At 44.4% G+C, this 72089-nt stretch overlaps 1 protein-coding gene across 1 annotated transcript; it reads left to right on the forward strand.

Moving 5' to 3' along the window:
• Window positions 1-28978: 28978 nt before the first annotated feature.
• On the forward strand, window positions 28979-30978 carry LOC127301160 (L-gulonolactone oxidase 2). The gene has a single exon (XM_051331381.2). It carries the CDS (start codon window positions 29035-29037, stop codon window positions 30784-30786), a length of 1752 nt encoding a protein of 583 aa, XP_051187341.1. The 5' UTR covers window positions 28979-29034; the 3' UTR covers window positions 30787-30978.
• The last annotated feature ends 41111 nt before the right edge of the window (window positions 30979-72089 follow it).

Below are 72089 nucleotides of genomic sequence, written 5' to 3' on the forward strand. Positions count from 1 at the left end.
TAGCGAGAGAGGCTAGAAAGGTCTTTGCTAAATTTAATATGCTTGGTTCTTACACTAATTTTGTTAGTCTCCTTGAGAAGATGGACATGGATAGAATAAGATACACTAATAATATTGATGATGGTGGGGAGATCAAAGCACCAATACCATGTAAACTCTTAGCTATGAATGATGCACTAGAAAATAACTATGCTTGGCTTGTTCCTGAAAATTTGTTTGATGAGAGTAGCACGTCTAAGACTAATGAAAAAGGAGATGCTAAAACTTATGTATCTAATATATTATGCCTGGTTGAGAAAACTCCGCACCCCGCTGAGAACACACCGTCTCTTGATAATACTTGATACACACTTTCTGCGCCTAGCTGAAAGGCGTTAAAGAAAAGCGCTTATGGGAGACAACCCATGTTTTTACCTACAGTATTTTGTTTTTATTTTGTGTCTTGGAAGTTGTTTACTACTGTAGCAACCTCTCCTTATCTTAGTTTTGTGTTTTGTTGTGCCAAGTAAAGTCTTTGATAGTAAAGTAAGTACTAGATTTGGATTACTGCACAGTTCCAGATTTCTTTGCTGTCACGAATCTGGGTCCACCTCCCTGTAGGTAGCTCAGAAAATTAAGCCAATTTACGTGCATGATCCTCAGATATGTATGCAACTTTCATTCAATTTGAGCATTTTCATTTGAGCAAGTCTGGTGCCATTTTAAAATTCGTCAATACGAACTGTTCTGTTTTGACAGATTCTGCCTTTTATTTCGCATTGCCTCTTTTGCTATGATGGATGAATTTCTTTGATCCACTAATGTCCAGTAGCATTATGCAATGTCCAGAAGTGTTAAGAATGATTGTGTCACCTCTGAATATGTTAATTTTTATTGTGCACTAACCCTCTAATGAGTTGTTTCGAGTTTGGTGTGGAGGAAGTTTTCAAGGATCAAGAGAGGAGTATGATGCAACATGATCAAGGAGAGTGAAAGCTCTAAGCTTGGGGATGCCCCAGTGGTTCACCCCTGCATATATCAAGAAGACTCAAGCGTCTAAGCTTGGGGATGCCCAAGGCATCCCCTTCTTCATCGACAACATTATCAGGTTCCTCCCCTGAAACTATATTTTTATTCCATCACATCTTATGTGCTTTGCTTGGAGCGTCGGTTTGTTTTTGTTTTTTGTTTTGTTTGAATAAAATGGATCCTAGCATTCACTTTATGGGAGAGAGACACGCTCCGCTGTATCATATGGACAAGTATGTCCTTGGTTTCTACTCATAGTATTCATGGCGAAGTTTCTCCTTCGTTAAATTGTTATATGGTTGGAATTGGAAAATGATACATGTAGTAATTGCTATTAATGTCTTGGGTAATGTGATACTTGGCAATTGTTGTGCTCATGATTAAGCTCTTGCATCATATGCTTTGCACCCATTAATGAAGAAATACATAGAGCATGCTAAAATTTGGTTTGCATATTTGGTTTCTCTAAGGTCTAGATAATTTCTAGTATTGAGTTTGAACAACAAGGAAGACGGTGTAGAGTCTTATAATGTTTTCAATATGTCTTTTATGTGAGTTTTGCTGCACCGGTTCATCCTTGTGTTTGTTTCAAATAAACCTTGCTAGCCTAAACCTTGTATCGAGAGGGAATACTTCTCATGCATCCAAAATACTTGAGCCAACCACTATGCCATTTCTGTCCACCATACCTACCTACTACATGGTATTTTCCGCCATTCCAAAGTAAATTGCTTGAGTGCTACCTTTAAAATTCCATCATTCACCTTTGCAATATATAGCTCATGGGACAAATAGCTTAAAAACTATTGTGGTATTGAATATGTAATTATGCACTTTATCTCTTATTAAGTTGCTTGTTGTGCGATAACCATGTTCACTGGGGACGCCATCAACTATTCATTGTTGAATTTCATGTGAGTTGCTATGCATGTCCGTCTTGTCTGAAGTAAGAGAGATCTACCACCCTATGGTTAAGAATGCATATTGTTAGAGAAGAACATTGGGCCGCTAACTAAAGCCATGATCCATGGTGGAAGTTTCAGTTTTGGACATATATCCTCAAATCTCAAATGAGAAAATTATTAATTGTTGTTATATGCTTATGCATAAAAGAGGAGTCCATTATCTGTTGTCTATGTTGTCCCGGTATGGATGTCTAAGTTGAAGAATAATCAATAGCGAGAAATCCAATGCGAGCTTTCTCCTTAGACCTTTGTACAGGCGGCATAGAGGTACCCCTTTGTGACACTTGGTTAAAACAGTGCATTGTGATGATCCGGTAGTCCAAGCTAATTAGGACAAGGTGCGGGCACTATTAGTACACTATGCATGAGGCTTGCAACTTATAAGATATAATTTACATGATGCATATGCTTTATTACTACCGTTGACAAAATTGTTTCATGTTTTCAAAATCAAAGCTCTAGCACAAATATAGCAATCGATGCTTTTCCTCTATGGAGGACCATTCTTTTACTTTCAATGTTGAGTCAGTTCACCTATTTCTCTCCACCTCAAGAAGCAAACACTTGTGTGAACTGTGCATTGATTCCTACATACTTGCTTATTGCACTTATTATATTACTCTATGTTGACAATATCCATGAGATATACATGTTATAAGTTGAAAGCAACCGCTGAAACTTAATCTTCTTTTGTGTTGCTTCAATACCTTTACTTTGAATTATTGCTTTATGAGTTAACTCTTATGCAAGACTTAATTGATGCTTGTCTTGAAGTGCTATTCATGAAAAGTCTTTGCTTTATGATTCACTTGTTTACTCATGTCATATACATTGTTTTGATCGCTGCATTCACTACATATGCTTTACAAATAGTATGATCAAGATTATGATGGCATGTCACTCCAGAAATTATCTGTGTTATCGTTTTACCTGCTCGGGACGAACAGAACTAAGCTTGGGGATGCTGATACGTCTCCGACGTATCGATAATTTCTTATGTTCCATGCCACATTATTGATGTTATCTACATGTTTTATGCACACTTTATGTCATATTCGTGCATTTTCTGGAACTAACCTATTAACAAGATGCCGAAGTGCCAGTTCTTTGTTTCTGCTGTTTTTGGTTTCAGAAATCCTAGTAAGGAAATATTCTCGGAATTGGACGAAATCAACGCCCAGGGGCCTATTTTTCCACGAAGCTTCCAGAAGTCCGAAGACGAAACGAAGTGGGGCCACAGGGAGCCCAAACCCTAGGGCGGCGCGGCCCCCCCCTTGGCCACACCGCCCTGTCATCTGGGGCCCCTGTGCCCCCTCTTGACTTGCCCTTCCGCCTACTTAAAGCCTCCGTGACGAAACCCCCAGTACCGAGAGCCACGATACGGAAAACCTTCCAGAGACGCCGCCAACGCCGATCCCATCTCGGGGGATCCAGGAGATCGCCTCCGGCACCCTGCCGGAGAGGGGAATCATCTCCCGGAGGACTCTACGCCGCCATGGTCGCCTCCGGTGTGATGTGTGAGTAGTCTACCCGTGGACTATGGGTCCATAGCAGTAGCTAGATGGTTGTCTTCTCCCCATTGTGCTATCATTGTCGGATCTTGTGAGCTGCCTAACATGATCAAGATCATCTATCTGTAATTCTATATGTTGCGTTTGTTGGGATCCGATGAATAGAGAATACTTGTTATGTTGATTATCAAAGTTATATCTACGTGTTGTTTATGATCTTGCATGCTTTCCGTTACTAGTAGATGCTCTGGCCAAGTAGATGCTTGTAACTCCAAGAGGGAGTACTTATGCTCGATAGTGGGTTCATGCCTGCATTGACACAGGGACGGTGATGAAAGTTCTAAGGTTGTGTTGTGCTGTTGCCACTAGGGATAAAACATTGATGCTATGTCTAAGGATGTAGTTGTTGATTACATTACGCACCATACTTAATGCAATTGTCTGTTGCTTTGCAACTTAATATCTGGAGGGTTCGGATGATAACCTGAAGGTGGACTTTTTAGGCATAGATGCAGTTGGATGGCGGTCTATGTACTTTGTCGTAATGCCCAATTAAATCTCACTATACTCATCATGATATGTATGTGCATGGTCATGCCCTCTTTATTTGTCAATTGCCCAACTGTAATTTGTTCACCCAACATGCTGTTTGTCTTATGGGAGAGACACCTCTAGTGAACTGTGGACCCCGGTCCAATTCTCTTTACTGAAATACAATCTACTGCAATACTGTTCTACTGTTTTCTGCAAACAATCATCTTCCACACAATACGGTTAATCCTTTGTTACAGCAAGCCGGTGAGATTGACAACCTCACTGTTTCGTTGGGGCAAAGTACTTTGGTTGTGTTGTGCAGGTTCCACGTTGGCGCCGGAATCCCTGGTGTTGCGCCGCACTACATCCCGCCGCCATCAACCTTCAACGTGCTTCTTGGCTCCTCCTGGTTCGATAAACCTTGGTTTCTTTCTGAGGGAAAACTTGCTGCTGTGCGCATCATACCTTCCTCTTGGGGTTCCCAACGAACGTGTGAGTTACACGCCATCAAGATTGCATTGAGGAATGCACATAGCTTCACAATGGCTACTCGAACATTTTCCGGTAGGAGCTCCCTCAAAGCAATCGGAAGCAATTGCGTCATAATCACGTGGCAATCGTGAGACTTTAGGTTTTGGAACTTTTTCTCCTCCATATTTATTATTCCCTTTATATTCGACAAGAAGCCAGACGGGACCTTCATACTGCTCAGGCATTCAAAAAAGATGACCTTCTCTTCTTTAGTAAGAGCATAGCTGGCACGACCTTGAAACCGTTCTGGATGCCGGTCTTCTGGGTCTTTCAAACGTTGCTGGTCCTGCGGTGCTTCCTTTGTATCATTTGTCTTTCCATACAAGCCCAAGAAGCTTAGCAGGTTCACGCAAATATTCTTCGTAACATGCATCACGTCGATTGCAGAGCGGACATCTAGGACTTTCCAATATTCTAGCTCCCAAAATATAGATTTCTTCTTCCACATGGGTGCGTGCTCGTCAACTCCCTGCGGAACTGATTGTCCGCCAGGACCCTTTCCAAAGATGACTTTAAAATCCTTGACCATATCAAATACATCAGCACCAGTACGTTCCGTAGGCTTCAGCCGGTGATCTGCCTTGCCGTTGAAATGCTTGTCTTTATTTCTTAAGTTATGATGTCGAGCAAGAAATCGATGATGCCCCAGGTACACATTCTTCTTGTCGTCGTGGTGTAACAATAGATGCCATGGGTAGGCTTAAGATAGGGGCCGGATGTACGCTTGAGGATCCGGGAGAGGGATATGATAGAGGGAAGAAACACACTGGGTGATGTATTGAGCTCACGAACTTAGCCAAATGGCCAGAGGTTGAAGACGTACGGCTTACAAGCCCAAGTCTAATCACTAATTGCTCGATCGTCCCGCACAGGGGTGCCCCTACTCTCCTTATATAGTGGAGAGGAGGCTTACAGGGGAAGAAATCCTAAGGGTATCTTTGCTGACCTAAGCTAATTTATAAAGCTTCTTTGGCTCCAGGGATGACACTTCTGTCTTTAATCATAGGCCTCGTGACCTCGTCCGGTCTCTTTTACGTCATCTTCCTCTTTGTCCTCAGGGCTTCGATTAAAGCTGAACTGCTTCGCTCATCATGTCCTTTGGTCCTTGAGGGAATCTTTGACCGGGGTGACGATATGCTACGGTTGAGCTTATGCCGGATCTCGGTACCTTCACATGTGAGATCCGGCTTGTTATCCTTTGTCTTTCTCTAATTTCATCTTTTGGGCATAGCCCCGGTTTAGATTCCACCGGTCACCCTTACTCCGGCATACCCCTATTGTTATACCGGCTTGTATTAACCCAGCACTGTTAAACAAAGCTTCCAAAATCCGGATTAATCTTTAATCCGGTAAATACACATCTTAACATGGCTTATTTGCAATAGTGTTGACCTACCGGGGGTCATCCCCCCGACATTAGTCCCCAAAGCTGGTGCGGCCCGGCTGAGTCATCCGACGGACCGCGCTAGGTTCCTATTCTGAACGCTCCGGATTAATCATTATGATTTCAACTTATACTTAACCGGTGTCTTGCCAGACTTATACTGATAAGCCGAATTCCTCAAAACCTTTCTGGCTTCTTTCCGACGGTTTCTTCGTCATTAAGTTCTCCTCGGCGAATTCGAGAATATCTCGATATTAGTGCATGTCAGTGACATGCGCACAGTAACTGACGTTCCAGTGTTAGAGAGGTCTAATCCCTCGTCTCCCGCGCGCACTTAAGGCGCCGCACCCGATCCGTGTGGCCCTCTGACATAGGCATCCCAAATGGGCCTGCCAGAGATAGTACCCGGGGTTTACTGAAGGCCCACTACCCGAAGAATAAGAAGATTTGGAAGCCCAAGATAGTATTAAGGAAACCTAGAGTTGTAATAGAAAGTTTTATTTGTAATCTTGCGGGATGAGTTGGAAACCTTCCCGGACTTTGTAACTTGTACAGCACGAATCCCTCGGCTCCGCCTCCTATATAAGGTGGAGTCGAGGGACGCAAAGATCATCGAATCATTGTTTACAAACCCTAGTTTTCATAATCGTCGAGTACTTTTCGACTGAAACCTTCGAGATCTACTTGCCCTCTACTTCCAACTAAACCCTAGCCTACAATCCATAGGCATTGACAAGTTGATACCTTGTCAATTGGCGCCGTCTGTGGGAACTAGAGGCGTAAGGATCTGATCTCGATGGCACGTTCAAGATCTTCGACATCATCAACCGCAAGCAACGCAATGGATTGAGGTAAACAGATCGCTGCTGGTCCTGTCGATTTTGTTCCTCACCCACCCTCCCGTTTGGATGCATATGCGTATCTGGCGGAGCCTATGGAGATGACGTTCGGAAGGTTTCGCTTTCGCGTCGAGAAGGAAGGATCGTATCGTGTCGAAATTCCGATTTCGTCGGGATTGTCGGCGGTCGATTCCGATTTTTCAAGCTATACATCGTCAACCAAATCAGGAGAAGAAGAAACTTCGTCGACACGCTACGTCAGCACCAGGGCAAGAGAGAAACTCGCCAAGATCTTCAGCGACATGTCGTTTGAGTCATCTGCGGACTCATATATAAGCGATGGCTCAAGCAGTATCGACAGTTACGACTTCATCGACAAATCTACTACAGTGGGCAAGGTCTTCACCAATCTCAATGATGGTGTCACCAAACCCAACATAGATCTGAACACAAAATATCATCAGATTTATGTCATTGGAGAGCCAAGCAATGACCAAGAGGAAACATCTGAGGCTTTCGACGATCTGGGAAATCCATATGTCGATCCCTCTGATCTGCGACGAGGCTTGGGCAATAAATACGTCGGGCCACAGCCGCGACACAGAGTTCAACTCCCGCAAGCAGCATGGGATAGAGCCGCGAGAGCTATGGACGGCTCAGAACCAATGGCTACTACAGCCACGCCAGAGGAACTACAAGCATATCAATATAGGCTCGCACGAGCGGCAAGGGAATTGGAAAAACAGACAGCTGAGTTAAACAGAAGAAAGGAGGCAGCTTCTGCATCCAGCGGGAGAAGAGCAGATCTGAGTCGACAATCTAGAACTTCGGGTGATAGCCACAGGGAAGCTCGGAACAGAGCGAGATCAAGGTTACAACACATACCCGAAGCAGAAAGAGAGCACCTTGTCCAAAACCTCGACATGTCCTTTATGTCGATAGATACAAGAGGAAACATCATCCCTAAGACACCAGAGGCTGGGTATATGGCGACACATGCTTTTATCCTCGCATCTAAACCACCTCCAGGAGATCCAAGGGAAACACTATACAATATGGCGATAGCAGGAGTTGGAGTTATGGGGACAGCGTTTGTATCAACGCCTCCCGAAGGAGCGGCAAGGCAAAATAGTCCACGACCTGCAGCAGCAGCAGCGGTAGCCCCTGAAGTACCAAGTGGAGCAAGAGACACGGCAGCACAAGCAAGGGTCAACAGAGCGCGGCAAAGCAGAAGGGAACATCGGCAATCACCAGAGCTTAACGACGAGGATATGTGTGGTTTGCCGTGCTTCACGAGGAGAGTCCGAAAAACTCGAGTCCCTTCAGGATTCAAGTTACCTGACAACTTCAAGAAATTCGATGGCCTTCAAGATCCAGAGGACTGGCTAGTTGATTATCTCGAGACGGTGAAGCTCACAGGAGGAACCAGGGCAACAGCTATGCAAAGCATCCACGTGCATTTGAGTGGAGCCGCACGATCTTGGATAAAGAAACTTCCTCCAGGATCTATCGACAGCTGGGAAAGCTTCGAGGACGTGTTCGTCAAGAACTTCCGGTCCACATGCAAAAAACCTGCGTCGTTGGAGGAGTTGAGAGCATGTCGACAAAAGCCGGACGAGCCAATGAGAAAATATATCCAAAGGTGGAACATCATCAAAAACTCGGCAGAAAATATATCTGACGAGAGAGCGATAGATGCGTTTGTCGCAGGAATCAGGCGTGGAGATTTTGTCGAGGACTTGGGAAGGACCAACCCAAAGACAGTATCTGCGTTAATGGAAATAGCAAACAGATGGGCAGATGGAGAAGATGCTGTCCACAACAAACGGCACAGGTCGCCAGAGGAGGACCGTGGTCGAAATTATCAACCGAGGCGACGATTTCCTCGGCAGTACCCGAACTATGATGCTCCAGGACAAATTTCGGCAAGTTTTCGGGCAAACACAGGAGGAAACAACAGAGATGATTATCAGAGAAGCAATGAGCAGCGAGGCGATAATAGAGACGATTCTCGAAACAACAGGCAAACTAGCGGGCCTAGGTTCCCGAGGCCTTTCGTGTCTCCCGAAGAGATGATGAATGGGCCGTGTCAGATGCATTTTTTCCTCGACAGCAACGGAAAGAGACAGTCAGGACATCTGCAGAAAGATTGTCGCAATTTCCAAGCAATGTTAAGGTGGGCAGAGCACGCTAACGCTCGGGCAGCACAGAGAAATCCTCGAGAACCCAGGAGCGAGATTCACTTGCCACCTCCTCCCGCGATTACAGAAGACAATCGACATCAACTCAGAATAGCGGCAGCACCTCCACCACCACCTTACGTTGATCCTAACTCCAACGGAGCGGTGTCGATGATTCAGAAGGGAAGGCCATCCAATAGAGCTCAGAAAGTAATCTCACGACAGGTGTTCATGGCAGAAAAAATACCTCCACCAACAGTCGAGTATCTTAATTGGTCAGGGCAAGATATTGGCTTCACTATAGCAGATCATCCGCAGCAAGTTCCTCGACCAGGGCAGTCAGCACTTGTCTTACCAGCAGTTATTGCAGGATTTGATGTCTCTCGAGTGTTCATAGATGGCGGCAGCAGCTTAAACCTTATGTATGCAGATACATTGAGGAAGATGAACATATCCCTAGCAAACTTGAAGCCAACAGACACGAGGTTCCATGGTATCACACCGGAGAAACCAAGTTATCCATTGGGGAAGATTAATCTTGACGTTCAGTTTGGAACCCGAGAGAATTATAGAATCGAGAAGCTGGAATTTGAAGTTGTGGATTTTCCGTCGCAGTACCACGCTCTGTTGGGACGACCAGCATATGCTAGATTTATGGCGGTGCCACACTATACATACCTGTTGTGGAGGATGCCTGGACCGAAGGGACCAATCACAGTCAAAGGAAGCTTCGCCTTAGCCGATAAGTGCGATAAGGATTTTCATCGGATATCAGAAACTTTCGGGATGCAAGCTGAGTATCTGGCGTCAAGGAGTATGACTGACTACGACGTGCTGCCAGACGTTGGAAGGCCAAATAAAGAATCAACTTTCAACACCGAGAAAAATTCTAAGGAGGTGCAGATTCACCCGACAGACCCGAAAAAGACGACGTCCATCGCAAACGACATGGACCTCGCATAGGAAAGCGCGCTCGTCGAGTTCCTCCGTGAGAACTGGAAAATCTTCGCATGGTGTCCAGCTGACATGCCAGGAGTACCCAGGGAACTTGCCGAGCACCACCTAAACTTGGATCCACTAGCGAGACCTATCAAACAACCCTTGCGGCATTTTTCGGAACCAAACCGCAAGGCCATGCTGTCAGAAATCGATCGACTACGAGAAGCTGGTTTTATCAAAGAAATATCTACAGAAGCCACATGGGTAGCTAACCCAGTGATGGTGCCGAAGAAACACACGAAAGTCCTTCGCATGTGCGTCGACTTTACGTGTCTCAATAAACATTGTCCTAAGGATCACTTTCCCCTCCCAAGGATCGATCAAATCATCGACTCCACGGCAGGATGTGAACGTCTTTCCTTCTTGGATGCATACTCTGGTTATAACCAGATCAGACTAAAAGAAGATGATGAGGCCAAAACAGCGTTCATAACACCTTACGGCGTGTTTTGCTACAAAACAATGCCTTTTGGTTTGAAAAACGCGGGAGCAACATATCAGCGGATGATGCAGAAGTGCCTTGCAACACAGATTGGGAAAAATGTACAAGTCTACATCGACGATGTCGTGATAACATCAAAGAAGGGGTCAACACTGATCGAAGATTTGAAGGAAACCTTCGACAACCTTGACAAGTTTTGCCTCAAGTTGAACCCGACAAAGTGCTCCTTTGGCGTTCCTGCGGGAGAACTTCTTGGATTCTTAGTATCAGCAAGAGGGATCGAAGCTAATCCCGAAAAAATACAGGCCATCGTAACTATGAGGAAGCCAACAAAGTTGAAAGAAATACAACAACTAACTGGGCGAGTCGCAGCTTTGAGCAGATTCGTCGCCAGGTTGGGAGAAAAAGCGTTACCATTTTACGCTCTGATAAAGCAAGGATAGAAATTCCAGTGGAACGAAGAGGCCGACAGAGCTTTCGAGGATTTGAAGCGCACAATCTCGACACCACCAATCTTGGTGGCGTCGAAGGAAAAGGAACCTCTCCTGCTGTATATTGCAGCCACGCCCCAAGTGGTTAGCACGGTGCTAGTTGTTGAAAGAGAAGAAGAAGGAAAACTCCATGGAGTGCAAAGGCCAGTATATTTCATCAGTGAAGTTTTATCGCCTTCCAAACAGCGGTACCCGCAGTACCAGAAACTAGCATATGGAATAATTGCAACGGCAAGGAAGTTGCGCCACTATTTTTCGGCACACCCGATAATAGTAGTCAACGAAGCACCTCTTTCAAATATACTGAACAATCCAGAGGCTACAGGGCGTGTCTCCCTTTGGGGAATAGAACTTTCCCCTCGGGACATCACGTATGAAAAAAGAAAGGCAATCAAGTCGCAAGTTCTGCCAGATTTCATTGCAGAGTGGATGGAGCTACAAAACACGGGACCCCCAGATTTGTCGAGAACTTGGACCATGAACTTCGATGGGTCCAAGAGAGTAGAAGGAGCTGGCGCAGGAGTAGTACTTATATCACCTGAAGGCGACAAGTTGAAATACGTCCTTCGGATGACGTTCCCTAACGCATCCAACAATGAAGCAGAATATGAAGCCCTCATACACGGGATGAAGATGTCAAAAGCTTGCGGTGCAACTCGACTAAAAATCTTTGGCGACTCACAATTGGTGGCTCAGCAAGTTATGAACCAATGTGATGCAGTCAATGATAGCATGATGGCATACAAAGAGGTGTACAATGAGCTCGAGAAGCTGTTTGATGGATGCGAGGTAAATCACATCAGTAGATTGAGCAATGATGAAGCCGACGTTCTCGCAAACATCGGGTCGCAGTGCCTCCCAATCCCGCCAGGAGTATTTTGGGAAGAAATAGCGGAGAGATCCACGAAGCCGAAAAAGATGCAGAAAAAAGCAAAGGAAGAGAAAACTTCGGCTCCCCTCAAAGAAACCACGGAGGACGAAGAAAACCAAGAGCTTGTGATGATGGTAGAAATTCCTTGGATGCAAGCATATATATCATATATCCTCAGGAAAGAAATACCCGACGATCCAGTTGAGGCAAGGCGAGTTATTCGACGATCCAAAGCTTTCACAGTGATCAAAGGGGAATTATACAAGCGAAGTATTTCAGGCGTCCTGCAAAGGTGTGTCACACCCGAAGAAGGAAGAATAATTCTGAAGGATGTACACGAAGGAATATGTGGCCACCACGCAAGTAGTCGAGCTATTGCAGCTAAGGTTTTTCGGGCAGGATTCTATTGGTTGACAGCAATCGAGGATGCCAAGGAAATAGTACGAACCTGCGACGCGTGTCAAAGGTTTGCCGCAAAACCTCACTCTCCAGCGGCAGAACTAACACCAATACCATTATCATGGCCCTTTGCCCAATGGGGACTCGATATGGTGGGCAAGTTACACAAAGCTTCGCCTGGAGGATATGAGTACTTGCTGGTCGCTGTCGACAAATTCACCAAGTGGGTAGAAGCGAAGCCAATAAATTCACCAGATGCAGCGTCGGCAATAAAGTTTGTGAAAGGCCTCGTTTTTCGGTTTGGGGTGCCTCATAGCATTGTTACAGATAATGGTTCAAACTTCACATCCAAGGAATTCAAGGAATACTGCGCAGAAGTAGGCATTAAATTGCACTTTGCGTCAGTTGGGCACCCGCAAACTAACGGACAAGTCGAGAAAGCCAATGGTATCATCTGCAACGGCCTCAAAAAACGCCTGCTAGGACCACTTGAAAAAGCTCGACATACTTGGCCAGAGGAATTGCCAAGTGTTTTGTGGAGCATCCGAACAACACCAAATACGGCGACACAAGAAACTCCGTTTTTTCTCGTCCACGGAGCCGAAGCAGTACTACCAATTGAAATAGAGCATGATTCTCCAAGGGTAACAGAGTATGACGAAGAAACATCACAAAAAGCTCGGGAGGATGATATGGACGCACTCGACGAAGCTCGCGATGAAGTACTTTCACGAGTCACCAAGTACCAGCAAGACCTCAAAAACTACCACAGTCGACGGTTAAGACCAAGATCTTTTCAAGTTGGGGATTTGGTCTTGTGGTTAAATCAAAAAAGTACTGAGAAGCTCGAATCACCATGGTTGGGGCCCTACGTTGTCACGAAAGTCATCGAAGGAGGCGCATACAGGATCAAGGACAAGAAGACAGGGGCTGCCGAGAAAAACCCCTGGAACGTGGCGCAGCTCAGGCGGTTCTACGCCTAGAGCTAAAATATAGTCCTTCTCTGTAAAAATACAATGTACTGAAACGCCCGCGAGTTTTCAGACGCACTCTTTTCCTTTTCGGGGCACCGAGTGGGGCCGGAAAGGTTTTTAATGAGGCGGGCTCGCGGTGCTGCAATATAATAAAGATAGTGGAGATATATTTCTTATTCTTCGACACGCTCGGGGGCTCAACGCCTTCAAGTCTCAAAATACGTACAATATAGACAAACTAGACTTACCAAAATATTTCGCCTTGGTACACTAAATACCTCGCTAAATATAAAAATTGGAAGCTAATAATTATAAATATAGTCTGCACATCAAAAATCTTATTGCTTTGGTCCAAGAACCTCGCAACAAAAATATAGAACTTCGACATTAAGATACTTGAGGGCTTGCAATCCGATGTCTTATTATAACAGAAGGGAAAATCTTCGAAACAGTATAGACTCCAGCCAAAGGCTCGGGGGCTCGGTGGTTTAAAAAAGGAAACATACAGAGTTAAACAGCTTTACAATATAGATTGTGTTTACAAATACACAAGAATGTATCAATGATGGACATACAGCAAGGAGAGGAAAAAGTATTCAAGGGAAACCTAGCACATGGTCTATGGTTATTCGCTCAATAGAAGGACGAGTACTATGCTCAGCATAGCTCCCCTTCACGAAGAATTCAGAATCCATCCGAAGAAGTTCATCCATCATATCTTCGGCAACAGGAGTAACCAAATCATCAATCTTGCCCACATTTCTTTTTTTCTTTGCCATTTTCGCCAGGCAAGTAGGAACAATTTGATCTATGGGCAATTTTGGATGACAAATCTTTATCATCATCATGGCAAATCTAGCGCCAGCAGAAAGTTGAGCCCGTACAAAACCATGGATTCGAGGAGCATCTCGAAATTTTTCCATTAAAGCTGGAAGGGTCTCTGGCATCTTATTCCGAGGGAACATGGTCCCGTAAACTAAGAATAAAGTTTTCGTACAGAAGTCAAGGAAGTCACGGACCTGAGCCGCGCGATCTTGAAATCTAACGATTTGGCGAGTACGCTCAGGAGTAACCCAAAAGTTAGATCCATCTCGCGCAGCCGCCTCAAAGAAACAGCGGTTCGAGCTTCAACACGTTGGTCTTCGGCAGCAGTATCCAGAAAAGAGCCTGGCACAGCAAACAAAATATCAAGAAACGAATAAAAAAGAACAACATCCAACACGGTCATGAGCAGGAAACATACCTGTCATATCCAAACTAGCGTCAGTCATTAGCTGAAGCATATAATTCTCGCGAGAAGAAGTTTCAGCGGCCTCAACAATAGCAGCATCCTTCGCAGCAATGGCCTCCTTTGCCTGTTGAAGAGCAATTTTCTCTCCTTCAGATGCTTTTCGAGATTGTTCCATCATTGCCAGAGTCTGTTTCTTCATGGATTGAAGTTGTTGTCGAAGTTCTTGCAAATCTTCCGACAAATGTTTGCTTGAAGAACCTTCGAGGGGACTATCATCGACTAGTATTTTCTTCGAGAAGGAGGAAGCAGGTGAAGCATCGGCAGAGCAAGGATTGGTCGAATAGTTATCAAATATTAACTGGAAAAGAAAGTGACAGGATCAATGATAGTACCAGAAGGAATTTCATTGATTTCTAGAAAAATTTACATAGACATTACAAATGAAGTTCTCCAAAAGGACTACCAGGATAATTGTCGCCACAGCTAAATTGGCGACAAGGGCAAAAGAGAGAGAAAGCAAAGAAAAAAAAAGAGGCATGCAACTAGACCTCTGGCCTCGACGAGCTAGGAGTTGAAGATGGCTTGATCCCAAGATAGGCCAGGATTTTCTTCGTATTGGGCTTGGCTGCCTTGATCAAAGACCGCCATTTTGTTTGCTCTATTTGCTCGCTGTCGCCAACCTTCATCCAGTCAACAGTTTGTTGGCTGTCAGCGACCAAAGCAACAGTGCTCTCGACAGCAATCTTCATGTTCTCTTGGCGCATTTTCAGTCCAAGGTCCTCTGATGGATTGAAGCTCTGGGCAAGGGCAAGGAAAGTCTTGGGCTCCTCTTTCTTCGGGAAGAAGTAGGGGAATAGCTTCGACAATCCTGCGTCAGCATTCACCACGCCTTCACGAATTTCGGATCCATGAAACTCCAGGTAAGAAAGTGCGTCAAGGAGAGGATCATTGTCGGGATTCTCCAGATCAAACTCTTGGTTTGTTAGGCCTGCCACAGGAAATAAACGTTGGTTAAAAGCAAGAAAAAGCAGGTCCTATAAAAATAGAAAAGATCGATAAAATTACCTTTGAAGCGCCGACTTTGCGAATTCAGGCGCTTGAGGATTCCCTTTTCACGAGCAGCCTGTGCGGCTTTGTGCTCATTTAATGCAGCTTCAGCATCCTCAAGTCTCTTCTGCAGCTCCTCAACACTAGCAGCTTTTGTCTTGGCTTCATCAGCCTCTGCTTTGGCTTCGCTAGCAACAAGTTTGGCTTTCTTGTGGGCCGCTTCACTTTGCTCCAGTTTTTGAGCGAGAGTGTCGGCAAGCTTGTTGGCCTCTGCAAGTTTCTCTGTCGAAATAGAAAAGAAAGGTCAAAATTGCGACAAACAACAGGAGCAAGAAGTCAGAAACAACGACAGCAAAAAAGTTGTTACCTTCAGTCCTGCTGGCATATTCACGGTACCCAATGAATTGGGATCCAATGCGAACAAGCTCTTTGATCATGGGCTGTCAAAGAAGAACAGAGAAAGAAAATATCGGTACAAGAAAAATATGAAGGCACAAAAAGAAGTAAACAGAGGAAATATAGATACTAGCAGGAAAGTTAAAAACTTACATCATCTAAGAGCAAATGAGAAGAGCTACCCAATTGAGGGGCAGGCTCGATGATCGTTTCAACCCTTGTCCTTTTTTGGTGAAGGAGCAAGGGGGCTTGAAGGACGAGTGGTGGTGACGACGTTTTGTTGAGGAGGCGAGGATTCTTCTCCTTCAACTACCGTCTCCGAAACAAGTAAAGTACGTGACGCGCTCGTCCGAGGAGCCACGTCATGAGTTGGTACTTCTTCCTCATCATCACTGCGATTAAAGATCGACAGCATAAAAAGCTAGATGAGACAAAAAACTTCGACCACAGAAATAAGGGGAAATCAAGGTGACTTACGAGCTGACGAGGGATTCAAGATAAGGATCATAAGTTGCCTTCTGACGTGAAGGATCAACTTCTTCGGCTTTGGAAGTGCCGGAATCTTCGGCATCATTCCTCTTTCTTTTGCCTTTTGGAGAAACAGCAGGAGGAGGAGATAGTGCCGACGCAGTGCCTTCGGAAGATCCCGCAGATTTTCGAGAATCCACGGGTTCATTCACAAAAGACGGAGCTTCTTGGTTATCATCAGTGACAATGGCCCTTTCTTCGACTTCTCCACCTTCAGGAAGAGGAGGAAGCGAGACAAGGTCTGGATGATTCTGTGCAAAATAAAGCAGAGAGAGATATCAGAAATGAAGTTACAAAAAAGATAGTAAAGCAACAACAAGACAATAGACAAAGATTACCTCGGGAAGTGGATTGGCGGCGCTGAATGGCGTCACACGACAAGAAGAAGGGACAGCATCTTTTTTGCTGAGAGACGAGATTTTTCGGACAAGTTTTTCTAAATCCTTGACCTCCAAATTCACCGACAGCCGATCTACATCCTCGTCGCCAGCATATTTCCATAGAGGATATTTGCGAGCCTGAAGCGGCTGCACTCTAGTCCTCAGAAAGTATGCAGTGATTTGGACACCCGATAACTCTTTGCCGCGAGTATTTTGCAACTCGTGGATACGAGCCATCAAGGTTTCTGTCGACGCCCTTTCTTCTTCGGTGGCCTCCGTGTCCCAGGAGCGGCGGCGAAAGATTTTCTCGGCGCCATCAAAAGGAGGGATGTTGTCCTCCGCACATCCATGGTTCTCCTCCTGAATGTACAACCACTTCTTGCGCCATCCTTGAACTGAGTCAGGAAGCTTGACGTCGAAGTAGTCGACAGTGGGCCGAACAGAAATAACAACGCCGCCTATATTATAGGCGACATTGGGCGAGCCATTCCGGCGGCAGAAGAAAATGCGCTTCCATAGCGCCCAGTTAGGCTAGACGCCAAGGAAGGCCTCGCACAGAGTGATGAAAATAGAGATATGGAGGATTGAATTTGGCGTGAGGTGGTGGAGTTGCAGACCGTAGATAAAAAGAAGTCCACGGAGAAAAGGATGAATGGGGGCGGAAAGACCGCGGATGAGGTGGTCGACGAAACTTACCCGGTACCCCATTGGAGGGGTTGGGTAGCTCTCCTCACTGGGGAAGCACAATGCCTTGGGTTTCTTGCTGATCCCCAGCTTCTTGAGCATGTTGATGTCTTGAGTGGAAATCTTCGATCTTTCCCACTCCGCCGCCCCAAGATCCACGGCGGCCATGGAGGACTCCGGCGTGCTGTGCCTTGTCAATCGACGAGGTGGCATTAACAATGGCGCAGGGTTTGCAGCTTGGAGGTGAGGAGTTTAGGAGGCTGTGGATCGCAGGAGGAATTTGCAGATGAGAGAAGGAGGACGGCGCGAGCGGAAGTGCTCAAGGAGGAAGAAGACGAATTTATATAGGGGTGCGGTGAAACGACGAACCGTTGGATAAGGAAAATGTGTGACAGATGATAGCCACGTGGCAACAAGGGTAAAAGAGTAATTCAACGTTGGGGAAGTTACGGTGCGTGCGCCAGAAAAAGCGGAGGACGTGTGTCCCCCACTTACACGACGTGTCAAGATAATGGATCAATTGGGCCCGCATGGCAGCGAGAACAAACTTGTCGCAAATTTTTGACTAGCAATCGTGGCTATCGTCAGCAATAATGTCACCTTGGCAGAAGGAAAAATTCGACTAAACAACTTCATAAAAGGCGACACGGAAAAATAATGCTGAGCCTTTGATCAAATACAAGTTTTTGGTCAAATGCTCGGGGGCTACTTTGGAAAAAAGGAAAAGATCCAGAAGGACAAGATGGAAATGACGTGAGCCTATGATCAAATACAAATATTTGTTCATAGTCTCGGGGGCTACTCCCATCGGGAGCGCTGTTCGCGCACCCGAGAGATTATAAAACTTCGGGAGATAAAAGAAAATATAGTGGCATAAGGCGTGGAGCCTACACCCAAGTACAAGTCCTTGGCTGTAGCCTCGGGGGCTACTCCCATCGGGAACGCTGTTCGCGTGCCCGATGAAATCATACAAACAGAAGAGAGAAGAAAGAAGACGAGAAAAGAATGAAAGAGCAAAAAGAAAGATAGTAGAGCAAAAGAGTATATTTCGAGTTATAAATAACTCTGCATATACTCCCATCGGGAGAGCAATATAAGTCATCTTTGACTCGATAAAATGTGCCATTCCAACAGCTGAAAAAGCACTCGACAATATATTCTCAGAACGCCAAAGTTGCGATCAATTTCTGAATGCCGCAAATTTGCGAAGGTAAGACCCCAGATCCGTTCTGCTGGGCGTGGCATCGCCAAAGACTGCGCTCTGCTACTTTTATCCGTATCAACAGATACGAAGAAAAATCCTAACGGACGCGTTAGGTACCCGATAAATTTTACTGGGACTCGACAGAATGGTAAGACCTTAAGCGGCACCTGTCGAAGTTTACACCGGTATCCCGAGGTCATGTCCAGGGACGTGATCTTGAAGTAGGTTTTTGCGGATTGCCACTAGAGCAGTTAACTAGTACCTGATCCGTCAGATGAACTAGCCCCAACTACCATTATCCCTGTACAATATAGATGTTTATGAGAAGAAATATGGAAAAGTCGAAGCTGTCGAATAAAAATAAACAGTGGAGATTTTCCTTGACCCTACGATTCAAGCAAAATCTCGGGGGCTACTGACATAGGCATCCCAAATGGGCCTGCCAGAGATAGTACCCGGGGTTTACTGAAGGCCCACTACCCGAAGAATAAGAAGATTTGGAAGCCCAAGATAGTATTAAGGAAAGTTAGAGTTGTAATAGAAAGTCTTATTTGTAATCTTGCGGGATGAGTTGGAAACCTTCCCGGACTTTGTAACTTGTACAGCACGAATCCCTCGGCTCCGCCTCCTATATAAGGTGGAGTCGAGGGACGCAAAGATCATCGAATCATTGTTTACAAACCCTAGTTTTCATAATCGTCGAGTACTTTTCGACTGAAACCTTCGAGATCTACTTGCCCTCTACTTCCAACTAAACCCTAGCCTACAATCCATAGGCATTGACAAGTTGATACCTTGTCACCCTCCGTGCGGCCGCTCCAAAATCGCGTGTATCCCGGTGCCATGTGGCGGCCCAACAGCCGAAAGGACATGGCCGAACGGTTTCCGGCCCGTTATGCCCCGCGCCTAGGGCATCTCCATCGGGACGACGCATTTCAGCATCCGAAAATGTCCGCGCGCGTCCGTTTGCGTTGGCCCAAATGGTCGAAATCGACCGCGCGTCCGTTTGCGTCGTAGGGCTTCATCCTTCGACGGGCCCGACGGCATGAAGCCGGTGGCGTACCGGGGCAGCGGCGGCTGCATAGGTCGGTCATTCTCGGAGACGAGGAGGCCGAGCTTCGCCATCTCGTCGTCCGTCATGTTGTCCGGTGATAAGGGACTGGCTTCCCGATCTTTCACGATGCACCTTGTTGATCCATAGGACCGATAGATCTTGAACTTCCTCGACATATTCAAGGATACTCAAGCGCATATGATTACTCTTGACAACTCAAGAACTCACACATCTTTATTGAATAACTAGACGAACGTCCGAGATGCCGTCATAGGGCCAACCTCGCAGGGATGGTGATACTGGAGGAACCCAAGGTTCTACAAGACTTGAATCAAAACTAGACTACCTGAAACCCTAACCGTGACATCTCCTTATATGAGAGGAAGAGGTGGCCGGCCGGCCCCCCTATTGGGCCTAACCTAGTTCGACTTGGACAAGCCCAAGTCAAACAGACTCTATTAAAACCCTAGATGGCCCACCACATGACCTGGCTACATTATCTATCTATTATATTATTAAAACAACAAGCAAACGGCTTAGATTTAACCCTACAAAGTTAAGATATTCCCACGGTGGAGATCAATCTGCGTATATTGGAAAAGGTTTCTAATCTGTATCTGGTTCGACGTGATGAAAGCAAACCAAATATACAATGTTTCATCTAAAAAAAATATATATATTTTTTTTTTTTTTTGAAACACAGTACAATCAAAGACGCTCATACATACGCGCACACACTCACCCCTATGAACGCACACACGCACACCCTACCCCTATGAGCACCTCCAAGAGACTGCGTTGAAGAACCGATCCGGCAGGTCTTGAGATTGACGAAGTCACCACAGGCGCCTCGCTGTCGACGGGAACGTCGCCTCCCACTGAAGAATATTCCACCTTTATGAGACACCAAAGTGTCAAATCTGGGATTTGAACTCTGATGGGCTGGGGGTGCCACTGCCCTCCTAACCATCCAACCACAGGTTGGTTCTCAAATATATATATATATACAATGTTTATTTATCTCTTAGCATACCAGCGCAAGAATAGGATCTGCCCCATCGTTCTCGAGCTTTCTGGCTTCAATCTCCGCCATGGCCGTCTCTCCGCAAGTTCTGGTCGGATGGACATTGTTGATTCCAGATCATGGTGCATGTCTGCCATCTCCCCCAGATGCCATCAGTCGTATGATTCCTCCACCCCCATTGCAGTCCTGTGCATAGACAAAAGCTAATCAAACAGGATTGAAGGATGGGCAGAGTGTGTTGTCGCTGGATATAGGGTTGAAAATTTAAGGAGACAAAGACTAATCCTCATGGGGAAACGTCAGTGCGGACGGCCAGCGATAACAGCCAGATGCCAACCATGAACCATACACATGCCCCGCAAGCAGCAGCTACAGCGCTCACCAGCGACGTCCTGAACCAAAGCGAGATCGAGCCCACTCTGTCCGCTTTCAACATAACGTATGCGCTCCAATCCTCCAACATCGAGCAGCGGCAGGAGCGCTTGCCGGCAAGGTCGGGGCGCCCGGAGGCAAACGGGAAGGTTGCGAGGATGATGGTAATCATGGAGTACGTACCTGGTATGACCCTCGGCAAAAACCGCGAGGTTGGCATTGCTACGACCTACGACTTCAGAATCAGATGCATATAATCTAATTGATCCTTTCCGCCTCTCAAATATCTGTTTTCTCATCTGCTCAGTCGCTGGATAGCATTGAAGTATCAGACGCATGATAGATTGAACTCTGATTCCCTCCAGTGTACTGCATTGTTCTCCTGAAACTACTCAAGGTCTTCGCAGTCACAACCTCAAGCACATGATATGCATCAACAAGAACTAGAAGGAGAACAACCCGATGGCACCAGCAACTACGAACCAACACTGACATGCACAGCTAGCATACACAACAAATGACAGGTGAATGCGAAGCTATTGAAGTATCACATGGTATACTCATTTAAGGTATAACATCATACTTCTCATCGAACTTTGTTTTTAGATGTTCCATATTCCAGAATTTAGAGCTCATTTTTATAGTGTTGTGTTGACAAATTTAGTTTACTGTGGCCTAATTTTGTTGCAAGAAATTTCTTATCTTCGGTCTAAATTGCAGTGTGTTAGGGTGTTTCTTTAGCACGCTGGGACTATTCCTACAAACGGAAGAACTATTTTCATGTTTCTGATGCAGTGTGCAATTTTTTAGTTACCTACAAATAAGATTGATGCGTCTATGAGCCCCAGTGATTTATTCGTACTGTTGGTCCACTTCATGTATAGTTCCCAGATCCCAGTAATGTAAGAGATCTACTCCTTTCTTCTATTTGGCCTATGTTTTTTTCTGGCTGCAACTCAGAGTACTCTTGAATGTTTTATCATGTTCTGACCAGGTATTTTATCAGGAAACTATACATTTTACAGCTCAGTCATATATGCTCTGATTTCCTCTTTCTATTTACCGAACTCTTTCAATTTTTAAAATATTTAACCAATGTAAATTTCTACAAGTAGAAAGTTTATTTATGTTTATGGTGCAGTGCAATTTTTTAGTTACCTACAAATAAGATTGACGCGTCTATGAGCCCCAGTGATTTATTCGTATTGTTGGTCCATTTCATGTATAGTTCCCAGTAATGTAAGAGATCTACTCCTTACTTCTATTTGGCCTATGTTTTTTTCTGGCTGCACTCAGAGTACAACTGGATGTTTTACCGTGTTCCGACCAGGTATTTTATCAGGAAACTATACATTTTACAGCTCAGTCATATATGCTCTGATTTCCTCTTTCTATTTACCGAACTCTTTCAATTTTTAAAATATTTAACCAATGTAAATTTCTACAAGTAGAAAGTTTATTTAACTTTCTTCAGAGTACCCTGTAGCATCTTTAATTTTATATCATACTTAATTAGTGATGATTATTAAAGGCCTTGCTTTTACTATACATAATTAAATATTTCTTAAGAAAATTAAGATATTAAAAAATTACATTATGATTGGAAAAGATATGCCCATGCTATAATATGTACAGCTCTATTGTGATTTTCCCGTTTCCTTCATGGATAGTTGTGTTTGACGAACAAATTGGAGATCCCATTGACGCTGGATCTGGCCAGAAACAGCTCGAAGAGGACAAGGGCCAGTCTCTACCGGAGGTGCTTGGGCCGATGAGCACTTCAGATGAGAATTGATAGTACTGCATTTTGTGCAACGACTTTCAAACTGAGTTTAATTTTTCTTGCTGATACAGCCAGCGGCGAGAAGTCAAGAAAAGCACGATGAGTTAAGAAAAGGAAAAGTTCATCCATGCCCGGTTGCTGCCTTCGAAGAGATCGAATAGAAAGCAAATAGCAGCAACAATTTTGGTGAGCTTTTTTCTAACACAGGGATTCCATGGCGTCCACCAGCTAAAATATGCATTATTTTGGCAGAAGTCGTAGAACATTGTTTTCCTAACATACTAGAAGTATAACAATACAAGGCACATCAGTGGTGGTGACATACATCTATTCTAGGCATTCTTGTTTTGTTTTTTGAACATGGTCTGCATACTGTAGCTGATCAGGAGATATTATATAAATATTTTTGTTTACAAATAACTTCAGTTAATCAATAGTTTATATTTGAGGTTCTGCAAGGGAGATCTGAGGCAAATCCTCTTCTAAGTGCATGTTGTAGAACAAATATAGCTGCCAATTATTCAAAATGAAGATTGACATGTAAACATATAGTCCACTCAAATCAATTATTGTAGCTCTCACCTTCTGTGTTATTTCTGTGTTATGGTGTAGTAGTTGTATGGGAGTTACCGCTATGTTCAAGTAGGTCCCAAAGTGTATTGACACACATAATTCCGTCATCAGGCATCACGCACTACAGGAATCCCAGAAGACGCCGATGGCCGGCTGCCCTCGACGTAGCCACGCCAGGCCCTCGGCGTAGGCTACGCCGACGGCAGCCCTCGGCGTATGCCCTCGGTGTTCAGCTCCCTCGGCGTAGGATTCCGTGCCGTCGGCGTACGACGCCTACACCGACAGTGCACCTTCACCCTCGGCGTCACTGCCCTCGGCGTCTCGCCACGACGCGTCGTCGCCGTTAACGGAGCGGCCCAGACGCTCGGCATAGGGCAGCCATATGCGCGCCGTGGAGCGACGTAGCGCGTCGCGCAACTGCCATCGGCATAGGGCTGCCATTTGACTGTATGTATAGATACATGGATAATTTCCGCAACTTCATGCGTAATACTATATACCTCTGCCAGGACAATAGGATAACATAGAAAAAATAGTTATAGTTACATATAATATCTCAATGTAAATCAGGTACAAGTTTTAAAGAACCATTTTGTAGGTTGCTTTTGGTGTGCTTTGCTGTCATTATTCTTTTGATGTAAACTTCGGTGTAGACTTGGCCATATATGGATTACATGAAAACCATGGCAGAAATACTATAAGACCATCATTCGCAAAATACATTTCAAAGTATTATGTGATTTAAGGTCAGTAAAATACAAAGCGGACAAAACCAAATAAATTTCGTGAAATCCTATATAGTATGCCGCTAAGTATTATACACCGTTATATATAAACATACTTCAAAACATATTTCACCAACAACTAGGCCAACCACCAAATCATGTACCATTTGATTGGACCTTCAATATATAGAAAATCAACAATGATCAAGTTCACTATAAATCATGAAAAAATAAAATCCCAATCATTAATAAACATCCAAAAATAAAAATATTTAAGATTAAATAAAATTTGCACAATCTAGCCGCGCATATGCGCGGGCCACTCCGCTAGTTATTTCCTAATAACAAGATTATAATAGAATACTGGTACAACCTTAGACCTAATTATCATATCAATGGCTGTCCTAGTGTACCAGGCCTGGATATCCATATCATCTCTCCCCTTCTTCAAGAAGCGTTATCCCCAACGCGTGAAGGTCTGCTAGAAAAAGGGTAGCATCGGATAAGAACATCGCCAAACTTCATCCTCAAGCCTCGCCAGTCTTCCACACCACATCCTCCCTCTCGACTAGCTTGTCTTGACCTTGGCGCCCCTTTGGTCTTCGACGCCATCAACCTGATTGAGACACAGGCATCCTCCAAATACAAATTGAAAGTGCAACATGCATACCACCCAAAACACACAGAACAAATTCCTACACGCCATAGATCCAAATAAGTTGAACACACCCGAGTATGCACCCTTCTGAACACCAATGTCGTCCTTCTTGAAGAGCAAACTTCCTTCCCTTCCACGACGAACAAACATCAACAGCATAGCAGCACTACAGGTCTAGACGCCGGTAGTACCGCAGGACTGCACGCCGAATCGGTTGGCCTGGGCCCCGGTCTGTCCGTCCTGGACGCCGGCCCAACCGGCCCAGAGCCCGGTCTGACCGGCCTGGGAGCCGGCCCAGCCGGCCTGGGGCCTGGTTGACCGGCCTGGCGACCGGTCCGCGGTGCTGGGCGGCACAGTACCCGCCCCGGTCGGCGTCAGCACTGGCCCGGTTCAAGGCCGGACATGCCCGGCCTGGCAGCCGGTCCGACCGGCCCGGGAGCCGGACCAGCCGGTTTGGTGGCCGGTTGGCCGTACGTGGGACCGGCCCGGCCGGTTGTGGAGCCGGTCTGCCGGGCGGCGCGCCGGCCGCCGGACGGATCTGTCTTCTTCCTCGCGAAATTTCCTGCCGCGGCACAGATTTCCGACGAAACCCTGCCATGGCAGAACTTTAGCAGCGTTCCTCCTTCTTCTCCCTTGCAGCCACCACCTCCGCATGCACGAAGGTCGTGAGAACTTGACTCTTCTGCCCACTTCCTCCTCCTTGATCTTCACCAACACCATGGCGGCGACATACCCAATGGTAGCCACAACAATCGAGCAGAAACAACCGAGTAACAAACCAATCTGCACCGTGATCAACCTAGCAATCTGATACCACATGATAAGGGACTGGCTTCCCGATCTTTCACGATGCACCTTGTTGATCCATAGGACCGATAGATCTTGAACTTCCTCGACATATTCAAGGATACTCAAGCGCATATGATTACTCTTGACAACTCAAGAACTCACACATCTTTATTGGATAACTAGACGAACGTCCGAGACGCCGTCATAGGGCCAACCCCGCAGGGATGGTGATACTGGAGGAGCCCAAGGTTCTACAAGACTTGAATCAAAACTAGACTACCTGAAACCCTAACCGTGCCATCTCCTTATATGAGAGGGAGAGGTGGCCGGCCGGCCCCCCTATTGGGCCTAACCTAGTTCGACTTAGACAGGCCCAAGTCAAACAGACTCTATTAAAACCCTAGATGGCCCACCACATGACCTGGCTACATTATTATTTCCTAATAACAAGACTATAATAGAATACTGGTACAACCTTAGACCTAATTATCATATCAATGGCTGTCCTAGTGTACCAGGCCTGGATATCCATATCATCCGGGAACTCAAACTCGCGGCCCTCCGCCATGGCCAGCTGCCAATCCTGGAAGACGACCGCGACGTAGTCGTCGCTGTCGTCCTTGACCTCCTCGTTGTGGTACGCCAGTGCCTCGATGTAGTCATCATCGTCGCCGTATTCGTCGAAGTCGTCGTCGTACTGCGCAGGCGTCGGCGCCTGGGGCGCACGCGTTGGCGCTTGCTGTCTTCGAGGACGAGGCGGCGGTGGATGGTCGAAGGGAAAGTCCATGTCACCCATGAAGCCCGCCCTCCTCATCCGATCGCTCTCGGACACGAGATACGTGCGCCAGCTATCGAAGTCGATGGCGTACGCCGGATCGGCGCGGAGGTCTAGCAACAGGTGCCGCCTCCTCCGCCGGATCTCGGCGCTCCTCTCTGGCTCGCGCGCAGGCACCGGAGGGACGGGCACCCGGCGGTAGCTGAGCCGCCAGCCGCCAGGCATGTGCACGTCCCTCCAGGCGTCGCACGGCGACCAGTTCGCGTGCATCAGCCTCCCCACGCTGACGGGAAGTAGCACCCTGCCCGGCCGCTCCTCCTTCTTGGTGCCGCTGCCGAACGCCTCGAAGTCGTTCTTCTTCTTCCCCATGGTGCCGCGGCGGCGTGTGGCGGTGGAGGTGGGAGTGGAGGTGTAGGCGAGGGAAAGAACTGTGCCGGTCGACTTTTAAGGCCGGCCGCGCGCGGGATACGATGCCATTGAAGGCGGCGCAGAAGTCTAGCCGCCGCTCGCCAGTGCGTCCGCAGAACAGGCAGCCGCGACATTGAAGGCGAAGGCTGCGGCGCAGACACGGAAGCACTGGCCGCAGAAGCGATGCCCTTGATACAGGGTCGCTGCCAGACGGGCCCGTGGGGGAACGAGCGGACGCTCGGCGTGACCGCGCAGCGTCCGCGGAGACGCAAACGTGCCGCATATTTGCGCCGTGTTTGCGTCGCTGCGGACACCCCGAACACGATGCGTCACCCCACTGGAGCTGGGTGCAGATGCATTTCCGATCCGCGCGAACGCAAACGGCCGTCACCCCGGTGGAGATGCCCTAAGTCTTCACACCTGCATACCAGACAAAGACATCCAACCTTCAAGTTTGACTTGAGGAAGTTGAGGCTTGGAATATATGCATGTAGTATATTTTCTAACGCGTTCTGATTTCTGGCATATTTCCTCCAGTATTATTTCAGGTTTCAGTTTGTTTTTAAGTTATGTTAGAAACCAAATAGCTATGTGATGAGAATATATTTTATCACGAATCAAATGATACAAATTTGCGTCATAAATATTGGGTTTTTTAATATAGACGATCAAACGATCAAACTTCAAAAAGTTGAACGTCTGAAAAAAAGCTGGCCCCTTTCATGAATGTAGGAAGTAACGAGAGAGCGTTTTCGCTTTTTTTTTTTTTTGCGCAAGGGCATCTCCAGCGGGCCGATGCATTTCGGACGCCCAAAAGTGGTCGGGAGCGTCCGTTTGCGTCGCCCCGCGGACATATTTTGTCCGAGTGTCCGTTTGCGTCTGGGCGTGTGCGTCCACCGGGGCACCCATTTTAAGATTTACAACGCATTTAAAAAAAAAAGTAATACATTTTAATGCATAAAAACTATACAATGTAGATCTAGAAGACTAGACTACTTGCTTCCGGACGGGCCGGCACCGTCATTGCGTCGCTCCATCGCCTGCTTCTCCGCCGCCTCCCGTGCGGCTGCTATGGCTCGGTGCGCCGCGGCGTCCTCTTGCAGGCACTGGTCCAGCCTCGCGCTCGCGGCGTCGTCCTTGAGCTTCTCAAAAGGCTCGACGATAGCCCTCTGCTCCACCGCCCTCTCCTCCGGCGTAAGCGCATCAGGGTCATCGGAAGACCAAGATATCTCGGAGTCGGAGTCCTCTGCGGCCGCGGCGACCGCCAGCCTGCGCTGCTCTAGCTCGGCGTCCAACGCCGCGTGGCCCGCCAGCTCCTCCTCTGCTTCCTGCGCCGCGAGTGCCAAGGCCTTGGCGTCCCTGACCGGGTCGAGGAGGTCGCCCGTGATGTCGTCGGAGTCGAGCTCCTCGGAGCTCGCGGAGGCCGGGGGAGGTGGAGTGGGAGGTGAAGGTGGAGGCTGAGCAGAAGCAGCCTGACCGCGTCCGACGCTGCTCATGGTGGATCTGGTGGAGGCTGAGCGGAAGCGGCGGCTAGGATTTAGTGGGGAGGAGATGAGATGAGACGCTCGCGCCCCTTTTTATATAGGTCGGAGGCAGGGCGGCCGCGCCACGCGTGACATCGCCATTACTACGTGCGTAGAGGTAGGCGACGGCCGTGCGTCACGCGAGGCATCGCCATTTACGTGGCTGCAGACTGCCGAAGCGACGCCTTGGCGCCAGTACTGGCGGAGAAGACGCATCGACGCTGCGTCACTGCCTGGTGGGCCAGACAAAACGTCCGCCAGACGCGACCGGACACTTTCCGCGTTCGCGGAGCGTCCGCGAAGATGCATCCCGGGCGCGTATTTGAGCCAGGTTTGCATCTCCGCGGATGGCCCGATCACTTTGCGTCGCCCCGCTGGAGGTGGTGCCAGACGCATTTCCGGTCACGGTGGATGAAAACGTCGCTCAGCAACCGTTTGGTCGCGCCGCTGGAGATGCAAATGTTGAGCCTCCCGGCTGTTCGCTGAACTTATATGGTGTTACTCCGGTCAAAGTATGTCCATTTCATGTCATAATGTGTATAGTACAAATGGAGTACTCCCGAGCATAGAAGATAGAAAATTTTGCACTAGAATCGCTATCGCGAAAGGGAAATTTTGATGACCATGCATGCTGAAGTTTGGACCTTATCCCTTGCTTAATTGTCTAGTGGCTACAAGCGAGTTTCAGTACAAAAAGGGTATATCCATTTAAGAAGCAACAGAGGCAGCAAGAAGGACGACGAACAAGAGCAATGGAGAGCTTTCTTCCGGTTCTCCTCATAGCCCTAGGGGTCCTTCTCCAGCTTTGTTGCTGCAGCCCTCCGCCGTCCCCGGTGGTCTGCACCCACGGAAAGTCGAACTGCACGGTCACCAACGCGTACGGCTCCTTCACGGACCGTAGCATCTGCCACGCCGCCAAAGTCACCTACCCGCGCACCGAGCAGGAGCTCGTCGCAGCCGTGGCGGCCGCGGCCTGTGCGAAACGCAAGCTGAAGGTGGCCACCAAGCACTCTCACAGCATCCCCAAGCTGTCGTGCCCCGGTGGCCGCCACGGCACAATCATAAGCACCGCACGGCTGAACCAGACGGTGCATATTGACACCGCGAAGCGGCTCATGACGGTGGAGAGCGGCATGGTCCTCCGGGACCTCATCACGGCCGCCGCAGCGGCGGGGCTCGCTCTTCCGAACTCACCCTACTGGTACGGCCTCTCCATCGGCGGACTACTGGCGACGGGCGCGCACGGGAGCTCGCTGTGGGGCAAGGGAGGCGCCGTGCACGAGTACGTTGTCGGGCTGAGGATCGTGACGCCGGCGCCTGCGAGCAAGGGTTTCGCCGTGGTGAGGGAGCTGGGCGCCGATCACCCGGACCTGGACGCCGCGAAGGTCTCTCTTGGGGTCCTCGGCGTCATCTCCCAGGTAACCCTGGCTTTGGAACCCTTGTTCAAGCGGTCGCTGACGTTCGTGAAGCGCGGCGACTCGGACTTGGCCGAGCAGGTGGTTCCATGGGGCCGCCTCCACGAGTTTGCCGACTTGACATGGCACCCGCAGGATGGCACGGTCATGTACCGCCAGGACGACCGCGTCGACGTCTCCACGCGGGGCAATGGCCTCAATGACCTCCTCATCGTGCGCGCCAGCCCCACCCGCGGGACCATCGGCGCGAGAGTTGCCGAGGAGTCTATGCAAATGAAGAACGTCACCGACGTCGCCCGGTGCGCCGCGGCGCAGGTGCAGGTGTCCGCGCAAGAGCAGCAGGGCTTCGGCTTCACGAACGACGGCGTCTCCTTCACAGGGTACCCGGTGGTCGGGTACCAGCACCGCATGCAGGCAGCCGGCTCGTGCATCGGCGGCCCGGAGGACGGCCTCCTCACGTCCTGCGTCTGGGACCCGCGCATCCGGGGCTCCTTCTACTACAACTCCGGCTTCAGCGTCGCGCTCTCCAAGGCGCCGGCGTTCATCGCCGACGTGCAGCGGATCAGGGACCTCAATCCGGGCAGGTTCTGTACCGGCGTCGACGGCAGGGTGGGCCTGATGTTCCGCTACGTCAAGGCCTCCTCCGCTTACCTCGGCAAGCCTGAGGACTCGATCGACCTGGACATCCTCTACTACCGGAGCCGCAGCTACGGCATCCCGCGTGTCTACGCCGACCTAGTGGACGAGATCGAGCAGATGGCGCTGAACAAGTACGGCGGCCTGCCGCACTGGGGCAAGAACCGCGACTTCGCATTCGACGGTGCCATCGCGAAATACCCCAAAGCCGATGAGTTTCTGCAGGTGAAGGATAGGTACGACCCCGACGGGCTCTTCTCCAGCGAGTGGAGCGACCAGGTGCTCGCCATCCGCGGGAGTCCCACTGTCGTCAAGAAGGGCTGCGCCATCGAAGGACTCTGTGTCTGCTCCGACGACTCGCACTGCGCGCCAGAGCAGGGCTACTTCTGCCGGCCAGGAAAGGTGTACCGGCAAGCTAGAGTTTGCTCCATCATCAAGGACAACAGAAAATAATGATTGGTTTCTTTCAAATACGAGCAATAATGCTATTGATATCCTTCTCTATTTATTGCTGTTTTTATGGCTCAGTTGTGTGATTGTAGTTGGAGTTTTACAAGTGACAATATCTTGAATTTTACATGGATCAGTTTGAACTTTTGCAGCTGATATAATATGAGCCAGATATTCAACTTTCTCAGTAGAAAATGTACACTTAGACAATTTAGCTTTTAATTGGTGTGTTCTTAGTACTTGCAATGCTACCTTGAGATGTCTAGCATGTGCTTCCATATTATTGCTGTAGATAAGTATATTATTGAAGAATACCAATATAAACTATCCGAAGACGTGAGAAAAAAATATTATTCATGAATTTTTGAAATGCGGCAGGTGGGTTTCTTAAGCCAAGTGGCATCAGAAGGTAATATAATGGCTAAAGTGTGTTCCCAAAGCAATCTTGCTGATATTTATCCTCATGCATCCTGATTTGATGGTACCCAAACGTTCGAATTCAATTTGGAGAATATTGTTGCTCCTTTCCGTTCATCCAACATATTTTGTTCTATCACTGGTATTGGGTACTTATTTTTATTACTGCATATAATTGTCTGGTGCACAATTTATATGTCTTGTCCTTTTTTGCTACTGCTAGTATTGCTAAAGAGTAGAGACTAGAGCTATGTTTGATTTCCTTGTTTTTGAGAAATTTCTTGGTCATATTTTCCACTTTTTTTTAGTATGTGACATTCTATAAGACCTAACGTCTGGGGGATTTTCTCCTTCTTTTAGTAGGAATTTGTTTCTTCAGAGATATGCTCCGTATAAGAATGCGAGTTTTCAAGGCGTTGGAAAATTCTTCGTGGGATCCTACACCTTTTCAAAGTGACGTATCTTCCTTCTAAGAAAGGGAACACGAGAATACATTTTTATCTCAATAATATGTGGCTATATATGCAACGGCACAAATGGAAGTAGCTACACTACCGGAAAAAAAACTTACTAGTGAGGGACGTGTTTTCCGCATTGTTGATAGTAGAGGCTGACGTCACCGGTATACAACATTGATAATGTGCACCACTGATAAGCACCAAGTACGTCACGGGTAGGATGCAACGCTGACGACAAAATTGATTTTCAGTCGTCTCTGGTAGTTGCTAATTAAAGTGGTGATATTCCAGTGCCGACAAAAAAAATGTTTTTTACGTGCTCCAGATCTAGCGTCAATAAACAATAAACAAAACGAGGACGTCAACACTAATTTCAGGTTGACGTGTCTACATAACAGGCTTCCGTCAATTCTAGTGTTCCTGTAACGGACTTCATTCCATATAATCTGTCGTTAGTATCTTGCCGCTGACGTCCCAGTTATGAGCGTTTCTCATTATTATTTCATCGATGACGTCCATATTTTAGCTCACGTTGTCATTATTTAATTAGTACTGAAGAATAATATTTTTTCCCGATTGTCTCTAATAGTGTAATTTGTGAAGAGTATTTGAATCCTACCTGTCGCTCTATATTTAAGCGCTAGCGTTCATATTTTCTTTGAGTGTCACTGGTTATAATTTTCAAATTAAAAAATAATAATCCAGTATTTTCCATTTAAATATATTTTAGGGAGAGGTATGTACAAAAGCATATGTTTCATAAGGATACATATGATAAGAAAACGCCAGAAGTACTCCAACCGTTCCTTTTTATAATAGCATGCTAAAACGTCTTAAAAAAACAGAGGAAGCAGCTAAACAATGGTCCTTATTTTGGCGTGGAAAATTATTCAACTTCCAAGAAAGGCAAAAGAAAAGTTTTAAGCACCACAAATCCTCTATCTCCAGTCCTGTGAGGAGCTTTCACATAGAGCAGGCTAGTAATATTGGCAACTTTTACAGTACCTTTTACTTCTCTAAAATAGGGAGAGGTATGAATTAAGTTAACGGCTGAGATCAGGCGAGAGAGATTAGGCCCAGTAAGCCCAAATAGATGTAGTTAATGAAAAATAAGCAAAACTGCACAGTATCAGCACGCCGCCGCCTCACCGCTTGCGTGGTTAGCATCCACACAGCCGAGCACGCCGCCGCCACATCCACCTTCCACGCCACCGCCACCTCCAGCAGTGACGCCGCCGCACCCACACCGCGCTCGTGGCCAGCACCCACACAGCCGACACACGGCCGCCACATCCACCATGCACGCCGCCGCCACCTTCACAGCGCTCGTCACCTCCGTCGACGCCGCATCCACCTCGCAGGTGGCCACCACCTCGCGCACGTCAACGCTAGACAAGCGCAACGTCGCCTCCTCCATACCGGAGGCCTCGTCCGTGGATACTACGTGACTCCGCCGAATCCCCTCTCTGCTCGTCAAATCTGCGTGCACGGAGCAGCCGCCGACGGCACCCCACACAACGGCATCTTCGATATGAAGTTTAGGTGTGTTACTGAATGCCGTGGATATTCTTATGCATCAAAATGTATCATCTCAATATCCATGTAAGTAATGCATCTGACCATGATTTAATGGGCATTATTGAACTCTGCAGCACATGCAGGGCTCTGTTGCCATTTTTTCAGTTAGCTGTAGGGAGTATTTGTTCAGGCTAGGATAATAGTTAATCAGGTCTGTTTGTTGCACCTCGATCTGCACATAATTGCTGAATATTGTTCAAAGTTATAGCTCAGCTAAATGTTGATACCATCCTAAGTCCAATGCAAAGAGTGAAAGAACTGAACTCAGTAGGTATATGAGCATGAGGTCACAGTCAACATTGGAATGTGAATATGTCAAAGAGACAAATACACATTAACTGTCGAAGCAAATGAGAAGTTGAGAACTACTCCTAGTGGAAATTTTGGCATGCTATATATGAGATTGAACTTTCTTTTTTGTGTTTGACATATTTATTCAGCTTTTTCATATGGGATTAAACTTCATTGCTGGAGCGACCCATTTTTTCCCTCACACCTTCGATGTTGAAGATGCAGAGCTCATGGCATGCAGGAGAGCGCTCCTACTCGCAAAGGAAGTGCAGTTGCAAATGCCCTCCCTGAAAACGGACAGTGTCGGGGCAGCGGCTAAGTTAAACAAGGAGGGATCCCCTGGCCATGAAAATAAAAGCTCTCCTTGGAAGCTTTGAAGCATTCTGGGTTCCCTGCCCATGAAAATAAAAGCTATCCTTGGAAGCTTTGAAGCATTCTGGGTGTGTGTTGTTGATCAATTGATTTTTAAGCTGTGCACTCATAAATTTGGTGGTATTGTATACTTTGTTGAGAAGAGAGCACATTTTTTCCACTGAAATGTGGCTATATACCTGGAACGAAATAAGTATTGGAAGCTTTCATAATTCTTTATTGATATACGTACCACTGTCTAGAATGCTACAACGCAAAACATTCAGATTCGTGCATTACAGAACAATATTGAGTCACTGTGAGTACTTCATAGGGCCAACAACAACTAGTGAACATGATGGTGATCTTTTGGATATAGATAATGTTGGATAATTAGGCACAATTTCCATGATTAATTCCAGAATATAAAACATGATGGCAGCAACTAGCAACATGTGAAACTCAAACATACTAGATGCATTAATCAACATGAATAGCAGCAGCGCAAACGGTAAAGCATCCATCGCTAAACAGATCGAGATATGTCGCACGTACCGATTTGGTGGAGGTGGCGGTGGAGGTGTAGCAGATGATGTCGCGGCAGTAACGTTGTTGATGACAAGTCGAAGTAGACGGCGTTGAAGACGACGGTAGGCAGCACCGCCCGACTTGGACGGAAGGCGACCCGTGATGAAGAGCTTGAGCAGTCGCGCAGAGCGCTTCCCAAAAACCTAATTCGCCCTCTCCCGTACAGGATCGCAAGGACGAGTGGTTCCGGAGACCTGCTCTCCCGTTCACCGATGCACGTCGGCGAGCGGGATGGAGTAGGCTACGATGGCGGCGCAAGCAGAGAGGGGTGGAAACCCTAACTCGTGTATTAGATATATTTCTGCGGTAGCCGGGCAGGAGATTATATAGGCTCGGGAAACCCTAGGCAACGTGGGCCACACCCACGTCGCACGAACGTTTCGAGTCGATTACAGATAGCCCACGATCCGGGAGCGACCCGAACCGACTAACTGCGACACGTCCGTCTAGGCCGACGCGACGCGGCCATCTTCGGAGACTAACAACTTAACAACACTTCCTTCGTCTTTGTTGTCTCTTTGGAAGGAGTTCCAAGATGTCTTCCCCGACGAGCTTCCTCATGGACTACCACCGCTTCGAGGGATTGAGCACCGCATCGACCTCATACCCGGCGCCCCACTACCAAACCGCGCCGCCTACCGCACCAACCCCGAAGACACAAAGGAGATTCAACGCCAAATACAAGACCTCCTCGAAAAAGGGTATGTTCGTGAAAGCTTAAGCCCTTGTGCGGTTCCCGTGATTCTTGTTCCTAAACCGGATGAGACGCAACGAATGTGTATGGATTGTCGCCCCATCAATGCCATTACCGTTCGCTACCGCCATCCCATTCCGCGTTTAGATGACATGCTTGATGAATTGAGCGGTGCCACGATTTTCTCTAAGATTGATTTGCGTAGTGGTTACCACCAAATCCGCATGGCAATAGGTGATGAATGGAAGACGGCATTCAAGACCAAACTTGGTCTCTATGAATGGCTTGTCATGCCATTTGGTCTTTCAAATGCTCCATCTACTTTCATGCGACTCATGAATCACATCTTGCGACCTCTCATTGGCAAGAGTGTGGTTGTCTATTTCGATGATATTCTCATTTATAGCAAAAGTCTCGAGGACCATGTGCAACATGTGAGAGAGGTCTTGTGCATCTTGCGTCATCAAAAGCTTTATGCTAACCTCCCCAAGTGCACCTTTGCTCAAAACAAATTGGTTTTCCTTGGCTTTGTGGTTTCCGCTAATGGTATTGAAGTTGATTCTTCCAAGGTTGATGCCATCCACAATTGGCCCACTCCTACCAATGTTGGTCAAGTTCGAAGTTTTCATGGACTTGCGGGTTCTACCGCCGCTTTGTGAAAGATTTTAGCACCATTGCTTGCCCTTTGAATGAGCTTACGAAAAAGAATGTTCCATTTGTGTGGGGCAAGGCACAACAAAAAGCTTTTGATGAGTTGAAAAAGAGACTCACCGAGGCACCACTTCTTGTTCTTCCAAACTTTTCCAAAACTTTTGAGATTGAGTGCGATGCTAGTGGACTCGGTATTGGTGGAGTGCTTATGCAAGATGGAAAACCCGTGGCATACTATAGCGAGAAGTTGGATGGCGCACGCCTCAACTATCCTATATATGACAAGGAACTTTATGCTTTGGTTCGTGTTCTTGAAGTTTGGCAACACTATCTTTGGCCAAAAGAGTTTATTATCCACTCCGACCATGAGTCTTTGAAATATTTGAAAAGTCAACACAACTTGAACAAAAGACATGCAAAGTGGGTTGAGTTCATTGAGTCCTTTCCATATGTAATCAAATACAAGAAGGGCAAGGACAATGTTGTGGCGGATGCTCTTTCCCGCAAACTCACCCTCTTACTCACTCGTTTGGATATTAGTGTTTTGGGTCTTGATGAAATCAAAGATTTATAAGCTTCCGATCCTTTCTTTGGCCCAATCTTTGCAAAGTGTTCTAGTGACAAGGGCATCGATGATTTCTATTTGCACCAAGGATTCTTGTTCAAGGGCAACAAACTTTGTATTCCCGCGTCTTCGCTTCGCCTTTTGCTCTTACAAGAATCGCATGGTGGTGGTCTTATGGGACACTTTGGACGAGAAAAGACATATGCCATGCTCTCCACTCACTATTATTGGCCAAGAATGAAGCGCGATGTGGAGCGCCTTTGCCGACGGTGTACAACATGCTTACAAGCTAAGTCTACCTCCAACACTTATGGTCTTTACACTCCATTGCCTATTCCATATGCACCATGGACCGATATTAGCATGGATTTCGTTCTAGGCTTGCCTCGCACTAAGCACGGTCATGATTCTATATTTGTGGTAGTGGATAGATTCTCTAAGATGGCTCATTTCATACCTTGCCATAAGAGCGACGATGCTTCACACATTGCTTCATTGTTTTTCAGGGAAATTGTTCGCCTACATGGAGTACCGCAAAGCATTGTGTCGGATCGAGACGTCAAGTTCATGAGTTATCTTTGGAAGTCGCTCATGGCAAAGTTTGGAGTGAAGCTCTTATTCTCATCATCCTCGCACCCGCAAACGGACGGCCAAACGGAAGTGGTCAATCGAAGCTTCTCTACTCTCCTACGCATCCTCGTGAAGAAGAACTTGAAGTCATGGGAGGAGTGCCTTCCTCATGCGGAGTTCGCCTACAACCGCGCCAAGCACAAGACAACATCAAGGAGCCCCTTCATGGTAGTCTACGGCTTCGAACCTTACACGGCACTCGACATACTCCCACTTCCCCTTCATGAGCGGACCAACATGGACTTCGACAAGCGCACCGCCGCCGTGAAGAAGCTACATGAAGAAACAAGAGCGACCATACAAGAACATGTGCTTCGTCAAGCAAACCGCATCAACGCCAAGAAGAAGGAAAGAATATTCCAAGAAGGAGACCTCGTTTGGATCCACCTCCGGAAGGAAAGGTTCCCTCATGAGCGCAACTCCAAGCTCAAGCCAAGAGGAGATGGGCCCTTCAAGGTCCTCAAACGCATCAACAACAACGCTTACGTCATCGACATCCCGACATCCAAGTACTTGGTGAGCAACACGTTCAACGTCTCGGACTTGTCACCCTATCACGGAGATGAGGAGGTGCACGAGTCGAGGACGACTCTTTCCCAAGGGGGGGGGGGGGGGGAGATGATGTAGCCCCGCTCACCGACGTCGCTACACCAAGACCAACAAGTCCCCCAAGTGGACCAATGACGCGAGCCCGAGTTAAAGCTCTACATGATGAGGTGAATTCGCTCCTATCCACGTATGCTTTTGATACTCCTTTGGATGGCTTGCTACTTCATGCCAATACCCTATGTTCAATCAGGTACATCGACCAAGACGCAAGCCATGGAGACCAAGCCAATGGAGAGAGAGCTGGAAATGATGAAGATGGAGCTACAGCGCCCAGGCCGGAACTTCCGCCCCCAGGACCGGAACTTCCGGCCAGATGCTCTCAAGATGCCTTCCAGCGCCCAGGAAACAGGGTCCAGCCGGAACTTCCGCCCCTGAGGACGGGAACTTCCGCCCACCGGAACTTCCGCCCAAGTTCCGCCCAAGTTCCGAAAGTCGGCGAAAACCATACTGGATGTTACTGCGGGACAATGGCGCAATTCCGGAACAAGGCCGGAACTTGGCCGGAACTTCCGACCCTCAAGACCGGAACTTCCGCCCCTGACCGGAACTTCCGCCCAAGTTGACCGGAACTTCCGCCCCATCGAACTTCAGCACAACAACACTTTTAGTTGTAACTTATCCCTTCGCCCCACCTACTATAAATAGCCTAGTTGGCTCAGATCTGAGATTAGACTTGATGTAAGAGAAAACATGAGCTATGCTCCTTCCCGCGGGAAACCCTTCTAGATCTACGAATCTACGAAGTTATCTACTCTTCTAGGCGGTTGATCTCTTCCATTCTAGGAATTCTAGTGTTTTGGATCTTTTGCTTTTGCAATTCTATCTATTTGCACTCTTTTCCTCTTTGGAACTCTATCGATTGCTATTGCCAACCTTTTGTGAGGGATTCTACTCCTTGTGGGTCTTTTTCTTGCAATTCCGTTGGGTTGGTGTATCGGGCCAACGAAGAACAACCGGTTGTGTGTGTGTGTTGCGTTTGTATCTTCGATCCACCCCGCCATCCACCCACGTTCTTCGTGTTCATCCACCTCCCCCACGAATCCCATCCAAATCCGTGAAGATCGGGCACATCCAAGGACTTAGTCCACATCACTACTCATGTCAGTGGTATTAGCCATTCAGTCTAAAATCTCACACATACACTTGAAGTATATAACAAAATCCTGGCTTATTTTGTCTTACCATCATGGGTTTAGCATTCACAATTTCACATTCTTTGCCTCACTCATCAACATACACGAAAGACAAGAGTCAACTATATAGAACACTAGCAGAAGAATTGGTTAGCAGCCACATGGTCAAACAATAGAGACGAAAAAGTGCAGGACGTTCGCAGAAATTGCAAGGAATTCTCAAAGACTGCACATACTAGTCTTCCTTTTGGCCACGAATTTCATTGGCAAACGTTCTAAGAAATTGTGTTCTTGCTGTCACTTCTAAGTATTTGCTCAATAGACCAGGATTATCACGTTGTGGTCACATTTAAAACGAGTGACATGTTATAGTTCAGTACTGTAACTGCACGAGCTAAGTATTCCACACTGATTAACCATTCCCAATAATCACTTGGATTACATTAACGAATGTTTTGGACGTTATTATATCAGGAAAACACTGTTTGCTAACCATCTTCTCCAACACATCAATAGCCTGATCTAGACGTCCATACTTACAGAAATAACTGATAAAAATATTGTAGGCAGCTACATCAGGCTCACAAATTTGCATACAGGAATCATGCTTCAGACATATGCTTCACATTACATACAAGCAACTCCACTAATCCCCTTATCGGCACAAACATGCATCATGTCCATTCTCATATTGCAAGAAATAGGAAACAGAGAAAAAAATGGAGGATTTACCTTCACTGGAGACGACGAACTAGGCTGGAGAGGAGGCTCCAACCGCAGGTGATCGTCGCCGGCCGCGGGTCGTGTAGGATGCGACCAGGAGAACCAACAGCGCTAGTCGGGGCAACGGAGCTTCGCTGTGGTCATAGCGACGTTGGGATAGTCGTCGCTCCCCGTGCGCAGCACAGCGACGCCGTGCCGCTCATCGCCTCCCTCATGCCGATCGCCAGATAAAGCCCCTCCGCAACGTCGGTGGCCAATCCGGTGCCCGAGATCCGCGCCGATTCGGCGGTGGGTACAAATGCTCGGCGAAGCCGCCCGCACAAGGAACCGGATCGGAGGGAGGCCGCCGCCGTCGAGACGTATTGGGGAAGGGGGCGGCGGAGGGGGTAGGTCTACTTCAGGATGTAATGGTGTCTGGAGGGGGCGAGGAGGCGGCGGCGCCGGAGTTGGGCAATGGACAGAGAGCGGCGGCGGCGGAACCTCCGGCAGGACCATCGCTGGAGAACGAGGATGGACATGACAGGCTGCGATCGGTAGATCCTGGGCTGGACCAGTCTAATGGGCTGGGCCCGTCTACGTTTTTTTTTCTAAGGTGAGAAAATTCTTACGTAACGTACCTCTCCAGTTTTAGACTGTGGTATGACTATATTTTAGCCATTGATTGGACTGAAATTAATGGCTATAATTCATTTGAGGGTACCACAAAACAACCCGTAATATTTTGTCTACAATTAACAAGGTTCATATTTAATAAGCACTATCATGCATGTAGAGCATACATAGGTGTTTAAGCAATTTATCTTCAACAAAAGAACAAGCTAACCAAGGACATGTATAAGCATTATCATCACATGAATCACCTAAATCTAACAATATCAAAATAAGTTTACTATCTAAAGGTATGAACGGTGCACCCTCATGGAGCCCTTTGAGGCTATCCACGATAGGCCACCAGGCGTAGATGGGTTGGGCGCTGGTTCGCTTCTCTCCACCTGATTGGGCCACCCGTTCTGATACGATTGGCTCATCTGAGGGAGGAAAGAAATATCGGGAGGCCATCAGCCAAAGTGCCAAACCCTATCCTCGTCTCCCGTAGCCAACCCTAACCCTGCCGCCAGCCTCCTCTCTCCAATCCCCTCCCGAGCGCCTCCTCTCTCCTCCAATCCCCTTCTGCCTCAACTCCCGTTCCATCTCCTCCTCCGGCCGCCAGCCTCCTCTTTGCCCCTATTCTTCACTGCCGGCGACTTCGGACGCCGCTGCGCCACGCGAGGTGGCTAGGCCGCCACCGTCCTCCACGCCTGGAACTACCCGTTGTTGACATCCTGCCGTGGATGCGTCTGGTGAAAAAAATGGCGCCCTCCACCTTCTCATCATCGCCGACGACAGCAGCCAGCGGCGTAGCAGCCTGGTCTCCTCCACCTTAGATGCGTAAAGGAACTGCAGGTACTCCCCTCTCTCTCTCTGAATCCCTTTCCCTTGCTCTTTTGACCTGATGTGATGTTGCTTGGAGCTGGTGTGCAGCAGCCTGCCCTCCTCCACCTCGTTTTTGCCAAGGACCTGCAGGCCGTCTCTCTCTGGATCCCTTTTCCTCTACCATTTTGGCCTGATGTGTTGGCGCTTGGAGCTGATGTGCACCTCTTCCTACGAGATCAGATGAGTTCCTCCTACTCTTCCTTGTCCATGTATTTATTCTAAGTGACTTCACATATCATATCTCTGTAACTGCTAGCTGCTGTAAGGAAAACAACAAGCCAAGAAAAAAGAGTAGACTCAAGATTCAAGAGCAAGTATGAATCTGAACTGTTGTTGCTGCTCACCTCCTCTTTGGTCATGTCTCAAGGCTTTGTTTCTGGGTAGTGGCGGCTTGGCCGCCGCCAGCTTCGCACCATCTACACCTTCAGTCCTCGGCTCCTCTTCATCGCGCACATGAGCGGAAGGAGGCCAGCAGAAGATGGCTCGAGAGCGAGCCGTCACGCCGTCGTCCTCAACATCGTGGAGCGCGCAGGCTAGAGTCCCTACTCCAGCCCTTTTTCACAATAGGTTCTTCCCTCTTTCTCTCGCAATTCCATACTTCCTGGTGAACAATTTTGGTGAAATTATTGTGTGACTGGTTAGTAAAGGAGATGCAAGGAAGGTTTTGATTTTGCACAGATTGTCCAGTGCCGCCAGGTACCCTCTATGACCACTTTGGAGCACCATGCCAGTAGTGAGGTGTTCAATTGTCCCTGCAAATTTTCCACCATTTTTTGTGTGTTAGGTTTGAGACAGGCATCAGATAATAACTAACAGATTTAATAGTCCATGTTCCAGACATAGGTGCATCCTTTCATTACATAGGTCAATAAACATATCATATGTTGTAGTAGATTCACCGCTTCACCATGTGTGTTACTTTGTGACCTTTTGAGACTTGTGATTTATTTTTACCTTGTCACATTATGTGAGACAGGAGGAGGAGCACAAGCCGTTGTGGTGTCGCTGGGCCACAACTATGAAAGTTGTGATCTACTTCTCTGTGGCGCTCGGCATGGGACCATATCCGACGCTGCACCACGACGAGTTGAGGTGAGGTGAGGTGAGCCGACATCATAATTACCCTTATTTTGTATTTACAATGACCATTGTTGTCTTTTGGGTAAAATATTGAGATTGAGCCAGCAGTTGTGTTACAGTGACCACTTGTTGGCCTTTTATAAATCTGCAACTCTAAATATTATGAATTTTGTGTTTTATGTTCATACTTGAATAGGTAGATTCAGCTCACCGTGTATCAGTGATTGCAACCTTCTCTTATGAAAATATACACCCTGGTACCAAAAAGTTATGAAGGACATACTGACAGATTTATATATGTAAAAAATTCAACTTGATTTGTCCTCATTTTCAGGTAATAGTTCTACTGCAATTCAACTCAAATCACCATCAGCTCAACATGTCCTTGCTGTTTTTTTTCTCTTTTCGCCTCCTGTACAAAAGCAACCTAAAATGAAACTGAACTACGAAACATGTTGGAACTCTTGATAAGAGAAGTATTGTAGGTTGAAATATAACTATTTTTATGGGGTGATGTTTATAGTTTATATTCTAGATAGATATTGCAAACAATTTACCGAGTTGGTGGTCAAGCTTGTGCATGATTGGGACCTATCTGGTTGTTGTGTCCTGTTTAATCCTAAATCTCCATCGGTTGCATAAAACATTCAGCGATTTACCTTTTAGTTCATTTCTATCCTATCTGCTCTCTAGCTTGTGCATTTGTTTGTTTCTTCTATGCGATGAATTGGTTGAGCTGATTTAGGGTATTTCCTCTTTGTTTGTGCATCGATAGGAGGCTTTGAAGAATTTGAATGGAGCACAAACTCACTGTCTGCGTCCTTGCGACGTCATGGCATCGCTATTGTCTGCATTCCTGGTGATTTCTTTTTTATTTGCCGGATGTTCTTTGTGTCCTATATTCCTTTCTTATGTTTCTTTCTATTATTTGGTCTCAGGATTGTTCTTACCGGTTGTTTGTTTCATACCTCAGATCATCTAATCTACCTCTGTTTGCCTACCTTCTACTTCTCCGTTGATGAATCCCTGTTGTTTTCAAGTTGGCAAAAGTCTGTGTTTCGTTTGTGTGCCCCTGCAGATTAGAGCGCATGAGAAGCAACTGCATTTCTTGTTTTAACCTCCTATTCTCCTGATGCAGATGGAAACCAGATGCAGGTCCACAGGAGATGTTGTGTCCTTGTGAGCAGCATTTTTTTCCGTATCTAGATTTATTAGGTGCCTCATGTGCTATTTAGAGATAGGCATGCCCTTTTCCTGGCCGACCTGCGTTGCGTCGCACGTCTTCCTGCACATTGTGTTCCGCCTTGGTTTCTTCATGGTCATGGAGGATGCCAGCCAGCGGGGTGCAGCTCCTCGCCTCCCAGGCCACCGGATTTGTAAACAACTATGCTATATTGATTTTCTGCCCCAGTTCTTGCAAATTATGTGCTTTTGTATTGCCTGGAACTTTCATTTAACTAATCTTTAGAAATGCTAGCCTGTCCAATTGACATAATGAGCTCATAGTTTAAGGTTTCATAAATGCAGTGGTACTTCTGTCTTCATGGGGTTCATTTGTGGTGCAAGATGCCAGTATATGACACTCGTGTTCTATCTTGTGCAGATTAGCACCTAATAAAACATGCCCGAGAGTTTATACTATCGATGTTGATACCTCTCCCTTAAGTGACAAAAGGCCAAAGTGACTCATATTCCACAAAAGGTAGAAAGTATTCTAGAAAACTCCAATGGTAGAAAAAATAGAAGCTCAAACAGGCTGATGCTATGAGCATTAGATGTTTTACATACCATGCACCAAAGAAAAAAAAATAGAAGGTTCCTTTTCATTGATCAAAGGTGTCCCGAGAAAATAAAGAAATTGTATCTATTTTGTATCTACGATAAATTGGAAGTTCTTAGTGACCCTTTCTTAGGGTGAAAGTATTGTAGAAATATTGTCACTTTTGGTGTCGAACTCCCCGTTTTTTTCGTATACAATGACAATGAAAGGTCTATAATATAAGCATTGCACTATTTTGCTATGTTGCAGATGGGGTTGGTGATTTGTCGCTCATATGGGGGTTGGTGATTTTTAATTATTTTTTATAATAGGTGCATATGCACCTATGAGCCAAAACACCACCTCCCTCATATGGTCATATCCTTAATCTGGGAGATAGTTTCATGTTTTCCTCCTGCTTTCATGTTGATTCTTTCCAACATCTACCTGATGTTCTATATCATTTGGACCTACTAGAATTTTGTTAGTACTACGAATTGCCACATGGTTACTGGTATGTGTACTCTCTTTCCGTGTTTCTGTTATATCTACTTACCAATTTGTTTACTTGATTTTGATTGTTTTTATTCAAAATCATTCCATGCTACTGCCTCATAGTATTTTTTTGCGGGGTACTGCTTGATAGTCACATTAACAAGCTTGCCAAGAATAATAGGAGGATTTCAAAATAGCATTTTATCATCGACTGTATAAATACTAACGTAGTGTTTTTCTAAGATTATTATCAAGTGTATTACAAAAGATCATGAGTGTGAAACGCCGGGGCCATGCTTGATGTTGCTTACATATTATCAATTTCTATAAATACTTAATATAGTGGTTTACAAGCCATTTACAAGGCCGGGGATGTGCGGGGATGTGCGGCTGACTTGGGATTCCGGTTGATGCCCGAGGGCTATGACGGGTCAGCAGGAATGCTAACAAGGTCCATAGGCAGCATTTGTAGATGTTTATTTTGTTGTTCCTTCCTTACTTAGAATCATTAACTGTTAGTTACTATATTATATTTCTCTATTTTCTTGGTTATATGCACGTGTTTGTTGCTCTATTTGTAATTTCTTTTGTTGTATCCTAACAATATCGTTTTGTAAAACCTAAGAAATATTTTATCATATTGGTGGTTAAATTTATTGGTGGTTAAATTTATTGGTGGTTAAATTTATCATCGTTATACAAAGTGAATATCAGCACGAGCTCCACGGGATCGTGCGCCAAGGTGCACATCTAAATCTAATACCTATTAGAAGCAAACGTTATCATCTTTTTCCGGCAGCTGAAGAAACACACCTTGCATAGAGCAAGTGTTAATCCGACTTTTCTGGTTTGTCCACCTTGAGTTGCCAAAGCGCTCAAACACCTTAATCACTTCCATCTTCTAGATTTCTGCTGGTAATCGCAAATTTTGCAACAAGTTCGGTGCCGTTCTTTTTGGGAACAATTGCCCATGTGCAACCACCATTAGGCGTTCCTGGCCATACACTTTAGCCAGTACACAACAGAATATAGGTTCATGTGGAACACATGTGATGCAAATATTTTAGATCCAACACGATTAATAGGATAAACAAGTACTATTCTGACAAATGGTTGAGGCGATAGTGCTTACAGGGATGTCGTGGACTGTACTTGGTGACCCGTGGGTGAACCCTTCGACATAGGTGCTGCTACTCCGTCTAAGAGTTAGCCCGACAGGATCGTCCCACCTCTAGATGTCGATGGATTCCAGGGATATTTGACGTGGAGGAGGCTTTGTGCTGGTATTTAGAAATTAACATGATATTCAGGTTTACATAAGCTGTGACATACATGTAGAACATATATAGGTCATCAAAAAAATTAACGTCAAGGGGATGTAAGCATCATATCAAATAAATGTATTTTTTAACAATGATCCCACTAGATGATAAATAGGTATTCCGGGTACTAAAAATTTGTAGTCAAGAAAAAACCATCTTTGGCAGAGATCCAGGAGTTCTTGGTTCATCTTTTGGCTCCGCATGTCATTCGTCCATTTATTCATATGCTTGATGTCATCATTGTCCTTGGTAGAAATTTTCTGCATACGTAAGTAACCGCATCAGCCGAGCGCTTCCGTGATGTTCTTGTGCCTTTTCTACTCAACAGCAACCTGCATTTGCAAAGATGATGTGTCCATTCTACAAGAAATAGAAACTAGCTATAAAAATGAATTTAGAAGAAGTATATTACCGACTGAAACACTATTGAACTCGACAAAATACTAGATAACATTAGTAGAGTATAAGAAGGATATAAATATGTCATTATAACCACAAGTAAATAAGGTGTACATATGAAATTGATTAAATTATGAAACCTACAAAATAATAAATGAATTATACAGAAATGTAACTCTCAAATATAGCTGAATATTGTCATAATATAATGCATTTGCATTAAATCAAATTGTCCTAACCATGCATATATGATTGTCACACAATTGTAGCAATATCATCGTGGTGAACAGACATATGACATGGGTAGGCTTAAGTTATGGGTCGATGGACACTAGAGGATCCAGTGAGGGAAGGTGAACTAGAAAGCAAACGAAGATCTACCTAGGTCCAGGACCCTCGTGAGAAGGTAAAACCCCTACTTCTGCCTGTTTGGATGTATATATCTCGAGGTGGAATCCCCACTACAATGGTGCTCCATGAGCTATTTAGCGAGAGGAGGAAGAAGCATTGTGGTCCTATGCGTATGAGAATGAGAATGAAGAATGCATTGACCCTCTACAAAGGAGGCCCTGCACGCACCCTCTTATATAGTGGGGGTTATAGTGGGGGCAGGTTACATGTCAGAAAACCTAGCATGGTATAAAGCCAGTTTCCATGGCCTCAAAGTTTTCCTCTGGCCCTGCCATGAGCTTCCATCTTGTCGCCCAGGACATCCTCGATGTGACTGGGCATATATGTACTTGTCTCTGCGCCACGTTGACCATGTTCTCTTTGTCACGATGGTCAGCGCATGATGAGCTCATACATCGCTTGAAATGTAGCGACGTGCTTGCCATTATAATGAGATTCTTGCGTGATTATAGGGACGAGACTTGAGCGCTGACTTTGGGGACTGGCATATGACCATTGGCCCTATGCCGGACCCCTATGTCAGCTCCCACAATGTATGTCGATTCTTCTCTGCCAGCATCCCTTTTATGATCCGAGATAACCGGGTTAAGGTAACCCGGTCAACCTCCAACTTGGTCAATGGCAGTTTACCTGCAAATAAGTTTATTCGGCTTGCCTCAGTAAGCCGGTATTATGGAGATAACGTGGCTATTATGCGATACCATTAGCCTACCGGGGCCCCCGACATTAGTCCCTACAGCTGGTGTGGTCCTATGTGCCAACTAGAAGGGCCGCAACAAGTTCCCCCACTAAACTCCACTTTTCACAAAGTACCGAGTTAGTTATCTTAGCTTCATTTTATATGTCGGCGATGACTTGCCAACTTTCATCGGCAACACCTTTGCCGAATCTTCTGGTGAAACCAACTTAGTTTTGTCAGCCATAAAGTTTATCTCGGTTTTGAAACCATTCATTGTCTTCTTATGCCGGCATTGTAGCTGTCTGCACAAGCATTTTGAATTTCATCCCAGTCATTGGTCACCACCACGTGTCATCAAGTTGCGAGGGAATCCCTAGCAAAAGCCAAGATTATCATAAATTTAGAGTAAGCAATTTTCTTCCTATGAAGGGCATGGAAAACCAACTCAGCCATCTTTTTAAGGAAGCAACATCAAGTTCTTCCATATCATCATCCCCACCATCACTAGATAGATAGGGTTCCCAAGAAGGAGATACATTTGAATCCTGTAAGAATCATGAGATGGTGAAGATGATGAACTACATGAAGCTTCATTCAAGACCTCATCTTGGCCCATAGTATCTTCGGTTTCCCTTACATTGTTAGCCACAAAAATACTAGAGGATAAGGAAGCACTTTTATCATGGCAACAATACATGCCAAGCATATCATCATAAGATTTAGATAAGCACTTGGAAGGAAATGCAAGGACTATGAATACAAGCATGTAAAGCATTTTTAGTGCTATAAGGCTTCAAGTCCAAAGATGAAGCATTAAAATGAGATATAGATGAAGGATCATCAAGAGTAAACTCACTATCAACAATCCAATGTTCAGCACCACTCACCATACCATTACCTTGTGTCTTACCACACTTCGGTGAAGTGGAAGGAGTGCAATCATCCTCAATGGTCTTGGACACATCATATATATCTCGAAACTTTGTCCATAACCCATGAGCACCGTCGAAAGGCATGATTGAAGAGATAACTACATGGCTCACAACGTGGCAAAGCACTTTAGTAGCTTGAGCATCTAGATAAAAGTTTTTCTTCTCCTCAAAAGATGGACTTTGTGGATCCTTAAGAGGAGAAAACCCATATCAAGAATTTGCTCCATATGTGGATGCATGCCTCGAAAATAATCAACCATATGTGGATGCATCCCTGAACATCATAGTTTGTGCCACTAAATATAAAAGTGTCATTGTACACTAATACCCTAGCCGATATATGTACTCTCAAGGCGGTGAAACATAGAAAGAGAGGCATGGCTCTGATACCAACTGAAAGATCGAGGATGTCACACTAGTAGGAAAACCCTTATAGGTAGAAATACCATCTGTGGCGCACTAAAACGTGCATGCTCCACAAAATTATTTCTGTGGCGCATGCAAATTAATGCTCCACAAAATTTCTGGGAATTCTGTGGCGCATTTGCAGCTGGTGCGCCACAGAAATTGGCCATTCTGTGGCGCATGTGCACATGTGCGCCACAGAAAGTCTGTGGAGCCCACACAGGGTCCACCACTACACATGGACGAAGGGAATTTTGTGGCGCATCTATCACATGCGCCACAGAAAGTCAAAATTCTGTGGCACTATTGGCATATGCGCCACAGAAGTTCATCTTTCTTTGGCGCATGTAGGCATATGCGCCACAGAAAGTTGAAGGATTTTTTCTCCGCACGCAACTCCACCACCCCCCCTGGATCGCTTTTTAGGACTGTAAAATAAAAAAAGAAATAGATAGAAAATTCAAAAAATAAAATCCTTTGAGGTGCCCATGTATTATGTCGTCTAGTACCACTGAAAATTAGCAAACATGAATTTCGACTTTTTTTTTCAAAATTACGTTGCAAAATCAATAAACTGGATTTCTGGTTCCATACCAACTCGAAAAAAAAAACGCACAATATATCAAAATGACCGGGAGAAAATTTTACATCCGAATTCACCACGGCTTGCCCGGTTGGACAAGTTTTAGAATCGCCAAATTCGAAAAGAGTAAAATGTTACGGCCAATTAAAGAATTTTTCCTGCAAAAAAATCGAAAAAAATTATGTGGCGCACCAAGTGTCGATGCGCCACAGAAGTTTTGGCCAGAAATTTAATTTCGGATGCGTCCTCCTCCTCCTCAACTTCACCTCCACCACTTCTCTTCACTTCTCCATCTCCTCCTTCTCCTCCACTTCTCCTCCCACCACCACCACCTCCTCCCTTCTTCTCCACCACTGATACGTCTCAAACGTATCTATAATTTTTTATGTTCCATGCTAGTTTTATGACAATACTCACATGTTTTATATACACTTTATATCATTTTGATGCATTTTCCGGCACTAACCTATTAACAAGATGCCGAAGCGCCAGTTCCTGTTTTATGCTGTTTTTGGTTTCAGAAATCCTACACAGAAAATATTCTCGGAATTGGACGAAACAAAAGCCCACGGTCTTATTTTCCACGGAGCCTTCCAGAAGTCCGAAGAGGAGACGAAGAGGGGCGACGAGGCGGCCACACCCTAGGGGGGCGCGGCCCCACCCCTAGCCGCACCGCCCTATGGGGTGGGCCCCTCGAGCATCCCCCGACTCTGCCCCTTCGCCTATTTAATATCTCCGTCGCGAAAACCCTAGTACCGAGAGCCACGATACGAGAAAAGTTACTGTGACGACGCCGCCGCCAATCCCATCTCGGGGGATTCAGGAGATCGCCTCCGGCACCCTGCCGGAGAGGGGAATCATCACCGGAGGGCTCTACACCACCATGCCCGCCTCCGGACTGATGCGTGAGTAGTTCATCCTTGGACTATGGGTCCATAGCAGTAGCTAGATGGTTGTCTTCTCCTCTTGTGCTATCATGTTTAGATCTTGTGAGCTGCCTATCATGATCAAGATCATCTATTTGTAATGCTACATGTTGTGTTTGTTGGGATCCGATGAATATGGAATACTATGTCAAGTTGATTATTGATCTATCTTATATGTGTTGTTTATGATCTTGCATGCGCTCTGTTGCTAGTAGAGGCTCTGGCCAATATGATACTTGTGACTCCAAGAGGGGTATTTATGCTCGATTGTGGGTTCATGCCTCCATTGAATCTGGGACAGTGACAGAAAGTTCTAAGGTTGTGGATGTGCTGTTGCCACTAGGGATAAAACATCAATGCTTTGTCTAAGGATATTTGTATTGTTTACATTATGCACAATACTTAATGCAATTGTCTGTTGTTTGCAACTTAATACTGGAAGGGGTGCGGATGCTAACCCGAAGGTGGACTTTTTAGGCATAGATGCATGCTGGATAGCGGTCTATGTTCTTTGTCGTAATGCCCTAAGTAAAACTCATAGTAGTCATCATGATATGTATATGCATTGTTATGCCCTCTCTATTTGTCAATTGCCCAATGATGTCTACGGGAGCTTCTATTCTTGTAGACAGTGTTGGGCCTCCAAGAGCAGAGGTTTATAGAACAGCAGCAAGTTTCCCTTAAGTGGATCACCCAAGGTTTATCGAACTCAGGGAGGAAGAGGTCAAAGATATCCCTCTCATGCAACCCTGCAACCACAAAGCAAGAAGTCTCTTGTGTCCCCAACACACCTAATAGGTGCACTAGTTCGGCGATGAGATAGTGAAATACAGGTGGTATTAAGTATGAGCAGTAGCAACGGCACCAGAAAAGTGCTTTGCCCAGGACTGGCGTGTGATGGATGGTGGTAATATTGCAGGCAGTACAAATACAGTAAAACAGTAAACAAGCAGCGATAGCAGTATTTAGGAACAAGGCCTAGGGATCATACTTTCACTAGTGGACACTCTCAACATTGATCACATAACAGAATAAATAAATAGATGCTAGACTCTACACCCTCTTGTTGGATGATGAACACCACTAACTGTGTAGGATTACAAGAACCCTCAATGCCGGAGTTAACAAGTTCCACAATATTCAATGTTCATGTTTAAATAACCTTAGAGTGCATGACAGATCAACATAACCAAACCAAGTACTAACATAGCATGCACACTGTCACCTTCACGCTACGAAAGGAGGCATAGATCACATCAATACTATCATAGCAATAGTTAACTTCATAATCTACAAGAGATCACAATCATAGCCTACGCCATGTACTAACACGATGCACACACTGTCACCATTACACCGTGCAGGAGGAATAAACTACTTTAATAACATCACTAGAGTAGCACACATATAAATTGTGATACAAAACACATTGCAATCATAAAGAGATATAAATAAGCACTTCACTATGCCATTCATAACAGTGAATAAGTATTCTGTGAAATATAGCCTAAGAGACCCACACGGTGCACACACTGTCACTTTTACACACGTGGGACAAGGAGTCTCCGGAGATCACATAAGTAAAATCCACTTGACTAGCATAATGACATCTAGATTACAAGCATCATCATGTGAATCTCAATCATGTAAGGCAGCTCATGAGATTATTTTATTGAAGTACATAGGAGAGAGATGAACCACATAGCTACCGGTACAGCCCTTAGCCTCGATGGAGAACTACTCCCTCCTCATGGGAGACAGCAGCGTTGATGAAGATGGCGGTGGTGATGATGGAGAAGCCTTCCGGGGGCACTTCCCCGTCCCGGCGGCGTGCCGAAACAGAGACTCCTGTCCCCCAGATCTTGGCTTCGCGATGGCGGCGGCTCTAGAAGATTTCTCATACCGTGGCTCTCCGTCTCGAGGTTTTAGGTCGAGGACCTTTATATAGGCGAAGAGGCGGCGTCAGAGGGTCGAAGAGGCGGCGAGGAGATAGGGGGCGCGGGCCACCCCCAGGCCGCGCTGGCCACCCTCCTGGGGCCCCTGTGGCCCAACTCTGGTCCTTCCCGGGTGTTCTGGAAGCTTCGTGGAAAAATAGGATGCTGGGCGTTGATTTCGTCCGATTCCGAGAATATTTCCTTACTAGGATTTCTGAAATCAAAAACAGCAGAAAACAGGAACTGGCACTGCGGCATCTCGTCAATAGGCTAGTTCCGGAAAACGCATAATTATGACATAAAGTGTGCATAAAACATGTAGATATCATCAATAATGTGGCATGGAACATAAGAAATTATCGATACGTCGGAGACTTATGATACGTCTCCAACGTATCTATAATTTCTGATGTTCCATGCTTGTTTTATGACAATACCGACATGTTTTGTTCACATTTTATGTCATATTTATGCGTTTTCCGGAACTAACCTATTGACGAGATGCCGAAAGGCCGCTGTCTTGTTTCTGCTGGTTTTGGGTTCCGAAATCCTAGTAAGGAAATATTTTCGGAATCGGACGAAATCAACACCGAAAGTCTTAGAATTCCCGGAAGCTTCCGGAACACCGAAGGAGAGTCGGAGGCGGGCAGCAGGGGGCCCACACCATAAGGCGGCGCGGGTGGCCCCCTGGCCACGCCAGCCTATGGTGTGGGGGCCCCAGCCGCCTCCTTGCGCCGCCTCTCCGCCTATATATTCGTCCCTGACCTACAAACATCGCCCAGTTCGATGGAAACAGAGAAAACCATCCAGAGCCGCCGCCATCGCGAAAGTCCAATTCGGGGGACAGAAGTCGCTGTTCCGGCACCCTGCCGGGACGGGGAATTGCCCCCGGAGCCATCTCCACCGCCGTCTTCACCGCCATCTTCACCGCCATCGCTGCCTCCATGATGAGGAGGGAGTAATCCACCCCCGAGGCTGAGGGCTCCGCTGTAGCTATGTGGTTCATCTCTCTCCCATGTACCTCAATACAATAATCTCTTGAGCTGCTTTACATGATTGAGATTCATATGAGTTTTGTATCACTATTCATCTATGTGCTACTCTAGTGATGTTATTAAAGTAGTTTTATTCCTCCTGCACGGTGTAATGGTGACAGTGTGTGCATCCGTGTTAGTACTTGGCGTATGCTATGATTATGATCTCTTGTAGATTATGAAGTTAACTATTGCTATGATGGTATTGATGTGATCTATTCCTCCTACATAGTGTGAAGGTGACAGTGTGCATGCTATGTTAGTACTTGGTTTAGTCGTATTGATCTATCTTACACTCTAAGGTTATTTAAATATGAACATTGAATTGTGGAGCTTGTTAACTCCGGCATTGAGGGTTCGTGTAATCCTACGCAATGGTGTTCATCATCCAACAAGAGTGTAGAGTATGCATTTATCTATTCTGTTATGTGATCAATGTTGAGAGTGTCCACTAGTGAAAGCAGGATCCCTGGGCCTTGCTTCCAAGCATCGAATCTCCGTTTGTCTACTGTTTTGTTGAATGTTTACTCGCTGCCATATTTCATTCAGATTGCTATTATCACTCATACTCATCCATATTACTTGCGTCTCACTATCTCTTCGCCGAACTAGTGCACCTATTGTATTAGGTGTGTTGGGGACACAAGAGACTTCTTGCTTTGTGGTTGCAGGGTTGCATGAGAGGGATATCTTTGACCTCTTCCTCCCTGAGTTCGATAAACCTTGGGTGATCCACTTAAGGGAAACTTGCTGCTGTTCTACAAACCTCTGCTCTTGGAGGCCCAACACTGTCTACAGGAAAAGGAGGGGGCATAGACATCAAGCTATTTTCTGGCGCCGTTGCCGGGGAGGAAAGGTAAAAGGTACTCACACTCCGGATCTCGGCTACTAAGCTATTTTCCGGCACCGTTGTAAGTACTCGAAGCTATTTCCTTTAGATCCTGCAATTGCATCTTTTTGTTTCTTGTTTACACTAGTTAGGCATAATGGAAAACAACAAAAAAATTGGTGAGCTTTTTAATCTTTTTCCTGATTTAGAATTGTTTGATGCGAAAATTAAAAAACCTATGGAACCTTATTTGCATGCTAGTAGCGATGTTATTAGTATGAATGCAATTACTGCTAATACTATGGATAAGTCTAAGCTTGGGGAAGCTAGTTTATATAAAAATAATCTTTTTTTGCTCCTCAGCTTTGGAAGAAATATTTTGCTCTGATAATGCTTTATCTCCCATATGCGATAACTCTAATGATGCTTCTGATATTTTAAATCCACCTGCTGAAAGTATTCCGTATAAAATACCTATGAAAATTATTGAACGTGTTATGGACAACCACTATAAAGGGGATGGAACTGTCCATCCTAGAGATCATTTAGTGTTTTTGCACAAATTATGCGGGTTATTCAAGTGTGCAGGTATCTCTATGGATGAAGTGAGGAAGAAGCTATTCTCTGTTTTGCTGTCTGGTAAAGCGGCGCATTGGTATAAATTGTTGGAGAATAGACATTCTCTTGGTTGGGAGGAAATTGCATCTCTCTTTTATTCTAAATTTTATCCTCCTCATGAAGTGCATATTGATAGGAATTATATTTATAACTTTTATCCTCGTGATGGAGAGAGTATTTCTCAAGCGTGGGGGAGACTGAAGTCACTAATGCTCAAATGTCCCATTCATGAGCTCCCCCGTAATGTTATTGTTAATAATTTTTATGCGAGGCTTTCAGGACAACATAAGGACTATCTGGACGCGTGTTCGGAGGGATCTTTCACAAGCAAGGAGGTTGAAGCTAGGTGGGATCTTCTTGATCGGATTGAGGACAACGCTGAAGGATGGGAGAACAACAAAGGTAAAGAGTCAGGTATAAATTATGATTATGAATGCATTGAAACTTTTATGGATACCGATAAATTTCGAAATATGAGTGCTACTTATGGTCTTGACTCTCAAGTTGCTGCAAATCTTTATAAAGCCTTTGCTTCTCATTTTGAATTGCCTAAAAAGAATTTTGATAAGTATCATGAACCTTTTAAAGAGGCTTGCATGAAGAATGAAATTGTTGTTAATTATTGCAATAAGCATGCTCAAACTCCTAAGAATGCTATTTCCTATAAGCATGTTAATTTTTGTGGAATACATAGACCTTGTGGAATTAATCAAATCAAAGATGAATATTGTATCCATCATACTACTGAAAAAACTAGAAAGTGGCTTAGGGCTCTAGATGATCTTGGTAAAAAAGTTTGTGCCCTCTATCCTTTTATTTGTGAAGTTTGCCATGAAGTGGGTCATTTTAATTTTCAATGCTCCTCCAATGATAATTTGAACCCAATGAGTGCTGCAAATTTGTATTGTGATGGTGAAATTACTCCTAATCAGCATGATGAACTTACTTTATTTTTGGGGTGTGAAGAACTGTCGAGAAAAATCTCTTTGTTACATATGAGTGATCTTGATATTGATGATGTCCTGCATGGGTGTTTTTCTTATTGCATTGATAATAGCCATACAAATACTTACATACAAAATATTTTAGAAGATGACACCTTGCCAAAATATGATAGGACCGCTGTGTGTTTTCAACTAATTAGTGAAAAGGAGGGATCCTCCCAAGTTTCTTCTATTGTTTCTGAAAGTAAATCAGGTTATGCGGACAAGCCACCCTTCAAGCCTCTTCCTCCTAAAGAAGGGAACGAGGAGAAGGAAGAGAAGAAGAAGAAGAAGGGAACGAAGAAGAAGAAGAAGAAGAAGAAGAAGAAGAAGAAGAAGAAGGAGAATAAAAAGAAAGAGGTAACGGTGTATCCCCGCGTGAATGAGATAACGCTAAGTAACCGTAAGTATGTTGCTCCTAATGATTATTGTGATAATGAATCTAAATATGATGATCTTCCTATGCCCTTTACATACATTAGAGATCATGATTTGAATGAGCACACTACTTTTGATATTGCAAATCTCTGGGAAACTAATTCTGAAAATGATGATGATAATAATTGCCATAGTGTCAGTGCTATCCATGCTTCCTCCCATAATGATATAGAAAGCTCTAAGCTTGGGGAAGAGGTGTTTGAAAATCCTTTTGCTACTGATCATTATGTGTTTGATACATCTCCTTCTAATAACAACGATGGTATGGTCATAGATAAACCAACTGTGAAAGATAACTATTCTATTTCTTATGATGACACTGTGCCTCCGATCTTTGATGATTATTATAAAGAATGCTATGATATAGGTTATAACTACCCTTATGAAACTTGTCATAGTCATGATTGGATTACCAAAAACAATTCTTTTAATATGCAACTTGTTTACCATGTTCAAATTCTTGATTATAATCTTGCTCCAATTACTATTAATGAGAATAACTTTTCTTATGCCAAATTTAATGATACTTCTATGCATATGAACCATGATAAGAATGTTTTAAGTGATGGGTATATTGTGGATTTCATCAATGATGCTACTGAAAGTTATCATGAGAGAGGGAAATATGGTTATATGCATCTTAATAATATTAATTTTCCCCTCTTTATGTCGAGAATCTTGAAGTTACTCGTGTTTTATCCTCTTACGCTTGTCACTTTGTTCTTCATGAATTCATTTGTGTATAAGATTCCTCTTCATAGGAAGCATGTTAGACTTAAATTTGTTTTGAATTTGCCTCTTGAAGCTCTCTTTTGCTTCGAATACTATTTCCTGCGAGTGGATCATTAAAACTGCTGAGCCCATCTTAATGGCTATAAAGAAAGAACTTCTTGGGAGATAACCCATGTGTTATTTTGCTACAGTACTTTATTTTATATTTGTGTCTTGGAAGTTGTTTACTACTGTAGCAACCTCTCCTTATCTTAGTTTTGTGTTTTGTTGTGCCAAGTAAAGTCGTTGATAGTAAGGTTCATACTAGATTTGGATTACTGCGCAGAAACAGATTTCTTTGCTGTCACGAATCTGGGCAAAATTCTCTGTAGGTAACTCAGAAAATTATGCCAATTTACGTGAGTGATCCTCAGATATGTACGCAACTTTCATTCAATTTGAGCATTTTCATTTGAGCAAGTCTGGTGCCTCAATAAAATTCGTCTTTACGGACTGTTCTGTTTTGACAGATTCTGCCTTTTATTTCGCATTGCTTCTTTTGCTATGTGGGATGGATTTCTTTGTTCCATTAACTTCCAGTAGCTTTGGGCAATGTCCATAAGTGTTAAGAATGATGGTGTCACCTCTGAACATGTTAGTTTTTGATTATGCACTAACCCTCTAATGCGTTTGTTTCGAGTTTGGTGTGAAGGAAGTTTTCAAGGGTCAAGAGAGGAGGATGATATACTATGATCAAGAAGAGTGAAAGCTCTAAGCTTGGGGATGCCCCGGTGGTTCATCCCTGCATATTCCAAGAAGACTCAAGCATCTAAGCTTGGGGATGCCCAAGGCATCCCCTTCTTCATCGACAACATTATCAGGTTCCTTCTCTTGAAACTATATTTTTATTCGGTCACATCTTATGTACTTTACTTGGAGCGTCTGTGTGCTTTTGTTTTTGTTTTTGTTTGAATAAATGCTTGTGTGGGAGAGAGACACGCTCCGCTGGTTCGTATGAACACATGTGTTCTTAGCTTTTAGTATTCATGGCGAAGGTTGAAACTGCTTCGTTAATTATTATATGGTTGGAATTGGAAAATGCTACATGTAGTAATTGGTATGATGTCTTGAATAACTTGATACTTGGCAATTGTTGTGCTCTTGTTTAAGCTCTTGCATCATATACTTTGCACCTATTAGTGAAGAAATACATAGAGCTTGTTAAAATTTGGTTTGCATGAGTGGTTTCTCTAGAGTCTAGATATTTTCTAGTGAGGTGTTTGAACAATAAGGAAGACGATGTATAGTCTTATAATGCTTGTAATATGTCTTTTATGTAAGTTTTGATGTACTAGTTTATGCTTGTGTTTGCTTCAAATAACCTTGCTAGCCTAAGCCTTGTATCGAGAGGGATTACTTCTCATGCATCCGAAACCCTTGAGCCAACCACTATGCCATTCGAGTCCACCATACCTACCTACTACATGGTATTTCTCCGCCATTCCAAAGTAAATTGCTTGAGGTGCTACCTTTAAATTTCTATCCTCTACCTTTGCAATATATAGCTCATGGGACAAATAGCTTAAAAACTATTGTGGTATTGAATATGTACTTATGCACTTTATCTCTTATTAAGTTGCTTGCTGTGCGATAACCATGTTCACTGGGGACGCCATCAACTACTCTTTGTTGAATATCATGTGAGTTGCTATGCATGTTTGTCTTGTCTGAAGTAAGAGCGATCTACCACTTTATGGTTAGAGCATGCATATTGTTAGAGAAGAACATTGGGCCGCTAACTAAAGCCATGATCCATGGTGGAAGTTTCAGTTTTGGACAATATCCTCAATCTCAAATGAGATAATTAATTGTTGTTACATGCTTATGCATAAAAGAGGAGTCCATTATCTGTTGTCTATGTTGTCCCGGTATGGATGCCTAAGTTGAGAATAATCAATAGCGAGAAATCCAATGCGAGCTTTCTCCTTAGACCTTTGTACAGGCGGCATAGAGGTACCCCATTGCGACACTTGGTTAAAACATGTTCATTGCAATGATCCCGGTAGTCCAAGCTAATTAGGACAAGGTGCGGGCACTATTAGTATACTATGCATGAGGCTTGCAACTTGTAAGATATAATTTACATGATACATAAGCTTTATTACTACCGTTGATAAAATTGTTTCTTGTTTTCAAAATCAAAGCTCTAGCACAAATATAGCAATCGATGCTTTCCTCTTTGAAGGACCTTTCTTTTACTTTTATGTTGAGTCAGTTCACCTATTTCTCTCCATCTCAAGAAGCGAACACTTGTGTTAACTGTGCATTGATTCTTACATACTTGCTTATTGCACTTGTTATATTTCTTTGCATTGACAACTATCCATAAGATATACATGTTACAAGTTGAAAGCAACCGCTGAAACTTAATCTTCCATTGTGTTGCTTCAATGTCTCTACTATGAATTTATTGCTTTATGAGTTAACCCTTATGCAAGACTTATTGATGCTTGTCTTGAAAGTACTATTCATGAAAAGTCTTTGCTATATGATTCAATTGTTTACTCATTGCATTTACATTGTTTCGAATCGCTGCATTCATCTCATATGCTTTACAATAGTATGATTAAGATTATGTTGGTAGCATGTCACCTCAGAAATTATCTTTTATCGTTTACCTACTCGAGGACGAGTAGGAACTAAGCTTGGGGATGCTGATACGTCTCCAACGTATCTATAATTTCTGATGTTCCATGCTTGTTTTATGACAATAATTCTGACATGTTTTGTTCACATTTTATGTCATATTTATGCGTTTTCCGGAACTAACCTATTGACGAGATGCCGAAAGGCCAGTTGCTGTTTTCTGCTGTTTTTGGTTTCAGAAATCCTAGTAAGGAAATATTTTCGGAATCGGATGAAATCAACACCGAAAGTCTTAGAATTCCCGGAAGCTTCCGGAACACCGAAGGAGAGTCGGAGGCGGGCAGCAGGGGGCCCACACCATAAGGCGGCGCGGGTGGCCCCCTGGCCGCGCCAGCCTATGGTGTGGGGGCCCCAGCCGCCTCCTTGCGCCGCCTCTCCGCCTATATATTCGTCCCTGACCTAAAAACATCGCCCAGTTCGACGGAAACAGAGAAAACCATCCAGAGCCGCCGCCATCGCGAAAGTCCACCCGGGGGACAGAAGTCGCTGTTCCGGCACTGCCGGGACGGGAATTGCCCCGGAGCCATCTCCACCGCCGTCTTCACCGCCATCTTCACCGCCATCGCTGCCTCCATGATGAAGAGGGAGTAATCCACCCCCGAGGCTGAGGGCTCCGCTGTAGCTATGTGGTTCATCTCTCTCCCATGTACCTCAATACAATAATCTCATGAGCTGCTTTACATGATTGAGATTCATATGAGTTTTGTATCACTATTCATCTATGTGCTACTCTAGTGATGTTATTAAAGTAGTTTTATTCCTCCTGCACGGTGTAATGGTGACAGTGTGTGCATCCGTGTTAGTACTTGGCGTATGCTATGATTATGATCTCTTGTAGATTATGAAGTTAACTATTGCTATGATGGTATTGATGTGATCTATTCCTCCTACATAGTGTGAAGGTGACAGTGTGCATGCTATGTTAGTACTTGGTTTAGTCGTATTGATCTATCTTACACTCTAAGGTTATTTAAATATGAACATTGAATTGTGGAGCTTGTTAACTCCGGCATTGAGGGTTCGTGTAATCCTACGCAATGGTGTTCATCATCCAACAAGAGTGTAGAGTATGCATTTATCTATTCTGTTATGTGATCAATGTTGAGAGTGTCCACTAGTGAAAGCAGGATCCCTGGGCCTTGCTTCCAAGCATCGAATCTCCGTTTGTCTACTGTTTTGTTGAATGTTTACTCGCTGCCATATTTCATTCAGATTGCTATTATCACTCATACTCATCCATATTACTTGCGTCTCACTATCTCTTCGCCGAACTAGTGCACCTATTGTATTAGGTGTGTTGGGGACACAAGAGACTTCTTGCTTTGTGGTTGCAGGGTTGCATGAGAGGGATATCTTTGACCTCTTCCCCCCTGAGTTCGATAAACCTTGGGTGATCCACTTAAGGGAAACTTGCTGCTGTTCTACAAACCTCTGCTCTTGGAGGCCCAACACTGTCTACAGGAAAAGGAGGGGGCGTAGACATCAACGTATCAGCATCCCCAAGCTTAGTTCCTGCTCGTCCCGAGCAGGTAAACGATAACAAAGATAATTTCTGGAGTGACATGCCATCATAACCTTGATCATAATATTGTAAGCATATGTAATGAATGCAGCAATCAAAACAATGGTAATGACATGAGTAAACAACTGAATCATAAAGCAAAGACTTTTCATGAATAGTACTTTCAAGACAAGCATCAATAAGTCTTGCATAAGAGTTAACTCATAAAGCAATAATTCAAAGTAAAGGCATTGAAGCAACACAATGGAAGATTAAGTTTCAGCGGTTGCTTTCAACTTGTAACATGTATATCTCATGGATAGTTGTCAATGCAAAGCAATATAACAAGTGCAATATGCAAGTATGTAAGAATCAATGCACAGTTCACACAAGTGTTTGCTTCTTGAGGTGGAGAGAAATAGGTGAACTGACTCAACATAAAAATAAAACAAAGGCCCTTCGCAGAGGGAAGCAGGGATTAAATCATGTGCTAGAGCTTTTTAAGTTTTGAAATCACATAGAGCATAAAAGTAAAGTTTTGAGAGGTGTTTGTCGTTGTCAACGAATGGTAATGGGTACTCTAACTACCTCGCCAACCAGACTTTCAAGAGCGGCTCCCATGAAGGACGTTATCTCTACCAGCAAGGTAGATCATCCCTCTTCTCTTTTGTTTACACATGTACTTTAGTTTTTATTATGGGTGACACTCCCCCCAACCTTTGCTTACACAAGCCATGGCTAACCGAATCCTTGGGTGCCTACCATCAATCTCATACCATGGAGGAGTGTCTATTTGCAAAATTAAGTTGCTTACTGATGAATCAGAGCAAAACATGTGAAGAGAATTATTAATGAAGTTTGATTAATCGGGGCTGGGAACCCCATTGCCAGCTCTTTTTGCAAAATTATTGGATAAGCGGATGTGCCACTAGTCCATTATGAAAGTCTGTCAAGAGTAAATGACAAGGTTGAAAGATAAACACCACATACTTCCTCATGAGCTATAAAACATTAACACAAATTGAGAAGCATTTTGAAGGTTTAAAGGTAGCACATGAAGCAATTTACTTGGAATGGCAGGAAATACCATGTAGTAGGTAGGTATGGTGGACACAAATGGCATAGTGGTTGGCTCAAGGATTTTGGATGCATGAGAAGTATTCCCTCTCGATACAAGGTTTAGGCTAGCAAGGTTGTTTGAAGCAAACACAAGGATGAACCGGTGCAGCAAAACTCACATAAAAGACATATTGTAAACATTATAAGACTCTACACCGTCTTCCTTGTTGTTCAAACTCAATACTAGAAATTATCTAGACCTTAGAGAGACCAATTATGCAAACCAAATTTTAGCATGCTCTATGTATTTCTTCATTAATAGGTGCAAAGTATATGATGCAAGAGCTTAAACATGAGCACAACAATTGCCAAGTATCACATTATCCAAGACATTTTACCAATTACTACATGTAGCATTTTCTGATTCCAACCATATAACAATTAACGAAGCAGTTTCAACCTTCGCCATGAACATTAAAAGCTAAGAACACATGTGTTCATATGAACCAGCAGAGCGTGTCTCTCTCCCACACAAGCATTTATTCAAACAAAAACAAAAACAAACAGACGCTCCAAGTAAAGTACATAAGATGTGACCGAATAAAAATATAGTTTCAAGAGAAGGAACCTGATAATTTGTCGATGAAGAAGGGGATGCCTTGGGCATCCCCAAGCTTAGACGCTTGAGTCTTCTTGAAATATGCAGGGATGAACCACCGGGGCATCCCCAAGCTTAGACTTTTCACTCTTCTTGATCGTAGTATATCATCCTCCTCTCTTGACCCTTGAAAACTTCCTTCACACCAAACTCGAAACAAACTCATTAGAGGGTTAGTGCATAATCAAAAACTCACATGTTCACAGGTGACACAATCATTCTTAACACTTCTGGACATTGCTTAAAGCTACTGGAAGTCAATGGAACAAAGAAATCCATCCCACATAGCAAAAGAGGCAATGCGAAATAAAAGGCAGAATCTGTCAAAATAGAACAGTCCGTAAAGACGAATTTTATTGAGGCACCAGACTTGCTCAAATGAAAATGCTCAAATTGAATGAAAGTTGCATACATATCTGAGGTTCACTCACGTAAATTGGCATAATTTTCTGAGTTACCTACAGATAATTAGGCCCAGATTCGTGACAGCAAGAAATCTGTTTCTGTGCAGTAATCTAAATCTAGTATGAACCTTACTATCAACGACTTTACTTGGCACAACAAAACACAAAACTAAGATAAGGAGAGGTTGCTACAGTAGTAAACAACTTCCAAGACACAAATATAAAACAAAGTACTGTAGCAAAATAAACACATGGGTTATCTCCCAAGAAGTTCTTTCTTTATAGCCATTAAGATGGGCTCAGCAGTTTTAATGATGCACTCGCAAGAAATAGTATTTGAAGCAAAAGAGAGCATCTAGAAGCAAATTCAAAACACATTTAAGTCTAACATGCTTCCTATGCATAGGAATCTTGTAAATAAACAAGTTCATGAAGAGCAAAGTGACAAGCATAGGAAGATAAAACAAGTGTAGCTTCAAAAATTTCAGCACATAGAGAGGTGTTTTAGTAACATGAAAATTTCTACAACCATATTTTCCTCTCTCATAATAACTTTCAGTAGTGTCATGATCAAACTCAACAATATAACTATCACATATAGCATTCTTATCATGAGTCTCATGCATAAAATTATTACTCTCCACATAAGCATAATCAATTTTATTAGTTGTAATGGGAGCAAATTCAACAAAGTAGCTATCATTATTATTCTCATCATCAAATATAGGAGGCATATTGTATTCATAATCAAATTTATCCTCCATAACAGGTGGCACCAAAAGACTACTATCATTATAATCATCATAAATAGGAGGCAAAGTATCATCAAAGTAAATTTTCTCCTCAATGCTTGGGGGACTAAAAGATCATGCTCATCAAAACCAGCTTCCCCAAGCTTAGAATTTTCCATATCATTAGCAACAATAGTGTTCAATGTGTTCATGCTAATATGTTCCATGGGTTTTTTAATTTTCGGATCAAACCATCCATGTCTTAAATCAGGAAATAGAACAAGAAGCTCATTGTTGTCCATTATGCCAAACTAGTGTAAACAAGAAACAAAAAGATGCAATTGCAGGATCTAAAGGAAATAGCTTCGAGCACAAACACAATGGCGCCAGAAAAGTACTGTTACCTGGAACCGGAGTATGAGTGCCTTTTACCTTTCCTCCTCGGCAATGGCGCCAGAAAATAGCTTAGTTGCCGGGGTTGCCGGTGTGTGAGTGCCGTTTACCTTTCCTCCCCGGCAACAGCGCCAGAAAAGTGCTTGATGTCTACGGGAGCTTCTATTCTTGTAGACAGTGTTGGGCCTCCAAGAGCAGAGGTTTGTAGAACAGCAGCAAGTTTCCCTTAAGTGGATCACCCAAGGTTTATCGAACTCAGGGAGGAAGAGGTCAAAGATATCCCTCTCATGCAACCCTGCAACCACAAAGCAAGAAGTCTCTTGTGTCCCCAACACACCTAATAGGTGCACTAGTTCGGCGAAGAGATAGTGAAATACAGGTGGTATAAATAAGTATGAGCAGTAGCAACGGCACCAGAAAAGTGCTTTGCCCAGGACTGGCGTGTGATGGATGGTGGTAATATTGCAGGCAGTACAAATACAGTAAAACAGTAAACAAGCAGCGATAGCAGTATTTAGGAACAAGGCCTAGGGATCATACTTTCACTAGTGGACACTCTCAACATTGATCACATAACAGAATAAATAAATAGATGCTAGACTCTACACCCTCTTGTTGGATGATGAACACCACTAACTGTGTAGGATTACAAGAACCCTCAATGCCGGAGTTAACAAGCTCCACAATATTCAATGTTCATGTTTAAATAACCTTAGAGTGCATGACAGATCAACATAACCAAACCAAGTACTAACATAGCATGCACACTGTCACCTTCACGCTACGAAAGGAGGCATAGATCACATCAATACTATCATAGCAATAGTTAACTTCATAATCTACAAGAGATCACAATCATAGCCTACGCCAAGTACTAACACGATGCACACACTGTCACCATTACACCGTGCAGGAGGAATAAACTACTTTAATAACATCACTAGAGTAGCACATAGATAAATTGTGATACAAAACACATTGCAATCATAAAGAGATATAAATAAGCACTTCACTATGCCATTCATAACAGTGAATAAGTATTCTGTGAAATATAGCCTAAGAGACCCACACGGTGCACACACTGTCACCTTTACACACGTGGGACAAGGAGTCTCCGGAGATCACATAAGTAAAATCCACTTGACTAGCATAATGACATCTAGATTACAAGCATCATCATATGAATCTCAATCATGTAAGGCAGCTCATGAGATTATTGTATTGAAGTACATAGGAGAGAGATGAACCACATAGCTACCGGTACAGCCCTTAGCCTCGATGGAGAACTACTCCCTCCTCATGGGAGACAGCAGCGTTGATGAAGATGGCGGTGGTGATGATGGAGAAGCCTTCCGGGGGCACTTCCCCGTCCCGGCGGCGTGCCGGAACAGAGGCTCCTGTCCCCCAGATCTTGGCTTCGCGATGGCGGCGGCTCTGGAAGGTTTCTCGTACCGTGGCTCTCCGTCTCGAGGTTTTAGGTCGAGGACCTTTATATAGGCGAAGAGGCGGCGTCAGAGGGTCGAAGAGGCGGCGAGGAGATAGGGGGGCGCAGGCCACCCCCAGGCCGCGCCGGCCACCCTCCTGGGGCCCCTGTGGCCCAACTCTGGTCCTTCCCGGGTGTTCTGGAAGCTTCGTGGAAAAATAGGATGCTGGGCGTTGATTTCGTCCGATTCCGAGAATATTTCCTTACTAGGATTTCTGAAACCAAAAACAGCAGAAAACAGGAACTGGCACTGCGGCATCTCGTCAATAGGTTAGTTCCGGAAAACGCATAATTATGACATAAAGTGTGCATAAAACATGTAGATATCATCAATAATGTGGCATGGAACATAAGAAATTATCGATACGTCGGAGACGTATCACCCAACTGTAATTTGTTCACCCAACATGCTATTTATCTTATTGGAGAGACACCACTAGTGAACTGTGGACCCCGGTCCATTCTTTTACATCTGAAATACAACCTATTGCAATCATTGTTCTCTGTTGTTCTTTGCAAGAAAACATTATTCTCCACACCATACGTTTAATCCTTTGTTTACAGCAAGCCGGTGAGATTGACAACCTCACTGTTAAGTTGGGGCAAAGTATCTTGATTGTGTTGTGCAGGTTCCACGTTGGCACCGGAATCCCTGGTGTTGCATCGCACTACACTCCTTCACCAATAACCTTCACGTGGCCTTCATCTCCTACTGGTTCGATAAACCTTGGTTTCTTACTGAGGGAAAACTCGCTGCTGTACTCATCATACCTTCCTCTTGGGTTTCCCAACGGACGAGTGCTTTACCGTCACAGGGAAGCTACTTTCTAGCGCCGTTGCAATCCCTGTCGCACGCCAGCAGCTACTTTTCTGGCGCCGTTGCCAGGGAGATCAAGACACGCTGCAAGGGGAGTCTCTCACATCCAATCTCTTTACTTTGTTTATTGTCTTGCTTTACTTTATTTTATTTTCTGTCTTGTTTGCTTTCTTTATATCAAAAACACAAAAAAAATTAGTTACTTGTTTTACTTTACTTAATTTAGTTTGCTTTACTTATTTTTATTGCTGTTAAAATGAATACTCCTGAGAACACTAAGCTGTGTGATTTCACTAGCACCAATAATAATGATTTTATATGCACTCCTATTGCTCCACCTGCTACTACAGCAGAATTTTAAGAAATTAAACCTGCTTTACTAAATCTTGTTATGAGAGAGCAATTTTCTGGTGTTAGTACTGATGATGCTGCTGCCCATCTTAATAATTTTGTTGAACTTTGTGAAATGCAAAAGTATAAGGATGTAGATGGGGATATTATAAAACTGAAATTGTTTCCTTTCTCCTTAAGAGGAAGAGCTAAAGATTGGTTGCTATCTTTGCCTAAGAATAGTATTGATTCATGGACTAAATGTAAAGATGCTTTCATTGGTAGATATTATCCTCCTGCTAAAATTATATCTTTGAGAAGTAGCATAATGAATTTTAAGCAATTGGATAATGAACATGTTGCCCAAGCATGGGAAAGAATTAAATCTTTGGTAAAGAATTGCCCTACCCATGGATTAACTACTTGGATGATCATCCAAACCTTTTATGCAGGATTGAATTTTTCTTCAAGGAACCTATTGGATTCAGCTGTTGGAGGTACTTTTATGTCCATCACTTTGGGTGCTGCAACAAAGCTTCTTGATGATATGATGATCAACTACTCTGAATGGCACACTGAAAGGACTCCACAAGGTAAGAAGGTAAATTCTGTTGAAGAAACCTCCTCCTTGAGTGATAAGATTGATGTTATTATGTCTATGTTTGTTAATGGTAGATCTAATGTTGATCCTAATAATATTCCTTTAGCTTCATTGGTTGCTCAAGAAGAGCATGTTGATGTGAACTTCATTAAAAGTAATAATTTCAACAACAATGCTTATAGGAATAATTTTGGTAACAACTATAGGCCATATCCTTCTAATAATGGTAATGGTTATGGTAATTCTTACAACAATAATAGGAGTGTACCCTCTGGTCTTGAAGTCATGCTTAAAGAATTTATTAGTACACAAACTGCTTTTAACAAATCTGTTGAGGAAAAGCTTGGTAAAATCGATGTTCTTACTTCTAAGGTTGATAGTCTTGCTGTTGATGTTGATCTTTTAAAACTGAAAGTTATACCTAATTAAACTAAAGATATTAAGTCATGTGCTACAGCAAATGCTATCCAAGTTCGAATTAATGACAATATTAGAATGATGGCTGGATTGCATGCTAGGTGAGAAAGAGAAGAAAAACTTGCTAAAGAGAATAATATAGCTAAAGTTTGGACTATTACCACCACTAGTAATGTTGATGCTTCACATGTTGCTAAACCTCCTACTATCAATGGTAAAATAATTGGTGTTGGCAATGTTTCTACTTCTAATACAAAGCATGCAAAATTTCCTGAAACTGCTGAAACTGTTTGTGATAAAAGTGCTGAAATTTTTCAGAGTATTGGGGACAATGATCCCATTGTTTTAGATCATAATTGTTTTGATTTTGATAATTGTCATATCTCTGAAGTTATTAATTTCTTGCAAAAACTTGCTAGAAGTCCTAATGCTAGTGCTATAAACTTGGCCTTTACAAAACATATTACAAATGCTCTCATTAAAGCTAGAGAAGAGAAATTAAAACTTAAAGCTTCTATTCCAAGGAAGTTAAAAGATGGTTGGGAGCCCATCATTAAAATGAAGGTCAATGATTTTGATTGTAATGCTTTATGTGATCTTGGTGCAAGTATTTCTGTTATACCTAAGAAACTTTATGATATGCTTGACTTGCCACCATTGAAATATTGTTATTTGGATGTTAATCTCGCTGATAATTCTATAAAGAAACCTTTGGGGAGGATTGATAATGTTCACATTACGGTTAACAATAACCTTGTCCCCATTGATTTTGTTGTCTTGGCTATTGAATGCAATGCATCTTGTCCTATTATTTTGGGAAGACCCTTTCTTCGAACTGTTGGTGCTATTATTGATATGAAAGAAGGAAATATTAAATATCAATTCCCTCTTAAGAAAGGTATGGAACACTTCCCTAGAAAGATAATGAAGTTGCATTTTGATTCTATTATTAGAACAAATTATGATGTTGATGCTTCTTCTCTTGATGTTACTTGATTTACACTTTCTGCGCCTAGCTGAAAGGCGTTAAAGAAAAGCGCTTATGGGAGACAACCCATTATTTTATTTCTGCAATTTTTGTTTTATATTTGAGTCAAAGTGCTTGTTACTACTGTAGCAATACCTTAGTATCTTTACTTCATTGCATTGCTGTGCCAAGTAAAGTCTTTGATAATAAGGTTGATACTAGATTTGGATTTCTGCGCAGAAACAGATTTCTAGCTGTCACGAATTTGAGTAGATCTCTCTGTAGGAACTCAGAAAAATCTGCAAAAATTCATGAGTGATCCTCAGGTATGTACGCAACTTTCATTGAATTTGAGCTTCTTCATCTGAGCATGTTAAGTGCCTCTAAAAAATTCATCTTTACGGACTGTTCTGTTTTGACAGATTCTGCCTTTTATTTCACATTGCCTCTTTTACTGTGTTGAGTGGATTTCTTTGCTCCATTAACTTTCAGTAGCCTTGGGTAATGTCCAGAAGTGTTGGGAATGATTTTGTTCTCTCTGAACATGTGAATTTTTGATTATGCACTAACCCTCTAATGAGATTGTTTTGACTTTGGTGTGGAGGAAGTTTTCAAGGATCAAGAGAGGAGGGTGATAAAATACGATCAAGAAGAGTGAAAAGTCTAAGCTTGGGATGCCCCCATGGTTCATCCCTGCATATTTCAAGAAGAATCAAGCATCTAAGCTTGGGGATGCCCAAGGCATCCCCTTCTTCATCAATAACTTATCAGGTCACCTCTAGTGAAACTATATTTTTATTCCGTCACATCTTATGTGCTTTACTTGGAGCGTATGTACGCTTTTATTTTTGTTTTTGTTTGAATAAATTCGGATCATAGCATTTCTTGTGTGGGAGAAAGACACGCTCCGCTTTTTCATATTAAACACTGGTGTTCTTAGCTTTACTTTTAATGTTCATGGCGAAGGTTGAAAACCGCTTCGTTTGCTATTTGGTTGGAAACAGAAAATGCTTCATGTGGTAATTGGTATATTATCTTGAATAATTTGATACTTGGCAATTGTTTTGAGCTCTCAAATAGATCATGTTTAAGCTCTTGCATCATGTAGTTTGAACCTATTAGTGGAGAATTGCTGTAGAGCTTGTTGAAATTTGGTTTGCATGATTGGTCTCTCTAAAGTCTAGATATTTTCTGGTAAAGGTGTTTGAACAACAAGGAAGACAGTGTAGAGTCTTATAATGCTTGCAATATGTTCTTATGTAAGTTTTGCTGTACCGGTTCATACTTGTGTTTGCTTCAAACAACCTTGCTAGCCAAAGCCTTGTACTGAGAGGGAATGCTTCTCGTGCATCCAAAACCTTGAGCCAAAACTTATGCCATTTGTGTCCACCATAACTACCTACTATGTGGTATTTCTCTGCCATTCCAAGTAAATTGCTTGCGTGCTACCTTTAAAAATTTCATTCCTTGTCTTTGCAATATATAGCTCATGAGAAAGTAGCTTAAAAACTATTGTGGTAAAGAATATGTCGCTTATGTATCTTATTTCTTATAAGTTGCTTGTTGAGCGGTAACCATGTTTTTAGGGACGCCATCAACTATTACACTTTTGTTGAATATCATGTGAGTTGCTATGCATGTTAGTCTTGTCTGAAGTAAGGGTGATTTGTCATGATTAAATGGTTTGAGTATGCATATTGTTAGAGAAGAACATTGGGCCGCCAACCAAAGCCATGTATCATGGTGGAAGTTTCAGCTTGGACATTAATCCTCAATCTCTTATGAGAATATTATCTGTTGTTGAATGCTTAAAGCATAAAAGAGGAGTCAATTATCTGTTTTCTATGTTGTCCCGGTATGGATGTCCTCAAGTTGAGATTTATCAAAAACGAGAAATCAAATGCGATCTATCTCCTTGGACCTTTGTACAGGTGGCATAGAGGTACCCCTTTGTGACACTTGGTTGAAACATATGTAATGCAATGATAATCCATGGAAATCCGAGCTAATTAGGATAAGGTGCGAGCACTATTGGTATTCGATGCATGAGGCTTGCAACTTATAGGATGTTTTATGCATAACACATATGAATTATTACTACTGTTGACAAAATTGTTTCCATGTTTTCAAAATAAAAAGCTCTAGCACATGAGTAATCCCTGCTTCCCTCTGCGAAGGGCCTTTCTTTTACTTTATGTTGAGTCAGTTTACCTACTTCTTTCCATCTTAGAAGCAAACACCTTTGTCAACTGTGTGCATTCATTCTTACATACTTGCTTATTTGCACTCATCATATTACTTTGTGTTGACAATTATCCATGAGATATACATGTTGAAGTTGAAAGCAACTGCTGAAACTTATATCTTCCTTTGTGTTGTTTCAAAACCTTCTATTAAGAATTTATTGCTTTATGAGTTAACTCTTATGCAAGACTTATTGATGCTTGTCTTGAAAGTACTATTCATCAAAAGTCTTTGCTATATGATTCAGTTGTTTAGTCATTATCTTTACCATTGCTTTGAATCACTTCATTCATCTCATATGCTTTACAATAGTATTGATCAAGATTATGATAGTAGCATGTCACTTCAGAAATTATCCTTGTTATCGTTTACCTACTCGAGGGCGAGTAGGAACTAAGCTTGGGGATGCTTGATACATCTCAAACGTATCTATAATTTCTTATGTTCCATGCTAGTTTTATGACAATACTCACATGTTTTATATACACTTTATATCATTTTGATGCATTTTTCGGCACTAACCTATTAACAAGATGCCGAAGCGACAGTTCATGTTTTCTGTTGTTTTTGGTTTCAGAAATCCTACACAGGAAATATTCTCGGAATTGGACGAAACAAAATCCCACGGTCTTATTTTCCATGGAGCCTTCCAGAAGTCCGAAGAGGAGACGAAGAGGGGCGACGAGGCGGCCACACCCTAGGGGGTGCGGCCCCACCCCTGGCCACGCCGCCCTATGGGGTGGGCCCCTCGAGTATCCCCCGACTCTGCCCCTTCGCCTATTTAATCTCTCCGTCGCGAAAACCCTAGTACCGAGAGCCACGATACGAGAAAAGTTACTGTGACGTCGCCGCCGCCAATCCCATCTCGGGGGATTCAGGAGATCACCTCCGGCACCCTGCCGGAGAGGGGAATCATCACCGGAGGGCTCTACACCACCATGCCCGCCTCCGGACTGATGCATGAGTAGTTCATCCTTGGACTATGGGTCCATAGCAGGAGCTAGATGGTTGTCTTCTCCTCTTGTGCTATCATGCTTAGATCTTGTGAGCTGCCTATCATGATCAAGATCATCTATTTGTAATGCTACATGTTTTGTTTGTTGGGATCCGATGAATATGGAATACTATGTCAAGTTGATTATTGATCTATCATATATGTGTTGTTTATGATCTTGCATGCTCTCCGTTGCTAGTAGAGGCTCTGGCCAAGTTGATACTTGTGACTCCAAGAGGGGGTATTTATGCTCGATAGTGGGTTCATGCCTCCATTGAATCTGGGACAATGACAGAAAGTTC

This window comes from Lolium perenne, chromosome 5 (genome assembly GCF_019359855.2).
Source record: "Lolium perenne isolate Kyuss_39 chromosome 5, Kyuss_2.0, whole genome shotgun sequence".
In the NCBI taxonomy this organism is placed as follows: Eukaryota; Viridiplantae; Streptophyta; class Magnoliopsida; order Poales; family Poaceae; genus Lolium; species Lolium perenne.

Bases quoted from the DNA above. Each gene is read 5' to 3' on its own strand.
- LOC127301160 (XM_051331381.2), top strand. From the start codon at position 29,035: ATGGAGAGCTTTCTTCCGGTTCTCCTCATAGCCCTAGGGGTCCTTCTC.